The sequence below is a fragment of the Dromaius novaehollandiae genome, chromosome 1 (assembly GCF_036370855.1).
Source record: "Dromaius novaehollandiae isolate bDroNov1 chromosome 1, bDroNov1.hap1, whole genome shotgun sequence".
Classification (NCBI taxonomy): Eukaryota; Metazoa; Chordata; class Aves; order Casuariiformes; family Dromaiidae; genus Dromaius; species Dromaius novaehollandiae.
In genome coordinates this window covers 156,127,090-156,199,178 of record NC_088098.1, presented here as the reverse complement: position 1 = coordinate 156,199,178, position 72,089 = coordinate 156,127,090, and the positions used below count along the sequence as shown (strand labels likewise).

The 72,089-nt window shown below is 41.0% G+C and overlaps 1 protein-coding gene and 1 long non-coding RNA gene across 4 annotated transcripts; one reads left to right on the top strand and one right to left on the bottom strand.

Annotated features, from left to right (window-relative positions):
• Positions 1-17,725: 17,725 nt before the first annotated feature.
• IRS2 (insulin receptor substrate 2) lies at positions 17,726-50,605 on the bottom strand. 3 transcript variants are annotated; one of them, XR_010386785.1, is made up of 3 exons: positions 46,739-50,605; positions 44,881-45,464; positions 17,726-20,120 (listed from the first exon to the last, which is right to left on the bottom strand). XR_010386785.1 is itself a non-coding variant. In XM_026102460.2 (2 exons), exons 1-2 carry the CDS (start codon positions 50,244-50,246, stop codon positions 20,116-20,118), a joined length of 3,513 nt encoding a protein of 1,170 aa, XP_025958245.2. In that variant the 5' UTR covers positions 50,247-50,605; the 3' UTR covers positions 17,726-20,115. The 3 variants fall into 3 exon arrangements, 2 of the variants coding, with proteins under 2 accessions (XP_025958245.2, XP_025958243.2); XM_026102460.2 differs by lacking the exon at positions 44,881-45,464; XM_026102458.2 differs by lacking the exon at positions 17,726-20,120 and having other exon boundaries at positions 42,391-45,464.
• Positions 50,606-62,510: 11,905 nt separating this feature from the next.
• Positions 62,511-68,582, top strand: LOC135330029 (uncharacterized). The gene is made up of 3 exons (XR_010391751.1): positions 62,511-62,576; positions 63,917-63,970; positions 68,087-68,582. It is a non-coding gene; the product is annotated as an uncharacterized LOC135330029 (long non-coding RNA).
• Positions 68,583-72,089: the final 3,507 nt, after the last annotated feature.

Sequence of the window (72,089 nt, the reverse complement as noted above, 5' to 3'; positions counted from 1 at the left end):
ACAGCAAAGAACGGGACTTGACTTTTCATTTTTAAGGGGGAAATAAGGATGCTGATCTTCTCTCAGGAAAACTCGATGCAATTGATCAGGGTGGTATGAAATGGGATTTTAATTACATATTATGAACCCCTGGACCCAGGTCCCCAATTCAGAAGACACTCTCCAAGGCATCATACTGAAGATGTCTAACGCAAGTACAATGGCTGCTCTGGCATTTAAGATCAAGAGAGTGATGAACAATTCAGTGTCCAGCTATCCAAGGCTGCCAGATCCTTCCCCCATATTACTGAGAGAGAGAGAAAATGAGCTGCAGTGACTAAGTTAGACATCGGTAGAATACGTCTCTATATGGCTTACATAAAGCCACTCTAGCAGTAAAAAATACCCCCTCCTTTCCCCTTCTTTTTTTCCCTTTCTCACCTCTGGAAGGAGATGGCAGAAGAATCACAACAGCCCTTCACAAAGCCTGGGGATCCCGCTAGGCAGGGATATTCCTTCTCTGGCCAAATTGCCTGTTTTTATGCTGCCAGATGAACAAAGCAGCCACTAGGACCAAGAGGTTTGGGAACAGGGTAACAAATGTAAAATTAAATAGATTTTTGTTTTGCTTTATTTTTGTACAGGACCAAAATACAGCAACAGCTGCTCTAGATGTAAACACAGCCCTCTTCAGCATGGAAACCACTTATACAAGTTGTTTGAATTGGCTGATCCTCAGCAAGGGAAAGAAGATGTTTATATAAATCCTACACTTCATCTCAGATAACAAGATAGTGACATCTTAATCCAAATGACAGGGGGCCTGATCCTTCATGCTCTTTGTGTGCAGAATTCCTGATGAATTCCCCACATCAGAAGCAGGCTGCTGATATATTTCCAAATGCATTTGTCTGATGCAAATATATACAGTTCTTCACTTGGCAGCTCCATTCCTTGGACATCTGAACTGATTTCATGATACCATGCCTGCACTGTGGTCCTGGATACATCTCCAGAGATGTACAGTAATCTCTGAGATGTATCGAACTGTTCTAAGGTAGAAGGAATAAATTTTCAGGTCGCCTTTCAGTATTTCAAAGCTTATGCAGTCATTTACAGCTACGGGAAGCAGGCACTGCAAAATGTCCTACCCAGAAAGAGAACAGTGTGAAGAAATCTGAAAGTTTAGGAATATCTAATTCAATCACTTTGAACTTGGAGAATCGGACTTTATCTCAGGAGTGACCATATCTGATATCCAAACCTTTCAGGCTGTTTTATATACCATGAAGGAGGAAATACACACACACAGACACACACACACACATACACGAACAAAAGAAAACTCAGCACATTTTTGTCTCTTCGTTTTTCATGTCATCTTTTTAGTTTAGACCTAGGTTTAATTTTTTTTTCCTCAGAAAAAGAGTTTCATTGCAATTTACTGCATTTTTCATGTTTCATGATAATGAAAATATACATATATATAGATTCCAATTGAAAGGTTGGCTTACAAGGTTTTATTGTTTTACTTCTTGTGGAATGTTGAATGATATGAATTTTGCCATCAATTGCAGAGGCGTCTCAAGTTAAACTTTTAATATAATTTCATCAGTTCCCTTTTGAATGCATATCTTTATAATCTTTATAAAAAATTATGTGCACTTTAAGATACGTTCGTACTTCTTCACCACCTTCAAAAAGGATACGCCATGGCTTAGCTTTAAGTATTTGCTCAAGTGCCTTGCTGTAGAGGAGCCCCCGAGACCTTGATGGCAAAAGGTGTTGTTGTGGGGTGATTTCAAACTTAGAGGCAGGAAGTAAACTGCCTATGTTGCATCTTGCAAAGGACAGAAAATAGCACTGGCTTTTTCTGAAAATATAAAAGCAGGCTTTTCCTTGTACTCTAAACGCACAAATTAGCGATCATCAGCAAAAGCAAATAACAAGAAAAATGATCGAGAAGTAAATAACAGAAGAATAAATGGATGCCTTTCTTCCTACAGGCTTTACTGAAATGCTTTCAAACAATTGCCTTCACACTAAGAAGAATTCCTGAATGATTTTGCAAGACAAAGTGGAATTGCAAATGAAAGCAACACTGACAATTAAAGGAGATATTTCCAAACACGAATCTAGTAAAACAAAAGGGGGTGGGGGGAGAATGTGTGGCTTTATAAGTGAAAAGGACAGACAGAAATAGAGGTCTTTAGAGGACTAGAAATAGCTGGAGAGATATAAAAGCACTTTTATTCCCTGAAGCTTCAGTATCACACCTAGAGTTTCAGTGTTTCACAGCCCTAGAATTGACTGGTGCGGTTTGTAAGTGAATTTGTGCTTTTGTCTTACTGCCGCTACATTACATATCAATAAAAGCGTTTTCCTCAGAGGTAGGATATCCATAAGCCAGTCTTCACTGAACAAAGCCAGGGGACAAAAACAGTCTCCCATTTTTGTACATTCCACCTGGAGCTGTCTACAGAAACTGGAGGCCGGCTGCAGTGCTTTCCAAACACACCTGAGACTTCCGCACTTCAGCTAAGCTGCGTGCAGCCTGCCCTCCCACCCAGCTCTGCGCCATCTGGCTGGTTCGTCCGCTTGTTAAGGGCTGTCTGACACCTACGCTATGGGCTCCTTTGAATAGGGACTCGTTTCTTTGTTGCTTGCTTAAGCCGTTACCCAGCCTGTAAAACACTTGGTACGTCCCTACATGTAGGACATCTGGATTGTGTCATTTTTTTATTTTTTAATTTGGGTTTTTAAGCAGTCAGTTGTGAAATATTTGGAAGGCTTCCATTTTTGTGCCAAACTGCACATATTTTCACTGAGGACTGGTCTGCCTGGACTGTGCCCCATACGCAGTTCTCCCCTCCACAGAAGCATTGTGCAAGCAGCCCTAGAGAACCCATCTACAAGTGAGGAGCAAAAGCTATGCGTATCAGCGTACAAATGCCACAAGCAAAGCCAGTGTGTGCCCCAGTCCTAATCATTCAAGTAGCTGGCAAAATATCTATTAGTGCAGACCCTTACATTAACTGCATTTTTATTTTTGAAGAGGAAGAGACTGGGAAGAAGCATTCTGGAAAATCCAGTGTAGCCTTCATGGCTGTGTAGTAAGGCCTCCACCAAAGGAAGCTCGCCCAGAGTAGGGGCCTCCCTGCCCGGGACAGAGCACGCAGCGCCACTGCTAAATCGCTTGCTGCAGAAGCCTTTTTTAGTAGATAGAAATGTAACTAGTTCATTTCTATCCCATGATGGCCACTCAGCTTTGGGGATAGAGAAATGGGATGGAGTGCTAGGCTGAGTGCTTTGAGAAAAGCTGTAGTTTTGACCACTCTCTGGTTGTCTCCTAGCCACACACGCGCACGCACACCATGCCCCTGCTTTGCTCTGGCAAATACCCAAGACCCCAACAGTGATAACTGCACAGAACCATTGATTCAGGAGGACAGTGGGGGTCTCCAAAAATGTGCCAAAACATATATGTCAGTCTGTAAAATCTCTATCTGGAGTGCAAGAAAATGAAGTGCAACCTGACTCAGACGGAAAAGACTAGCTGCAATCAAATGTTATTACCAAAACCTTCACAAAAAATAATGTAAAAGAAATGTATTTATTACCTGTATTCCAGGAACTTGACTGAATAAGCAATGAATGCTGCTTACTGTAGGCCAGAGAGAATTCTCTGCCAGCATAAGATTTTATTCATGGTTTAATTACGTTAATTCAAGTGGTCCAGACCTGGAGCTCAGAGGCTTTAGTTCCACAAACACTTTAGTCTGGCACTGATGCCAAAAGAAGCAGTCCCCGTCTCCCATTGCCTTGCATTTTTTTCTGACTCCACATTGCCCTCTCCCTTGTTCTGGCGTCAGAATGGACATGTCTCTACAGTGGTCCAGAATGGGGAACTGACTCACCTCAACAATTGCCAAGCCCTTTTCCTGGCATAGATTTCCTCTGGAGTGGTTCCCCTACACAGTGCACAGTACAGCTGCATGAAACCTTGTGGTGGCACAGAGGACGGCATGGCATAGGGTCAAGTGGGAAATATGTGTAGGGGCAAGGAGAAAGGAGCACTTCCTATTTTCATGGCAGTACTTCTGCTTGCTTAATGTGGCTGTAAATGATGCTGTGGCCTCAGAGTCATTCTTTCTTGCTGCAGTATCCAAATTCAGTGGCATCTTTTGGAAGTACATCCTCCAGAGTACCTTGCTGTAAATGGATAGGAGGATATTACTTATACAGGAAATTTATTAAAGTGACTGCATAAACCTTACACAAAGAAAATTACCGAGTATGAAGAGAGTATACAGCATACATATTATACAGGTTTAGACATGGGTTTAACTATGTCAATTTGACTATCCAAATCTGGAACTTAAAAGTTCCCAAGCGTTGGCATAGAATTTTGTGAGTCAGAATGGGAAATGGACCTATGTCAAAACTAATAATTTAGTTTTCCCATAATCTATTTTCCCATATTCTATGACTACCAGTAGATACAGCAGAACCACTATTGAAAAAGACCTGGTGAAAAATACATTCCAAAATAATCAATCAGATTTTAACAAACTGGCTAAATAAAGAATATTTGTTTTTCTCAGCTAAGTTTTGGATTGTCTTTAATAAGGGGGAAAAAAGCACAATATTTTTCTGGGACCAAAAAGCAGCAGTTAAGCTGCTGGAAAGAATCCCTGTAGAGTACAAGGAAGAGGAGTGAGGAATTAGGCTATGCTATTTTATAAGGCCGCTTTCATTGATTGCAAGTTTGTTCACTGGACTGCAGCGCATTAACACCAAAAGAGTATTAGACAATTTTTTGCCATTCTTAGAACTTTCATATTGTCTGGCACTACTCAGCATAAATAATAAATGCCTCCACTGCAGCATTCGCTGTTCTTTTGTACTTCTTACCCTGCCCAGAATAGACTGATCTGCAGACAACCAGCTACCTGGGCACACACATGGGTTTGTATATTGCCATTCGAATCTTCTATGATACCAATACCACCAAAGGTCATTTTACAGATGGCTTTGGATGAGAACATAGGTTTTATTCTTCTCCTCTGTTTTCTAGACAATGTGACTTTACTGGGGGACTTCACCCCAGAGTAGAGACTGCAGGACAGTAAGACTGTGAGACCTGCTTCTCCAGCACTTGCTCACCTGCTGCTCCCTGTCACCTTCTCTTTACTCCCCATACCTCTTTCTGGCTCTCTCACAGCTCATGGCTTACTCAGTTCCCCTCTTCCAACCTGGCTTTCCCCTTTCCTCCTTCTTCTGGAAAAATAGCCTACACCAATCTCTCTGTCCCTACAGCCCTTGTCCCCACCTAGACTCATCCTAGCCCCTGACAAGACCCTGCCAGAGAACAGAACTGCAACCAGGCTGTGAGATAAAGAGGGAAGAGAGCAGGGCGGCACCCACTTCCAGTCAATGCCCATCATGCTTCCAAGGTGGAGCACTGTGCAGGTTGTACCTTACAGATCTGAAGATGTAGACTGAAGAGGATAAAAGTGGAGAGAGACCCCCTGAGGCCAGGCCATGTGGTTAGCACACTGCAGAGCAGAAGACTGGTGTTGCAAAGGCTACACAAGCATCAGCCCTTAATAATTTTGGTATTACTTGATACCATGTATGTTTAGAGCATGCCGTCTAACACTGGCCAACACTGATGCAAATCCTTCTGGAAATAGAGGAGAGGGACAGATTGTTGTTACTGTTTGGGATTTTTACTCTCTTCTAACTTCTTTTTATTTCCCTTGTAGTGAGCAAGGAGAGCAGATACTGTACAACATAAGGCTGGCTATTAACTGACGAGCAGGCATACTACATCTGCTTCTTGTCCCCTCAGGCAGTGGTCCCTAACTCTTGGCTCAAAGACAACATGTTGAGCACCAGTTTCCTGAGCATTACTTGAAGCCATCAGAGAAAGCAGAGTACAGCATCAGACACAGCTTTTGGAGCACTGCTTCAGTATTATTTATCCCAGAGTAATGGAAGTTGGGGTTCTCTGCTTGGGATTAGACATCAGCCAAAAGACATCAAAAGGACAAAATAACAGAAGATGGAAGAGGAGCTGGGTGATCACAAAGATATTCTTATCTAGTACCTGAAAGCTTGTCTCTTCACTGCCACAAGCCCTCAAAAAGAAGACTGGACAGTTCTCTGTTCTTTGCCTTCAATACCTATCACAAATTGCCTTCCCAGGTTCACAAAAAAGGTAGACAAAATAATAATAATAATAATAATAATAATAATAATAATAATAATAATAATAATAATAGACCTGTCTGCCTCTTAACAGAATTAGCATGAGTTAGAGACTATCATCTCTTTCCCTCTGCCTGACTATGTCACAAGGAAAACTGCCAACTTCAATTTTCTGCATTTTTGCGCCTTTGTTCTATTTTTCCTTCAGTTTTTTCCCACCTTTCTTTCTTCTCTAGCCCAGGAAAATTCCTTTCCGTTGGGTTTCCCAGACTAGATACAACTGCAGGTTGCTGTCAACTACTGCAGCACATGACCCAGAGAGGGCAATGGCAGGGAATGGTTCACTTCACCTCCTCAACAATCCAAGTTCGTTTCCTGCAGATGTATTACACACTTGGCCTCTCACTTCATATTCACCTTTCCTTTCAAAAAATCTTTTTCTTAAAGCATGTTTTCATCCTTCCCTTTTCCCCATTCCTTTTCAATTCTCCTCTTTTCCCTTTTTCTGCTTTCTACCAGCCAAAACCATGATCTTTCCTCTACTTATCCTGTTTAATTTTCTTTTACTGTTCTGACCTCTCTTCCCAGCCCATTCTCTAAACAAATGACTTCTTTAAATCTATTTTCATTTTCTTCACCGTAATTTCTGGCCTGTATATCTAGTCTTGTCAAAGCTGGCCCTATTATCTGTCTTCCTTTCACTCATAGCACACTTACTCCAGCTCTTTTTGGTGTTCATGCTTTGTCTTGGGTAAGTTCACCTCAGCCTAGAATCTCCCAAATACCACCCTGCTCCCCTCTCTTCTTTCACCTGTATTTTTTTCTTGCTTTGTTCTTGCTTGCTTGTGAGGGCTGTAAGACTATCTACACTCTAGTCCTCTCTAATGATTTCCATGGTTTTTTTACTTCCAGATCAAGCTGGCAAGTCAACATGGCATTGTGCTGTGTGCTTCATCTCTGCACTAGTTACAGGTTCCTGGTGCCATGCTGCATTTTATGGTCTAGCCAGGAAAGCCATGTCTTTGTTTTTAACAAAAACAAAAAACAAACCAAAAAAAAATGCAGATCACACAGACCCATTCTCCTGATTTTGGATGTATCTTTTCCGCAGAATTATTTAAATTATTCTGAGTTCAGGCTGTCCCCATACATATACTAAAGTTTTCAGTTTGAACAGAAAAGTAAATTATCCATGAAATATTAGTTAGGTTGCAGTGTACTGCTGATCCATAGCCTCTGATCTGACAAATTCCCACCAGTCAGCTCCAAGGGTATTTCTTTCCTTATATTCAAGTATATAGAAACAGGCTACCTGTTCCTCTGGGCAGCAGAGTTAATGACTATTCACCAGCATTAGAGTCCTGCAAGCAAAGAACAAAGACAGATACACGAGTTAGCCTCACAGATAAAATAATCTCAGTGAGTCAGACTTAAAGTGAAACACGTTTATGGATGGGATTGCAAGCATTCATGTGTCTGACACTCTCCTGATTTGGATTATAATAGTTACACACAGATAAGTTAATCCTCTTCAGTTTACAACCCAATCGTGGCTAAGAGAGAGATCATCTATCTTAAGGGATCTTATCTTTGAATCTATAGTTTGCATTCAGGAGCATCCCCCAGGCAGGGTGAACAATCTTGTATTGATCTCCTGTGTGGAAGAGCGGGAGAAATCCCATTATTGGCCTTTTGGAGTTATGTCAGTTTGGTCGACAGCTCACTTTTCAAGTGTAATGTGTCTGTCTTGGGTTCTCTCAGGTTCACCCTAGTGCAGACAATGTGCTTTCCTCCCCTCAAAGCAACTTTTTAATACTCTACAAGCTCCACACGTCTCTTGGCTGTGCTGCAAGCTGAGTACCTGCAGCAGCACAGCTTGCGTTACAAGTTGCCACGGTTACCCCCAAAACTCTTCCCTCCTTTCCTTTGCTCCATGTATCCTTTTCTTGGTACGCAAATCTCAGCAGTTGTAATCTACTGTAGGGAGGCATCTGGCAGCAATGGCTGCCACAAAGGAGGAGGTTCTTGCTGAAGATACTCTGCCAGCAGTGTTATGCAGACTCCCCTTCTCAATTCGCATTTTCTTGGCACTTACACCCCTGTCTGACTGACTTTTAAATAGGCAAAGAATCAACCCAACAGATGGGCCTGGTGGCAGGCAACCAAGACTCAATGAATGTACATTGTCTGGGTGTGGGGAGTCAAATTGCCAGTCAGAAATATCCAAATAGCTGCCCATCACAAAGCTATGTGACGACAGTGCAGAGATATGCCGTGAACGGCCAAGTTTGAATGTCTTTCGTAATAGCAGCATTTGTAGACAGAAAAAGTACACTAAAATGGTGTTACAGCTGACAACACTTCTGAGGAATTTAGGATAAAATTGTAATGGAGAGGAGAGTCAAGCAGAAGAATGAGTTTCCTCTAGCTAAGGGACTGCACTGTCTCCCATTACAATACTTTTCGGGATCACATGAGAAGATTCTCTTTTTATATGGGGCAAGGGAAGCAGAGACAAATTTTATCTTTTGTCTCTCATAAGCCCTATAAAATTCATACAAAAATCTAAAAGACTAAATACTTTTGCTAAACAGATCAATAACCTTTGGACAATACATAGCGGCCTCTGCAAGCATTATGTGGGTAGACTAGACTAAAGAGTCTAGTTACCAAGGAAACAGTTTTTAAACTTGAAACATAGATAGTCAAATAGACAACGAGATGTTATAGTTATTTGGAACGTGTCTGTTTTGTGAACAGAGAATTTGGAACCTTGTTTTAAAATTTTCCTCAATTTGGTCACAGGGCAGGTGGAAAACACTGTTACATTATCAACCCTGACCCACTGACCAAAAGAGGAACCTGATTATATAATAAAAATCATAATGTTGCAGTGCATAAGGGTTTACCTGAAAAGAAAGCAAATTTGGGTGTTAATCAGACAAGCATTTCCTTTCTTTGACAGAGCCAATCAATCAAGCTTTTTCTGTCCTGAAATGAGGAGATGCTTTTAATATAAATCTTTGAAGTCCCAGTGCTATCTCTTTATAGGAAGAGGAAACTGATCGCAGCCATTTACCAACAGAGTGGCTCTGAACTTAAAGGATCTGTCTTGCAACATTTATTCACTTGCTCCTTCTCTCAATCTAATCTTGAATGTATTCGATTAAATGATTAAAATTATTTCTTCTTAAAATGACAGCTTGTAGGAAAAACTTAATTAAGCTCTGGGATATGAAGAAGGGAATAGCTTGTGGTACACTTCTTGCTTTGTATGAACTCCTATTCTTTAATAACCATGTGAGAGCAATTGTAAGGCCTTGCAATATGTTGGGCCTCTGACTTCACAGATTCCTGTCCACCTGACTGACTCTCCAAGCCCAGACGGTTACAGGTTGCTCTTTACTGTGTGGTGCATTGCCCCAGCCATTACTTCCCCACCCTAAAAACAACAAGCAAAGCTAATCTTTACATATTCTCACTTCACAACCCCTCTCAGAATACAAAAACCAGTCACTGAGAACTTGAAAAATCTCTTGGTGCATATAACCAAAAGGGTTGTCCTGCTATCTTCCTTGTCATTTCATCATTTAAAGACACAAAAAAAGTTATACCCTCTGTCTGAAAGATAGTGCAGTAAAAGTTGTGAAATTATTACTTTCTCACCACTTTGTCTGATCAGCCTGTCAGGCCTTATCTACACAGACAAAAATATGAATCTTATGTCTTCGCTAAAACAGCACGACCAGTTATGGCAGCAGTGTAAGTATTAATGCAGATTGAGATCTCCAGCATTATTTCTTTAAAATTTCTTGAGTTATCTTATTTTAGCAGATTAGAAGTACCTCACCTCAGCTTTGCTAATGTTCACAGTGGACCTAGTCCTCTTGTAGGATCACCAGTGGTAGCAGTGGTGAATATATCACATAAATATACCCATTTAAACAAGGTTTGAGAGAAAGCATGAAGGAACAATTACAGTGGACTTAATATCATTCTCAGTTATAACTAAGCAATTCTATTGACTTCAGTGGCATTGCATAAAAATAACACTAAGCAAAACTTGGCTCAGAAACTTAAAAAAAAAAATCCTTAAACCACAAACAGTATGTGGTTCATTTTGCAAACAATTACTTAACTCACCAATATATCAGTGACAAAAACAAACCTCCCCCACTTCCAGACAAAAATGTACTAGGAAAGCAAAATTGCCTACACAGGGTAATTGACACACAAATAAACCAGAATAGGAAAAACATATTAATGAATCTTCTTTTAAGAGGTAAACAAAATATTGGCTTCTCGCCAAGGAGGAGCACATTGAAATCAAGCAGGGGATCCCAGAAAGCACAGCAAAGCAGCTGATAAAGCCTCTTTAGTGCTGTAAATGAGGCAGACACAATCTGAATGATTGCTGTGCCACACACATCAGCAGCGAGTGACCTGCCTGGGAGCTGCGCGCAGCGGGGGAAGCTCTCCGGGCAGCCTTGCCTTTGCTCTCCGCCGGAGAGGAGCTGTAAGTGGCTGGTTTCCTCCAGCAGCCTCCTTTGAGGAATGCACTCAAATACCTCCAGGATTCCTCTCCTGCCCTTTCAATGGGCCGAGCACAATGGCAGAAAGCATCAGCCCAGGCTGAGTTTGATGCTTTGTGACATGCCCCACTACCGCCGCTCATTTCAGAGCAAGCAGCTTGAGCCGAAACAAGCAGCGGATGCATCCTATTAGCTCGCCGGGTCTCGGTGGCCGGGAAGCGCTGCGGTTGTTTATACCGGGCTTCTGCAGCCGCCAAAGCAAAGGCTATGGGGCTGCTTGAATAATGATGCACTCCGCTCTGTGCTTAGCTGGAGGTTTTTACTTCTTCTCTTGGGAGTGTCCTGAAAAACCTAGAATACAAAAGGAAATTTGAAAAGTCTCCCTTTTCTTTTCCTCAGATCAGTCACATTCTGGAGCCACCTTGCAAATTAATGCATTAAGACAGCAGTTCAAAAAAGAGCTTTGCAGAGCGCTCTCCCTCACTAAGTCTCAGTCACACCGATTAATGGGACGATTTAAATGAATGCACTAATAGAGGTGCAGTTTAAGTTCTGAGGCAGGGAGATGAGGCAGCTTCAGTAGCTGTCAAAAATTAGAGATCTCTTTTAAATTTCTGTGTTCATTCATGTAACAATCTCTTTTCTCCTTGCGTATTTTCTGTGTTGGAGGCCAAGTACAATAGTGACCCACTAATGGCAAACCAAATCAATAAATAAATACCCCCCTCAGTACGTGGCAATCTGTACACCGACAGCTGTCAAGCTACACACAAAACCAGAGATTTCTTGTGTAGTATCAAGCATAATGAGGCACTTAGTACAGTATCCATTGATAAAAACAGAGTGCTTCCTCTGTAGCAGAGAAGAACTGGAGAGTTTAGCCTCACAGCATGGGATAACTTTATCCACAAAGTGATGATACATCCCTCAACACTGAGAGGGTACATAGCTACTTTATATGCCAAACTGAGGAAAATCATAGTCTACAAATGACAGAATTGCTGGAACTTATAATTTCTAGTAGGACAGGCTGGGGGCATGTCTAAAGGCAAGTCCAAACATAAACAGGTTCTTCTAACCATGATCCCTGGATGTCTCCTCTAATCTATGATTCTGTAAATGAACAAGGAAGATCACAGTGTAGTTCTCCTGGTACATCACACAACAAATGTGCTTGTTAAACAAGAAAAGAGCAGGTTTACAAACTGAAAATTATGGTACCTTGAACTTCTTTGCAGTACAGCTATTCTGTTTTTGAAGGAACCGGACTAGAGCTGCTCAATTATAAATCTCATTTTCTTTATTCCTTTAGAACAGAAAAATCATGCGGTCTGTTGACTTCTGAGAAATACAGACAAAGTCAATAAAGTAATAAAATGTTTATATTGTCCAAGTGTTTCCTGGGAAATATTAGAATCATTATTCATTAATAATAATAATAATAATAATAAAGAATCCAGTACTGGGATATTGATCATACTGTGTCAAAGGCAGAAAGGAAAAATATTATTTCACTTTTGTCAGTCTGTTACCAAGAAAAGACTACTCAAAGTCGAATTACTTCAATATTTGTTTTTTAGATAAGTAAGATGAAATTTTAACCTTTACTCTTCTGCAATCCTTGGAGGAACATTCATTTACCTGCAGCTGAAATTAATATTGGATTGCTTTATTGATTCATTGGCTAAAAGCACAGATTGGCCATGGAAATTCCTCTCTGCTTGCACTGACACATTGAACAGGAACAAAAAAAATGTCATTTAAAAGCACTTTAGCCTTGAGAAAATGGGCAGTCGTTGTGAGATCTGGCATTCTAGCAAAAAAAAAAGTTCTGAGTGTATCCCACTTAAAAATCAAGATATTTATATACAATAGTTCAATAGACATAATAAATAAATGACTATAATTACATTTCTTGAGGTACTGCTCAAAGACATCTTTGGCAAACTTCTACTACAACATAAAAGGCCTTCACAGGACATAAGGATTAAAATATATATATATCAAAATACCCAAACAACCTCCCAAATACCTCTGAGTCAGACCTTCAGTTGTAGTAAATCATCATGAATGCAATTCATGATGCAAATCATCATGAATGCACATTCCTAATCTGCAGCCACCAAGACTGTGGCCCCAGGATTTATCTTTGTGCAACAGCTTGTGGTATTTATACTACAAATTGGCAGCATTAGAAGGGCAATTGGTGAGTACTTGTAGGTGATCAGGGTGATCTTACTATGGGTGAGCTCAGTGTGAACTACTTCCCTGGCTCCACACCAGGATAGCTAACCTGTGTTTATACGCTTATCCCATGGCAAATGCCATGGCAAATAATTTGAGGTAAGTACTGCTCCATAGGAAAGGAGCAAATAACTCACAGTTATCACCAGGAAAGATTAAGTAAAATGATAGATATGGTGGTGTAGTTGCTGTATCCCTTATTCCTCCCTTATCTCCACAGCTTGTTTATAGCATATACACATTTATATACACAGGTATTTTTATCATACAGCTGAAGAAATGGCATAGTACACCATCCCGCACTTTCTGGTCCTTTTTCAGGATGACAACACTTGTCTGAAGGGTTTGATCAGAACAGGCTGCTCTGTCATGTCAACCAGCCTCAGCACGGAGGCCCAAGGAAGCTGCGGGAGCCCCGGTAGGGAGCCCCCCCCCCAGCGTGCCTGAGCCCTGGTCGTCAAACTGGAATTACTGCTATCCTGTAACATGCGGGAAGGATTCGTCTTCCTGAAAGTGTGCATGCTGCCTCCTGATAGGAAATGACACTGTCCGTGACTCTGAGAAAAGTCAATCATGGCATGGTTTTGTTTTTTGGAGGGGTAAAATCATGATGTTCAATGATTAGCTTTGTCTTTAACTGGATAAGAGCACTCTTGAGCAAACGACCTGAGTTTTAACTGAGAGTAACCAATCTCACCAGTTCAGTTCTCTTCAGCATCTGCTTCTAAATCAGGTCAGTTGCCAGTTTAAGGCTGATGTTACAGAAATTATACACACACACACACACACACACACACATATATATATATGTATTTTTTTCCAGGAGTAGCTGTTCTGTCAAATAGGATTGCAGTATGTTGTAGCACCACAACTTTAGATTATACCTGGGAGACCTTACAGGGAACATCTGTGAGGCTTTTGGACAGTCATTTACTATGCAGCCTCATCTAAAAAGCCATCATGCCTGGATGAGGGGAGTTTGTTTCTTTGCTTATTTAAGGAATTAGGGGCATTAGAACAAGAATTAATGCAAACTCTGCTGTTTTAATGTCAGACTTTTCACACAAAAATATTCTGGTTTGAGATGTTTCTTTATACACACGTTTGACCATTTGATCTGATATTTTGAATTAAGGGTACACATAAGGACGTTTGCTTTAGGAAAATCTAAGTCATGTTGCAAGATCTCAGTCTGGACCCTCTTGCTTAGGCCAAATTCCCATTGTCAGAATTGTGTAAAGTAGAACAGTCAGCCTTGATGTTTACCTGTAATAAAGCTTATCCAGAATGAATTTCTGATGAAGCTTATCCATGATGAATTTCTGATCCCCAAATGAATAGGGAAGTAATAACTGCACTGTTGGATACACCCACATTTTCAGACAGGATCCTCACTTAATCAGGAGGAGTTATTTTTAGGAGCAGTAGCAGAAATTCCAGAGGTTGAGACAGGGTATTATTTCAATTCCCACCAAATGTGGGAGTTTCATTTCACCAGTCCATCTCCAACAAGCTTGATTCCAAATAGGGGAATCCTATTTGTTTATCTAGACTCCCTGATTTTCATATTAATGGTTGTTTCAAGGTGTGCCTAATTCCATCCTCTGCCTCCTCCCTTTTTATCCTCTTCTTCAGGTAAGAGCTAGTATTTTGTCAGTAGGACTCCTCGTCTTCTAAACATAGCTTCTAAACTCAGTTTATTTTTAATGATTCATTTTTATGATGTGAAGGAATACTAAGGATCAAATAGACGTTTCAAAAACTTCTCTTCTGCCATAGTTTGTAGACTTTCAAAAATTTCAAAAACATTTAACATGTTACACTGTGTTGCCTAATTATAACAGGAAAAAATTTATGAAGCCATGGCTCATATGAAACAACATTATGGGTCACATCCATCCCACAGGCCGTAGTTTCCCCATCCCTCATTTAAACAGTATAAAACATATGTTTAGTCTAATACATAGGTCGAACACATCGTAATAATAAAAAACAGAGATCTATACTTTCGAAAGTGGATGGTGACATCTTATGTCCCTATTATTTTGGTGAACTGCTGAGATACTTCAAAGAAGTCCTGTTTTCAGAAGTCAGATTCCCACTAAAATGTTACAAATTACACCCTTGAATAAGAAATGCCTATTATCAACTGTAAGTTTAATATTTAGGGCTCCTAAAAAGCCTCATTCATTAAACTCATTCATTACTCATTCATTAAATATAGCCTCTGCTTGCAGATCCTTTCAGAGACTCTCATTGCCTCGGAAAAGCCAGGTCCAAAGGTGAGTCCTGCACTGTATCTTGACATCTTGGCAAAATTTGACTGAAGTTTCTCAAGGTAGAAAAGATATCTGGGAAAGACTGAAGCAGTGGAGGTGCACAAAATATTTGGTAGGTGACTTGCCTCCCACAGAGCATGAAGACTTGCATGTCAGGCCAAATCTGTTCCCTTCATGCTATTCAGCAATGGCTCTTCCAGGGGCAGAGACTGAGCCAAGTGAGCCACTCTTCCGTACTCAGAATACTCCCAAACGTGCACAGAATGAATATACCTAGATTTGAACCCTTTCTCTTCCATCATCTTTCAGGATATAGAGTAAATTAAACAGCAGGAACAAGTGCTAAGAAAATACCTCGCTTTTCCTATACTGATTATTTAAAGACTATTGCAAGATGTGGCCTTTTACAGTGGTCTCCACAGCCATTCTGAACTGGAGAATTTGGGAATGCTTCTAAGCTCCAGGGCACAGGTATATGCTCAAAGTAGCCTCGTTTCTTGCTGGAGTGACACCAGGATACCTATAAACCCTTCCCTGTGCTCGGTACTGCAGAAAGTAAACCTAGGTTCCCAGTGAGCCTGGAAGCCATGGACTACTTTGAGGTCCTTGAGCAGTATACGAGGACTTAGGAGCACCACCCTCAGGTCAGTGCAGATGTTGCTCAATTTGGAAGCAGCCTTGGCCACTCAAAACTGTGCTGTGGATGAGCTGAGTATCCAAAGGTTTCCTCTATGCTATGATCATCAGAAATCAAACACACCAGAGAATCTGACACTGGATTTCTGTGTCTTACCAAACAGAGTCCTGTTCTATGGTAATATAACATATCACACACCTGTTAACAACAGACAAGGACAAGATACTTTTAGATTGTTCTAAGTATTTCTCCAGAGTCATCTCAAAGCAGTTGAGGTGCTCTATCTCTTTAAGGATGTAGGCACTGTGAGATCCACAGGGTCCCCCTTTGTCTCCCTTAGCTAAACCTACAGCTGAGATGGCGATGACAGATGAAAAGAAGGAACTGGATGTTCTCTCTTGGGCAGCATATTCATTATTTGTGATTTAAGTTTTCATTCTGTGGCTTATATTGGCATTCCAGCGGCCACAGGATGATCCTACTGCAGCAACAGACAAGTCTGCTCTTTCCATTCGAGCCACATTCAGAGAAAGAACCTGAGTCTGCCAGAATGATTCAAGTTTTTGTGCTTTCAAGACAAAGTTGTATTAATATGATCCTTCAACCCTCCCCCAAACATAAGGTAACCATGAAGGTACTAGCCCACTTAGTGGTAGATGTTTCCAAGAGAATACAAAAAACATGCCCCAAGATTGAATTTCATTCCAAATAACTTTGAATGTGCTACATTAAGAGATCGGGTCTCCTCCTGTGCCAGCAGGCCTCACGTGTGCTGCACAAAGGTGCATTGTTCAGATACTCCTCTGTTTAAGTGAAGGAGATCTCAGCAGGACTGTGCAATAAAAGGGACATCAGACTTTTTTTAAAAAAGAAAAACCCTACTGCCCACCCTGCACATGAAGTAGTCTGATTCACTGACTTTCAAAGCATGCTCCATGGCCGACACATTTATTATGACATTGAAGAAAAACAAGGCATAGCAGGAACTGATGTTCCTCAGTAAGGGTTTTGTTTGCTGTGGAAAGTTCATAGATGAGGTGCTTTGTGTTACAGCAGCTGATGTGATCTTTATAGTCATGTTCAAGGCCCTTAGAAACATGTCTATACAATTTGTGAGCTGTTAAGGACAACACCTGTCTCTCGGGAACAATATATATACAGTAATGCAACAGATCTCTGACTCTGGTTACTTCCAGAGGGGTCTGCTTCACTGCATGAGATAACCACAATTTCCTCTCATGAATAAATGACCCTTACATGGGTCATTTACGCAAGTACAAGCAACATTGTAAGGGATCATTTACATGGGTACAGGGAACATTCCTACTGACCAAAAGCAGATTGGACTATAGTGTTCCCTTGGCGTCCCTCACTGTGCCCCAAAAGCTCTGCACAAAAGCCAGCAGATAAAGCCTAGTCCTAGGTAGGGCATTAGGTTCCCATTCACTTTGTACCAGTGTAAATGACTATACAGTATAAAGGAAAAGTCAGTTCCGTTCCTCTAAACAAACTCCTGGAAGGACTCCCACAGTTTTTCACTCTCTGTTGGGATGAAAGTTTTTTGAGCTGGAATTAAAAATCAGGACCAAATTCTGTTCTTAGTTATTTCCTTAAATGTATAAATTGTGCCTTTATAATACTGATTTTTTTAATTCTTAAAAAAAAAATTAAAGCAATTGCCTGGTTTTCAGGAGTGTTATAAGGAAAGAAGGTAAGGATCTGCAGAACAGTAAGATTTATTCAGAGAAAGTGTATTTCACTTTAAAGGGAAAAGAATAAACTGATTTTATACCAACAACCAAAAAACCAACCACCCCTAGAGAAAAGAGGCGCACAAATACTTTACTCCTTTCATAAATAATGTATTTTATTGCATATGGCTATTAAGGAGAGCATCCATGATCAATACAGACTAAATACAATACACTACTCTAGTTCCATTTATTCTGGTCTCCAGCAGCATCACATTTATCCTTATATACAGCGTGTACATTGGAAGACACCGCAAGATAAGTTAAGTCTCTTGTCATATCACAATAGCAAGAAATATATTTAACATCTTGATATCCAGAAACAATACATACCCATAAAGAAAACACTGCTTAATAACTGGTTATATAGCAAAAAATATTTTAAATTTAAGGTAAGTCAGGCAAAATGTACAAAGACCCAATATACATTGTGAAGTTTTAGCAAACATAACATTTATACATTTTGGTTCCATTCTGTAAACTAAATTAAGAATGTAAGTATTGCATATGCCTTTGTGAAATATACAGGATAGAGAAGAATTGACTACATTGTCAAGTTTTTGTTTTGAAGTTGCTGTATGCATAATAGCCATTTGTTTTAGTGGCATGACTCCATAATTGGTACAGAGGGCTACTTCAAAATAGAAGTCAAAACGTTGTATTCAGCAGGTACCACATTCAGTGCTACTGTGTGTGTGGCAAGGGGGGTAGGGAGGGGCTGACAAAAAATGTCATCAACTGTATTTGTTTTTCTAGTTCCAGAACTGAACAAGCAGCATTTTAGAATGTTTTAGAACCTTTTTTAGTGCTATTAAAAAGAATCCCAAAGCCCAAACAGATAAATTAGATATTTAAATTGATTTTTAGATCTAATATTGTACAGCCTATGCATTGCTGTGATTTAAAACCCCAGAAAATTACACTGAAAAATAAAGTGTGCCATGGGGTAGGGAAGGAATTAGTTTACATTCATCTTTGTCTTGTAATACAATCCTCAGTTCTAAAAATTCAGCATGTAAGCAGGAAGACTGCATTGCCATTCATTATATTTGTGAGACATTGACTCTCGTCTTCCTTATAGAAAAAAAATCCCAAAAGATAATGCATTGTTAAGAGTGATGTACAGGTTCCACTTAGCACAACGATTTTCAAAAAAAAACCTCACATAACCCAGAAAACCTAGTAATACTTACATGACTATCAGAGCAGGCACTGGGGAGGTACCCTTAAAATGTATATGAACTCTTCAACAAATTTACCAATGGAGAAATGAGGTGACATGACATTCTGCTAGTCCGATGCAACAGCTGTATATGACATTTGTGACAATAGCCACCATATCAGTTGTATTTTCAGAATACAGGGAACGTGACACATGGGTCATCTTGAAAAGAACTCTGGCTAAGTGACTGCAATGTTTCTTCTTTCCCCTGTAATAATGCCTGTAGCTGCAATGACGCTTTTGTGGTAGAAGGCAAGTATCAGGACTTTCTAGATGGCAAGATAATACTGTGTTAACGTTAGCGCTTCAATCTGTCCAATACCCATTATCATCCCTGCATTCCTAGCATGCCTATGTGGATTTTTGGTTACGAGAAATGCAGCTAAGAACAGGGTTAGCTGACAAAAGTGAGCTTGTAAATAGCAGAAAAGGCTTTTGCAATCTGAAGTACCTACATAAACACCTACATAGAGAGGATAAAACAAGTGTGTCAAAGGTAAAGAGAGATACCCCCAATACAGTTTGATGTTTTTAACTTATGTTGCTTAAGTTACACATTTTAACTATTCTGAATCCTTCGTCCAAGTCCGATGCACGGAGTTTTATCTTATTTTAGACTTTTTAGTGCCCACGTCAGGCTTTGTCTGATAAGTAAACACTGCAGCTAGGGATTCAGAACCACCCTGCAGCTGTACGCGTTAGAAGTTCAGTAAGGCTGATGACTGTTCTTGAGAGAGACTCAGCACGGAGATACAGGAGGTCCTGTTGCACACCGACACCGCAAATCCGGCTTTACTTTGAACTGAGGTAGTACTGTGATAGGCTTGAAATTATGCCAGTAAATACCAGATTTTGCTGCTTTAGCAGGTGTTACAGAATCTCCTAATATGCCAAAGAATAAATACAGTTTGTCTTTGCAGAAAAAGGAAATGAAGGCATTGGCCAGTAGTTAAAGAGGCCGGCAGAAAAGTTCCAACTAGCTAAAGAACATCTTGAACTTCTGTCAAAACAGCAGCAAAATGGTACTGTAGATGCCAACAACAGGTAATGAGTTAGGTTGCTTTCCCTTCCTTGCAGATTTGTTGTACAGTTTAGTCCACAACAGTTTGAAAGTTAAGTAACTGTCCAGACCAACGATAACAACAACAAAAAGTAAACCTTAAGCAGCTTCTGTAAAAAAAAAAAAAAAAAATTGCCGAGCAGCTTCTTTGAATGTTGTACTCTGTTGTTTGAGGTCATGGTGATAAAACTAACTCCTTCATTCTGAAAAGAAAAATGAAAGAAAGTCAATACAAGCTGCAACAAAAATTCTTACTGATGATTTAAACAATACAAAAATACCATAAGGAGTTTATTCAGATGGGTTTTCATGGAAAAGCTGTGGAATAACTGCTTTTATATTTGCATACATCACAAGCTTTACAAAGAGAGTAAAGGGAGTTCTTCCCAATCAAATAGTACTTCATTTCTAGAGAACTTTCTGGCTGCTGTCCTTCAAACTAGCAAGACAGGGAAGACAGAATTAGTAAGGAAACCTAAACCCCGCACCCCAAGTTCAAGTTGTGACCCTCACTGGTTTGTATCAATAGCACAGAAAAAGACATCGCAGAAAGCAGGTACCAATTCAACTGTTTTTTTGCCTTGGTGTTATCAAAGACTGCCCATCTCCAGATATTACAAACAAGAGTTTCTTCAAATTGTTTTGTATTGAGGAAAAGATTCTTCTAAAAAAATGTAAACAGGGTGTATAAGGGTGTAACCCTCTAATTTAGCTATCTCATTTACTAAATAACTATTATTCCATAAAGTAAAAAAGCAGGTATGTGAGCAAACAGAAGGAATCTTCTTCAGATTACGGTCTATAAAGCTGCTTTAAAGAGACAAGGTGAATTATACAGTTCATTATAAAGCAACCTGTCCTATTTTAAAGTACCCAGCCAACCCACTTTGTATTTTTTCCACTGCAAAGAATTAATGGAAAATGTGTGCCACTGCCATAATGCAACATGGCCATATTGATAAACTCACAATATTAAGATGGCTTGTTAATGTGGCCATTAAAAATCAGATTTCCTTAGCACTTTGCTCATATAGACTTTTCCAGTTTGCTATAATATTTAAAAAGAAGAAATGCATAAACAATAGTGATCAAAACACTCAAGAGTCTATAAATTTTAACTGAAAAAACACTGACACCTCAATTTGAAAGATGTCAACAAAGTGTCATATCCTGATATAATCTCGGGCTGCAAGATTACATTCATGTCAAGTGCTATTAACAGTGTCTCATTCATTTAATAGTTCATAGTAATTTTTTGATGTTTCTTATTGACCCCAAGCTTACGAATTAGGTGAAAACTCTAGTTTGAAAATGGATTACAAAAGTTTTCCTGAAAATTAAAGTTATTTGGAACACTTTGGGAAATAGCATTTTTATTCTGAAAGGTCTGTAAAGGACATAACATATTAATTTTGACTAGTGCTTTGTCATGGTATGGATATAATATTAAGAATGCACAAGTCAGCATTCATGTATAGTTTTAATTACTTGGGGACCATAAAAGCCAAACATGAAATTATATATGAAACCAAGATGTCAAAGGAAGTGTAGTATTTATGTCACCAAATTTTCATCCATATAAGCTCCTCATAAACCAATACAAAGGATTTTCTTCAAAACCATACAAAATCAAAGGCTGACATATCTTGGCAAGAATGAGAGAATTACTAAATTGCCATCAAATCTTTCACAGCTAAGGTTTACTTAATGAATATGACCTGTCAAAGCCAGTCGGAGCCACTATATGATCAGCTTACTGAGATGTTACTTAGGATTTGGTTTCATGATACAGCGTAAGATGAATTAATAGTTTGCCAAGACCAAAAGGAAAATATGTCACTGCCCCCACTCACCTTCCTATCTCTTTCCTGTTCCTTGCCATTTACTCGGTGCCACTTTTCAGATCAGACAGTAAGTCAATTCTACCCATTCAAACTTCAAAAAAAATTGCTTTTGTTGTTTTATTTTTCAAACTAAGAACTTGATTGGCTTATGATGCAACTGAAGGAGCCCCCAAACTGGAAGTAGGAGAGAAGGGGAAGATGCATACAAGTGGAAGAAGGAGCTGAGGGAGTAGTAGGAAAGCCAAGAAAGAAGGAGGAGGACTTGGAAAGGAGGGAGGGTCAGTGAAATTTCTCTTTTTTGCTGGTGGTGAGCTGTAAATCCAGCTGGCAAGGATGGTGATGATCCCATAACATGAAACTATGCCCCCAAAGTGTTTCTTCAAATCTGGAGTTTGGAATCAAAAGAAAATTATTGCCTTGGCAGAAAGCATCATCCACCAAGGTTGTCTGGGAGAACACGTGGCAATATGGACAGCTCTCGGAAGAGAGCAGAGATCCCTCTTTTGGGGAAGAACTGCCTAACAAGCCATGTTGTTCTAACTTTTGTCCAGGGAAGCAGGATGTGTGCACTTTATGTAGGCAAACAAGTGAGAGATTGAGAATACATCGTGATGCTGCGTTACTGCTTTTCTGTTCCAAATGGAAGCCAACCCACTGACTGAATTTAGGTTACCACTCCATCAAAGTGACCACATGATGGTGAAAGCCAAATAAAGTTTAATAAATAAATAAATAAATAAATAAATCATGTGCTCAAATGGAGAAATCAGAGGGAAAGATTTTGCGCACGCAAAGAACACAAACATATACTTTCAAGAAATATGTCAGGCAAGGATGGTCAATAGCAAGAATTATTAGCACTTCAGTAATTTTGCTGTTGCCCTGACTGCACAACAGGTACTTTCCGGACAGAAGTAAACTGGTGAAGGTGAAGCAGTCCATGCTTCAAAGCACTTCCAAACCTAGATCTCGCAGTTTTGTCGGCGGACAATAGGGACTGTGAGCATAAGCCTAAGAGCCTAGGACAGCCCTATGATGAGCATATCACTCAAAGAGTCTACAGTGGTGACCCATAGTCTTAAACTAGTCCAAAAGTAATCTTCAATTGTGAAACAATTTTCTCTGACTTCAATGAGGCTTGAATCAGGTCTTGAATAAACTTTAAATCAGGAAATGAAAAATAACTACTGCTACCACATAAACCAGATAATACCAGTGTCAGCTTCACAGGAAGCCTACTTTTAAGAAATAAATTGCAAGTTTTATGCTAAAGATAAAATAAGAAGAAAATTTATGTCAATATCACTAATTTTTACTTCAGCCCCTAATATCTTTCATTTAATGGCTATTAATCTAATATCACTAACATCTATCTCATGTCAACACGGCACTTAAATATCTAATCTATGACAATAACCCAAACAAGGATACACTGTTTCTATGCAGGGGCTAAACAAAATTCATATGGGACATGAATATGCTTTTTGATAGCATCATCCCACAGAGACAAACACAAATCAAAATACAAAATATAATACTGTTTCAATGCAGAAGTTTCCTCTAAATGTTTTTTGGGTATTATTAAGAAAACATCCATCATTAGTCCTGAGTTTCCAAAACAACTTGAAGTCATCTGATCCCACTAGTGCTGCTTGTGGAATAGGTCAGATAACGCACATAAAAATTGCTAGAAAGCTAGTAAATATTCACTCGTTAAATATACTGTGAAGAGAATACAACAGTTAGTCAATTAAAGAAGATCCAGTCTGCTTATTAATTTTCAAAGTCAGTAAGCAATGAATAAGGATTTTCTTAATTCCTAAAAATAATTCTCATCTGCTTACACGCATACAAACAGAAACAGCTATTCATGTGGCTCATGGCAAAACATGTTGCTGGTTATTCATAACCAGTAAATTTATTCAACTGGCAGCGCGATCGTTAGAGCGGATAAAGCGTTGGACTTGGAATACCCCGCTCTGCTCCTGGCTTGTGTTGTGACTTTAGGCGAATCGCTTCACGGCTTTGTCCCTTTGTCTCCCCTCCCCACGTCGCCTGCCAAATCGATTAAGGCTCTGATCCTGCTAACTAACTTTTCCTGGAAGAGCAATCCTATTGATATAACTGAATCTGAAGGTTAAGAACGTCTACGTTTGTAGGCTCCGGGCCAGGCCATTAGACGCTACAGCCCAAGCAACTGAATCCCGTCCACAGGGAAATGTCTTTGGCCCCCGGCACCTGGAAGCAAAGCACAGCTCCAGGCGAGGCAGCTGGCCGGCCAGAAAAAGCAAGCGTCCCCAGCTGGCCAGCCAGCCGGGCAGCTGCACGGCTCCGACTACCCACTGGTTCGCTGGAGTTCGGCACGTTGTACCTGCCTGGCTATGCGACAGGAGATAGGTTTACAAGCATATGTATGGATTATGCTGCTGCACCTTAGCAACACCTCCCCTGTGCCAAGAACAGTCAGCATCAGACAACGAGTGGAGGAGGGAGGCAGGCGGCATCACGATGCATGCGGGGAGGGAGGAAAGGCAACGCGCGTCCTGGTGGTGATAACCTGGCGCCTACGTGGTACCCACAGCAGTGGGAGATGGTCTGAACTGCAGTTGCCAAGTGCTTCTTTACTCACATGCGTACATGCACATTGTAAAATCACTGTCTCTAATGGGAGACGGAGATGCAGGGAAAACACACACGGCCCAGCTTCCCAGCAAGACCCCAGCCCTCCTGCTCCCCAGCATATACAATGGGAGCCAAATTCTGACTTAGCTCTTATCATCACTAAGCAATTTACTGAATAATACACTTAGTATTAAGCACACAGGTAGTCCTACTAAGGATAACTGAACAACTCATGTGTTTAGCTACGGGTCTTCACAAGTAACTCCAGGGAATGTGAATGCCATTCAGTAAGACTGCTTATACCAAATAGAGCAGCATTTGGCCATCATCGCAGGTAGAACATTTTCCCTAGCAACACTTCACAGCAAAACATAAACTAGTATGCTGTAACAGTTTAAAAAGTCCACGAATAATATCAATCCAAAACAAAATGCCTCCAGGTTTGATGGGATAAACAAGTTAAGCCATGAAATTAAGATGACATGTTTTGGGGTTTTTGTTTTTTTTTCAAAACAAGTCATGGTTAGTCAGAATTTGAGACATGCGGCCACTAACTAACTATACTCTTTTGGTTTGTTATTTCACTGGGAAACAGTACAGAATGTTATTTGGAAGTTCTTGTTGTTGTTTTATGAATTTAGAAGTGGGCACCAGGTCAATATAGGTTCTTCACGACCAATAACAAAAATTACTGAATTTCTTCAAAGAAGCAAAGCAGGGATGTGGTGGACACAGCTGCCTACATTAAGATGAGCTTTACAGTACTTTTAACTCTTGAATCAAATAGTTAAAATCATAAGATGCATTGAATTGCATTAATATAAAGAAGGAGAAAGATACTATCTTTTGAAGTGGGAAACAAACCACCAGATCATTTGAAAAAGATGCTGTGTGTCAGCACTTACATTTTTTTTTTCTCCAGCACACACATGGGAGAATAAAATGTTCATCTGGTGGCGTGGACAAATTCCCACAATTCATAATGAGTATCAAGTTTCGTCCAAAGATACTAAAATCAAGGACAGTTGTATTTAATGCCATATATTTACACGCATACCAAAATTATTATCACTGTCATCTTTCACTAGAGTACAAGCAACTGAGTCTACAATAGACGTACACACGACAATGAGGACTATGCTTAGTTGATTTCAGAATTTGATATAATTTGCATTTCAATATCATTTTGTCAAGGTTCTCATAGATTTTGTAGTATGAATAACTAAACATTAAAATGTAATTATGTGGAAAATAAAGGATTAAACTTACAAATGCCATTAGAATGAATTTATAGCTAAAGTGCTGGTCCAGAAATGCATTTCCCATATCAATAGTAACAAAAATAGGCACTTTGAATTTGAAATTAAGAAACTAGACATGCTCATTTTTCCAGGATTAATTTAATACATTTGCTATTACACCTCTTAATTTCAGAGCTACAGCCATTGTATACCATTAAATAAGTTTGTATAGATGTGACTTAATCCCATGATTAGGAATAAAATAAATTAAGCAAAAAACCCCCAACATAGCACTATTTGAAATTTGTTCAATTACCCTCTCCCTTGCAACCAGGGTACACTACTGTTTAAAAACGTTAAATGAAATTAAACAAAGTCAAGCGGCTTTCTCTGAGCAAACAAAACATCAGAAAAAAAGTTAGTCCTTTTGGCCTTCCACTGGGAGTTTACAAGAGGGGAAGAACACAAAGTAGAAGATGTGGAAAGTATATAGGAAATATGCCACTGGGAAGATTAGTCTGTGACAGCCAGCCAAAGAGCCACTCTACAGTTCACTTGTTCAGGATTTAGCCATAGTGGAAAAAGAAGTCATGCCCTTGGTTTGTGGCCACTACCATGCAACTGCAACTGCCTCCCACCCTACAAGCCCTCACTCTATTTCCCTCTCAAGGAAGACGCAAAACCAGAACACTGGAAACATGGTCTCAGTTAGACTGTTGGCTCGATTTTTACAGATCCTTCTGGCAGTGAGGGGGTAGAAGTCTTCCCAAGAACAGATTAATGGCAATAAGCAAACTTTAGTAACACTGCTTTGCATACAAAGCGAGGCTGGAAGTTTCCTATGAGAGACCAAATTTTTGCAAAACAACATACTCGCCTTGTAAGTGACGAAGGGCGAGAGAGGAAGGGATTTGTGACTAATACATTGTACAACCTACCAACCCCACCCTCTCAGACACAACCCAAATGACCGAATTAGCATGTCTGCCCCTGCAGCATAGGTACGTTGGGTGATATTCTCAACTAACTTCAGGCATCTACAATGTCCTCTGCACCTCCGACCCAGTCACCCTGTGAGGAGCTGGGATAACTAGATTCTTACAGGCAATGGAAAGAAACAGGCACTCCTAAGCAACAGTTCATCTGCTCTATTTTATATACTACGTTAGGATTAAATGAGTAAGAGTTATGAAAGATCACGGAGTCTGTGAGGAGTATGACCTAGCATTCATCTTAAAAGCAGAGAGCATATCCTTTTAAACACACGCTTACATACCATTTGTCCCTCTTCTGCTACATACTGCTAGTCATTAACAGGGGTAACAAGGTCTGACAAGAAAGGAGAGCTCGCACAGGTGTAGCTTGCTAGTCTCACACACTGCCTACTGAAATGCCGTCAATGTTGGTGGACCTATTTCAGATAGATGGCAGGGGAAAAAAAGAAAAAGCAGAATCAGACTTCAGGTTGGATCCACAAGTGAGAAAGTGACAGCCATTTTAGACAGCGGTGTCCAATGCTGATGTCCAATAGCTGCTCCTAAACCATTGGGTTATGTTCATCCACATGCCTAAACACACAATGCCAGAGTGCTCTCAAAAAGCTGAAAGCATGCTTTTTCTCTCACCTGGGAAAAAAAAAGGCAATGTTTTCCAGTGAATAAATTGAAGAATTACTCATAATAAACTTTTAAATATTCATCAAACAGGGATAAAGACGCATATAAGTTGTGGAAGCCATGTTCACTCTGCCTTTCCACTACAATGGGTTATCTAATTATTCCATTAAAATTGCTTCAGTAAGGAAGAATGAGAGCACTCTGCCACAGAATATATGGCTAAAACATGCTAGGGGTGGGAAGCGGGGGAAAGAGGATTTAGATATTTTCAGGCAGAAAGGTAATGGATGCAGGTCAGTACTGGGTGACTGGTCTAGCCACTGAAATATTGCGGTCAGGGGAACAAAAACACTTCTTCCAGGCGCTCTTTGATCCCTGCCTCCATCACTGACAAAAGGGCTTAGGCACCCAATACCGAAAGAGGTTTCAGGTTTACAAAGTCTGTATGGAGACTGGAGCATCCCTCTGTCCTAAAGGAAGATATTTATCTTCAGAGTGGCATGTTTTAAAACACAAGGCTCTCCTCAGCTTTCACAACCAACTACCTGTGAGTTTTGCAAACCAACTTTTGGACTGCTTGCCATTTGGACTGAAATACCCCTCGCATTATATGCCTCATTTATGCTTCTAACCTGGCATCTAAACTCACTGGGTGGTCACACACTAAATGTTAGGCTGACTATTACAGCTCTTAGGTTTTCACTGTAGGATACGTGTCCAGGGAGATGCTTCTTGAAGAAGCCTTCTTGAACCATGATGTCGTTGCTGAAGCAGCAAATGCTGAAGATTCCTTATTCTGGCACAGGAGAAAAATACGGGGAGTGAAGGAAGGAAGAGAGAAAGCAGGGAAGGCTAAGAGGAACAATCTGGCATGGATGGTAGGTAGGTATGATGTAAATGAACACCAAACAACCCAGCCTCAGAGACATAAAAAAGAAACAATTTCTTGGGCAATCTTTATCCTACTGCTTTCTCTTGTTGTCATATCCTCACTTACAACTCTGAGCATCTGGTGGTGGAATAGAAAAACATTTTAATAAATGATTTTCTGTTTCGTATCAATGCTTTTCTAGAAATCTTTCCTGTTATCACTTTTGTGAATCAGTTAGTCATAGGGGAGTGAGAGAGAGAAAGCTGGGCAAGAAGTCACAGGTGTCATGTTCCCAAAGAAGAGACCAAAAGACCCCTCCTAAAAACCATGAAGTGAAATGAACAATGTAACACAAGAGCACCCATACGGAAGCAGACTAAGGACTCCTCTAGCCCAGTTTCTTGTGTCCAACAGTGGTTAAAAGCAGAAGCCTAAGCAAGAGTGTAAGAACAAGACAATACAGAGATACTTCCCTAATACTCATCCAGCCCCCAATAGCATACAGATCAAGGACCACTGTGTCTAGCCTCTCCTGGAAACTTTTAGCATCCGGTAGCCTGGAGCTTCAAACCTTAACTTCATGCTGTGAGAAGAATAATTTCCTTTTGTTGGTTCTGAACCTTCCACACGTTAGCTTAATGTCCCCAACAAGGTCTTAATCCCCTGTATAGTTAAGAGTCACTGTGCCAAATATCATTGCACAATGTCCTTCATTTATTCTACATATCGAGACACTCAGCAACAGAACTGCAACTCTCCCATACGGGTGTTTCCTATCTACAATCTGAGAGCACAGTATAAACACTGAAGAACATAGCTCCCAAACATTTCCACGCAATCCTGCAAAATTGGGAAGAAAAGCTCTGTACAACTGGCCAACATTTTCTGCAGAATTCTTGAGAGAAGCAAAACTATGCTGTATGTAACCTGAAAAGGTTTCTAGTGCTTTGATGGAAAGTCAGTTACACAGTATATATGGATGGTGGTAAAGGGAGGAAAAGGAAATTCCCTATCAGAAGAAAAAAAAGTATCTACAGATGTCCAGTGTTTCTCAACAAAGGTCACTATTTCATTTATTTTGCCCACTGACTTAAAACATTGTCTTACAAGACTGAAAAAACAGGTGAAAAAGAGATATTTTCTTTTTTCGTAGTTTCCTAATGGGTTCTCAATATTTGACATATAGATAGCGTCTACAATTTATTATGATTTTAACCAGGCCCTTCCCAATATATTAACACAAATAAGATATTTTTTCTCTTTTTTTTTTTTTTTTGAGGCTTATTCTGTCCAACTGTTTAAAGCCTTTCTTTCATGAGACCAAGTTAGAATCCTTTTCTCACATTGAAAGAATAAGCTGATGTGCTTTGGAGCTTATAAAAAAAGTAAGAACAGTTTGTTTTCTCAATTTCAAATCTTTTGAAGTATCATTTACTGAGAATCTTTAAATAGCTAAATATGTCACTTCAGCGATTAATCTCATTGTGCGTAATATTACCCCTGTTCTTTTAAAAATATGTCCCTACTAGTCCACTTGTTAATACAGTAGCACAAATCAGGTTACGCCCTTAATCTTTTGCCTTTATTAACTCCTTCTATCATATATAAACTTTGTATCAAAAAACTAAAATATTTACATTAATAAAGCTAGAGTCTCCTTATTTTAAAGGATTTTAAATTTTATACATTCTGTATTTTTTATATTTTCGTTGTGCTTAGAAATCTCTATTAATGGAGCCTGCAGTTCCAGGCACTGTGCATGCACATAAGGAGAATATATTTCTCTCCTAATCACAGTGAATTAATTTAACTGAAGAAAATTGTGATTATGAGTTGTTATCAAATGTATTGTGCCTGTTAGTAATTAAATACTTGTACTAGCAACACATAAAAAAAGAACTGAAAATAAAACACTCCAAAAAAGTGCTTGGGGAGGAGAATACTATGAAAAGACTAAACTTGTCAGAAAAAGCTATATAATATAATCTTGCAAAAACATATTCTTACTTGTTGCCAGACCACTTCCAACTCTTTCATGACAGGGTGGAAATAAAGACAAAAACAAAACAAACTTTATCAGTTCATCATGCATAAGGAGCACAGCTCCACATCTACAGTTCAAGCCATAACCAGCAGATTTTCCTCCAAGTAGAAAAAGTTACAGAGGGTCATTGGCTTGCGATATGCTCATGAAACCTAACAACCAGCAACCACCAGGTTCAGCGTGCTGTCAGGGATGCACTTCTTAACACAGAGATGAGAACCTGTTTAGATCTGTGAATATTTTTTTAAGATTTTAAAATACTTCTGCAGGAAAATTATAGTTCAAAAGGTCAGAAATAAACTTAGTTTATAGCTGGTCAAATACATTTTTAGCTCTCTCTCTGCTCATTAGAGTATTACAGCTGCTATTTTACAAACATTTATGCATATAATCTATATAACCCAAAATGAAAATTTAAAAATCCCGCCTTAGAAATAGTTTTATATAGAGAGAAACCAGTCATAACTGAAGACACTCAAAAAGACTATGGCGGTACCAAAACAAGGCAGGGGGCTCCACTGATAGCTCTGCAGCCCCAATCTGTTAGACCAGGAGCAGCAGCCAGGGAACTCCCGGAGCGCTCAGGGGCTCCCCCTTGCCCTCTGGGGTTGTTTTTTCCCCCCAACCCACCACAAGGAGTATCAGGAGACAGGATGGGGTTTGGGAAATGATGCAAATCTGGGCCCTTTTTCAGCATGAAGCCAGAGGGTGACGGGAGTACACGTCATGAACGCAGGGGCTAGAAAATGCTCCTGGTCCCCCAGTTCAGACATGGGATTTGGGAGAGAGATCCTGCCCTGAACCAAAAGAATTCAGCAAATACTTTATAGTACTTCCACAGAGAACAATCAAAACAATCAAAAAGCCTTATCTTCTTTTCAGGTACACAGTGGGCTATGGTCATCTCTCAAGATAACGTTTATGAAAGTACTTGAGATGGACAGTTAAAGACATGGAGACAGGCTCTTGTTAGCTTCATTAGAACGTATGCTTGCTGGCAGCTAAACATGGCACTGCGGTTATCATCTTAAAGGAAGATTCACAAATTTAGTGAGGTGTCTAATCCCTGTTGAAGTCAACACATTTGTCAAACTGAGCCTTAGTACCTATCGCTCCTGAGCAAGCCACAAAATCGCCTTGACAATAACCATTCTCTGGCTAACATTATCCCCCAGCAGATTTTTCATACTATTCTTTCAATAAACAGGCAAAACCCCCTAGCAATCCATGCAAAAGGATGACTCAAAGAATATATTTTTAAATTTCTTGTTTGCAAATTAGATTGTATCCTTCCCTGCATTAATTGCATTTATGAGAAATAATAAAAAAGTTATTTTTATGTTGCATTTTTTAAAAACAGACTTTGTTTAAAGGGCACCTGTAACTTCCTTTAAAATGTGCTCTGAATTTGATCTCTAGATGAAGTAGCACTTCTTTCTGAAGCTGATATGGACTGTATTGCCTACAGAAGCTGGTGTTTTGTTAAGATATGAAAGGAGAGGAGGTATTTTTGGCACATTGGCATCATGAAAATCCATCCACATATCACACCTGGAAGCTAACTGATACTCCATTTGAAAGCAAGGGGAAAAGCTCAGTAAACTGTTTTGAAAAGTAATTCTGGTGTTTAAAATTTATCTCCTGAGAACACCAGTTTAAGAACTGGAAGTTGGTCATAAACTAATTTGTGAAGGTGGAAAGCATGCAGAAGAATAACCTCTGTCTTACTGACATTTTACTTCTTCCTCAAGCAAGAAACACAAGTTGTACTGAATGAATGAGGTTGTTCCTAGCTCCACTGAATGCCTCTTGAATCCTCCTTATCTAACCAGCTACCTGGAGACATAAAGTGAAACAAGCCTATATTCATCAGCTCTGCTAGGGCAAATAGATGCCAAAGCTTCACTTTTAAGAAGAGTAGCTAAGAAATGTGAATATAAAATGCCAAGTTACCTACCCTAAGACATGCGACGAATCTCAGCTTGAAAAACAACAAAATATGCGTTGTTGTCTTAACTGTGAGACCTTAGGTACAAAATATGTGAGCTTCCCTAAGTAAAAAAAAAGCTTGTTTGCTTATCATTTGAATATGAAAGATACTATGCTCTCAAAGCAGTATGCTTTCATAGCATTTTCTCAAAGCTTCAAAGACACTTTTTAGAACAACAAAAAATTAATATCATTTGTGTACAATATTGCTAACTCCAGAGCACATTATGGACTTTATTCTGTAATTACCAGAGCTCTCACTACATATTTACAGAAACGAAGCTGTACTCTGCTGTTTCAAGAGTTTTGTTTTCTCCTCATCTCACAGTGCTCTTCACACATGCATTTTTGTTTTGTTTTGTTTTATGGCTGGTCTGATTTGCTGGAGTATAAATATGTCTATAAGCAACCAATAAGGCTTACTTTTCTTAGTAAGTTCACCTCATATTTTGAAAAACACCTTCTACCTATAGCAGTACATCTGACCACATGACTATACAACTGAAGCTATCATCTTTTACCATTGTATTATATTGCCAGGACTGTTTCTATAAAACAAACAGATTAAAAAACATCTTTGTCACTTTGACAAAGTTTGGCTCTAGTCCCACCAATGCTTGGCAGAGAATTCCCCTAGACTTCAGTGAGAGTTTCCAGTATACAAAGACTTGCATGTATTTTTTTCTGTTGCCAGCATCCTAGCATTTTAAAGATGTTTAGGACATCACAAGTAGGTGTTGTGAACATTTCAGGAAGTCACAATAAAGAACTAGAGCTTCCTGTGGGATAGCAGTAGATGAGGCTTTATAAAAGTTAGAATGCTGTTTTAGAAACACTTTTTGCAAAGAACAGAAAAGGAAAGAAAAGGCACAGACAATGCACATGAAATACAAAATACATTCATATTTTTACAAAATATAAATGTTTCCCCAGAGGTGCCTATGGCTTTAAGATATAAGTTTGTTTCAAAGTTGTGAGGACATGATATCCTTGCATATTTCATGTATTGTGACTGACCAGGAAACATATTGAAAAGCATTCAGTCAACAGTGCAGCAGCTGCATAGCTAGAGAAAACACAAATCCCTTTTAATTTCACATTTACTGAACAAGTACAATACATCATAAACTAACCAGAGAGAGTACAGTCTAGGTCAGGCAGAAATACTTAGCTATATCCAGCTGATACACATACACAGCAAACATCAGTCTCATTTCAAGTCCTTCTGCTTAAAATAGACTAAATATGGTAAGACTCATCTCACCAAATCTTAGCCGTCCAGAAGCTGGCTGTTCCATTTATGCTAAGAGTATAGGCTCCCTCTATAGTCAGGGAAGAGAAAGCAGTATAAAGACTAGGTATAAAGACCCACAACGACTTGGTCGGACCTACCTCTTCACTATTGGAAAGATCGGTGCCTTTAAAGTGACTACATATGGAAGCTAGACTTCATTTTAAGAGGACTGTTTTGGTAGGCACCTAATGAGGAGCAAACAAGGTGTCTATGGGGTGGGCCAAACCTATTAGCTCTAAATATAGTGTAACAACTCTGGCTAGACAAGAAAACCCACATATATATGGAAATCTAAAATAGGAATATCTACCCTTAATATGCACTGGCGATACGCTTACTGGAATCAGCAACACTGAAGGAATTAAGCAGCTTCACTCCATTTTCTAATATGCAGTTACTCTACTTGCAGAATGCATATATTAATACCCCCCTAAGATTTTGAAGTCATGTGGTCATTGATAAACTGGCCTCGAAATAAGGTATTTCGGTCCATTAATTATACTCATGTGTCCACCAGACACAGCCCAGCCCAGCTGAATTCCACAAGACCTGTAAGGAAAAACAGGGTCTCCTCTCAAATTGTCTCCTCTCCAATACTCTCCTTTGGTTTGCAAATAACCCTAAGCAGTCTATGCTAAACAATCATACTGAAACTTCTCAGCAGCAGTCACAAGATGCCTGTTTACAAGCAGGAAAAAAAACAAACCAACCAACCTGAGGCACTAATAAAAGGCACAACAACTCTAAAAATGTTTTCCAGTTTGATGCCTCAGCCTCACCCACAACCATCAAAAGTCTCTAAGCAAAAAAAGTCCAGATTCAACCTACATTTGAGATAAAAGAGACCACAGAAATAATTTCCTTTACAGCAGGTATAAAACTTGGACAAAATCACTTAAGTGAGAAAACATGTCCATAAAACACATATAATATAAACCCAACACGAACAGGCTATAAATGACAGGTTCCTCAATATCAGATGTTTCCAAATTACAGTCCATAGACCACTTCAGAGCTGGCAGTTTATACCGTATTACAGGTCCTTGTTTCCAGTAGCTAATTTAAATTAAAAAAAAAGAAAAAAAATAATTCAAGTAATTATTATGATTCCAGAAGAATATGACGTGGTCGCAAATGGTCCAAAAAGAGATCTAAGACAACTCATAACTAAGAAGAGAAATGGTCCCAAACCTCCTTAGTGATACCTGACCCTGCTATGAAAAATCTTGGAAACTCTGTCACAGTAAGATTAAGGAGAAGTTTTAAGAAAGGTGCCGCCATACCCATCAATACAAATATACGTGTTAGGGAAAAAAAGCTCTAGTAGCATCTGATCCAATGAAGAAAACAGAATTTCAGACTTACAAGACATGAGGCAATACGGGTCATTCTGACAGTTACAGTCATAGCCTCAGTATGCTACGTTCTGAACTAATAAAGGTACCCCATATTTCTAATTGTTTTCCTAAACTAAATCATAGAGTTTGGCAAGGGTTTCCTGCTCCTGGATTAGCTGACAATTACTGAATGTAATTCATTCTAGCGCTGTGCTTATTCTTTAACTGATGAGAAAACAGTTTGCCATTTATTAAATACACTTTATTTCCTGCTTCCAGGTAAGAATTTGCTGTGTTTGTACATGATGCAAATAACCAATTAATATCTTTTGTAACACATACCAAAATGTCTTTCACATCCATCAAATGTGAAATGTCTCTTAGACTACAGAAGCAAAACAAAATCTTACTGAGGTTCACACACACAAACATGCACACACAGGTACAGAACACGTGCAGTAGATGTACACATACGTACACTCCAGTAAGATAAAGCTACTCCACAGTTCAAAAAAGCAATGATTTTACATAATAACAAAAAAGGATACAATGAAGAACAAACAGTTCCAATAAAAGACCTACTTCTCTTCCGCTCTGCAATCTTCCTGCAGAACCTGATAGCACTTGGCCTCCAGAGTGGAATGAAGAAGAGTCAGTTACTTAGGTGGCTTTTTACAAAGCGCATGGGAAAATGCCTGAATGAGGCAAACAAAAAATTTGTGCCTGACAAAGGGGACGAGATCTGAAACAAACTAATAGGAAACACTAAGCAAAGAAATATTTCTTAGTGCTCACAACATCTTCAGAGTTAACATCCCTGACTAAGGATAAGAGGTATACACTTCAATCCACTCAAGACAGAGAGCCCAGAGTTGTCTCTTACACTTAAATGCTTCCCATCAATCCTCAAAGGAGCACACTATTTTCTGTTTTAAATTCACTAAGTAAGGAACAGTTAAAACACTTGCCCCCAGAAAGGAAAGGTATGACTTCTATGCCTTTCTAAACCTAGATCCACTCAAACCCATGCCTTCCATCTCTGAAGTCCCAGAGTTAAGTCCCAGTTACATGTTTTAAACTCCCATCATGACCACCACTAATGTTATTAGTAAAAATCAATAAAATTATATTCTTTGGCAAAGGAATGATTAGTACAATAGAAGCCTGAGCCTACAAGAGAAAAAGTATCCTGTAAATAATTCTTTGTAAAAAAAAACAGTATGGTTGAAATGTTGTCCCCTTATAAAGCCACAAGAAAAGAAAAAAATCTAATGAGGGGTGAGAGTAGAAGAAAACATTGTAGTATTTTCTCTCCACATGATGACAGAGCGCCTATACAGCCAGCATGGCAAGTTAAAGCTTGCCATGTTCGTGATGGATGAAGCAGTCTCAAGTCTTGGGGAATAATTTCAGGCTCACAGAGCACTCTATAAGTGACCTTTTGTGACGATGCCCTGAAACAGCAGTGTGGTATCTAAACATCTTACATAGCTCACTGACAGCACAGACCAACTCCCTCCACATTAAAGCACTCCAGTTTAACCATGCTCATTCAAGCTGCAAGATCTAGGCTATTGTTTCTTTTTCCTAGGGTAGTCAAGTATACATTTATTAAAATAATGGAGTCTAGCAACCTATTTCTTAAGAGCCAAATTCTGGTTCAACTCAAATCAATAACAATAAAGTTACCACTTTCACTGCTGTCAAGTTCTGACTTCATGTTGCCTTTTTTTATTATTATTATTCACAGACGCACAATCTAGTATCGCCGTATCGTAAACAGCTTTTAGTTTACTGTCACTTGAACATTCATACTAATGGAAAAAAATTAAAGAAGACCTGGCCTAGAAATCACTTTCAGTGCTGAAACAAAATATATATTCATATATATTTATATTCATATCTGGAAACCACTCTATTGGCTAACATTCAACAACTGATTACTACCAATTTCTTTAGTTAGTACCCACATGTTCTACTACTTATTCAGAATACACTAGTTACTGCTAAAATTAGAAGCTGACTTTATATAGGAATTTCATATTTAAGGATTAAAACAGAACACTGTAATAACGAGTTACCTTTTTATAGAAGAATTTCATCAAGAGAGCACTCCCATCCTACCACTCATTTGCGCATGCCAAAATCTCTGATATTTGTCAGAGTAACTGGTAAAATACTGAGGTTATACATTCATAAGCACTCCCATCTTAAGTTTATAGCAAGCTCCCTCAAGTATTCTGTGCCTCAGGATCATATAGATGTTTATTCTTAATGCTCCTCCCCATACCCATTTCCCTGTAACTCTTCTTAAAGTCATAGAGCGCTAATTCTATGGCTGCCACTGTGACTTTACTGCTCAATAAATTATGCACCCTTTTATTAATTACATTTGGATATGGAATCAAAGTTGTAGAAAATGTTCCAAGTTTTCATAATATTAGATTAAAACTAATTAACTGTAAATAATTTTATTACAAAGAGACTATCTCAGAGTTCACAAACTTTAATATTAATCACCATCATGTTTTTTAATTAACAATTTTTGCTCATGAGTGTTAAGACAAAAGCATAAATTTTCTTCTTATGTTAAAAAGGCAGTATCGTTAAAATTAATGTTTTGCTAATTTTGACAGAAATAATCGCTCAAGGCTGAAACCTGTCTTGAAAGATCCAAGTCTACCTTCCAACAAACATTTTCAAATGTTTATGTTGTAAAAATATATGGTATTACGACACAACTGAATGGAACTGCCTCACGGAAGAATTTCTCCTCCACCTTCTAGATCCAAATTTCATAATTCCCTTGCCGGAAGTCTTTGTCTGGTATCAGTGAAAATTTTGTTTAAACACTTGATCTCGGATTTGCTCTTTCTACATTTTAAAGGAAACTAAGTACTCCATCTTTTCTGGGCAGATTCTTGTTCAAGAACACCATCAGGAAGCCTGTTTCTTCTCTACTGGAAATTGTTCATCTCCGTAAATCTATCCTGGCATTTCAGCAAGTAAGATACTTCCATGACTGTCTTGATCAATATCATTACTATACTATAAATAAAAAGAAAACCAAACCTTTACTGGAGTTTTTGAAAAAAATCAGCAACATAAAAACTGGTAAAGAAATAGAGAAGAAATTTGCTATAATTTCTCAATGAGTCAAGCGCTGCAGAGAACACTAGTTTAAGCAGTCAGCTTGGCCACATTAAGTGTTTTCGTATTAACGAAACAGAAATCCGATGACATTGGCATTCATGTGTCAATTCTATTCTTATTTCTTAAAAATAACACTGAAATGTACTATTGATAGTTACTGTAAATACTTTCTATAGTCTCACTTATCTCCATCAATGAAAGCAGACTTAGCCACTGTCATTATTGCTTTCTTGTTCTTAAGCAACCATGCCTCCTATATTAAAGTAAAAGTTAAGCCTAACTCTCCCCCAGAAGACTTTCATCTGAATGTCTTGTTCAATCAACTCCTGAGTAGCTCCTGCTGAGCAAAAGCCTAGACCCAAAAGAAAAAAAAAAATCTTCTAAATTATCATTCTATACATTAGTTTGACAATGGAACCCAATTTAATGAGGGGTTAAACGGGACATTAGGACTGTCTGAAACACTACTTTTAAATAATACATTGTCTGGGAGATCACAATCCAAGAGGCAAACCTAAAACTGTTTAGATCTTATTCCTTTCAATTTAACATTTTTCATTGACATAATTTTCCAACTGTTACTCATATGATTTATGATTTGCCTTTGACTTAAGAAAAGCAAAGTCCCCTATCTTAAGTCTCACTTCTAGCATGATTCTTCATCTACTTTAAATTGTGTAACAGATCTGGAAATTGAAAGCACCAAAAAGAACAATGACTTTCATACCTTATACTCATCATCACTGCACTTTTCAAATAATTTTTTTTTAAAAAAGCATCACTTGGAGAAATTGTACAGCATGGAAAATTTGCCACTACGTTCTGCCGTTTCTAAGAAACTTCTGCTGTTTCTGGTATCAGCAAGTTTGCTATTTTGGCATTACACTAAAGTCCCAGTGCCTCCATTTCTGACCCCTTCAAACAAAAACAAGCTGCTCAACAATGTCTAATCCGTGCGTCATGTAATCCTGCTTAATACTCTACAAACTCTGGGTAATATTTGGGTAGTTTTTAAATTTAGCAAAGAACATCCTGGCCTACTTCAAAGACATCCTCGCCTTGGGTAGCGTCCCCTAGAAACATCTCCCATTTTCATTTCAAACAAACAAAAAAAGCAAACAAACATAAATGCATAAGAAAAGTTAACAAAAAGACAAATTAAGAGATCCTGGCCTACTGATATAATAACAACATGTAATGTTACAAATCAAGTGACTGAAACAGGAATGCATTGTGCAACCACCAAAGACAGCATCCATAAATAATTAGAGAGACGTTCTTACTTTTCAACACAGCGTTGGACCCATCTAAGCGCACAAGGCTCGACCCTACATGGGGACTGCAGACCTCTCCCTTCTAGCAATGCAATAGACTCTTCTGCAGATTATTATGGCACCACAAGCTAAATTATGCGTGTGTTCTTACCATCTACACAGAGCTACCAAACACAAAGTAGAATATCACTCTGTTGGAGCAACAGAAAATCCCTTCTCTGAGACATAGCTCACTTTCTGCAACATAATTATCTTAGCAGCAGCTCACGCTACAAACACGTCCAAAGATGTCTAAATTAAATTCCATTATAATTCCTTAGTATACCATCTCGCCTGTCCTTCCTAAGATCTTTCAGGCCCTCGCTGAAGGACAAATATGTTCCTATTTTGTTTAGGCTGTCAGGCAGACAGTCTCCAATCATTAGCCTTTTGTCAACAGTGATGCTGGGGTAGATTACTAGTGCGCAGTGCTTGTAATGGCAGGTGCATGGCCCTGGGGCTGCCATCTGCCAGGAAGGAAGTGTTCTCCTCTAGGATGCTGAAGAGATTGACAAATAATGTAAACAAAACACTGAATCATTCCTAATCTATGGAATCAAGCTATTACATTACTATTTTGCAATGTAGATACTGTGATCAGAGTCGGGGGCTTAGGTCTGGGGTTGGGTTTTTTTCATTAACTATTTCTATGTGTGGTTTGCTAAGATAAAAATGCACTCTAACATTATTTATATTTGAGGTAAGACAGGCAAATCTGCATTTGAAAAAAAACTTATCAGGTGTTTTTAAAAAACTAACATGAAACAAAGTTATTTTGGAAAATATTTCCCCACTTTCAACTTTTAATCTGCTTCTTTACGAAGTGTGTTGGATGTCACTGTGTGCAAGAACATGATTTTTTGACTGTTTGTTTTAGAGACCCCTATGCACAATTTGGGGCCATTGTGACTGAATAAAAAAATTAAAAACATTTGTTCTGGAAAAATTATAGAAATTTTGAAAATAAGAAAAACTGGATAGGTATCAGGCATCAGTTTTGTCATTGGTCTTTTAAATAGATTTTCAACTGGATTTCTCACAATCAGATTGAGTATCTTCTCTCAGTGTTGCTAGTTTTCCCTTCAACTAATATTAGCAGTCGATCTTTCACCTACACTAGCAAGCAATAACACATCTCCATGCAGATCTAAATGCCCTTACCAGACTAGTCACTGTAATCACACATACTGTTCAGGAAAGTATTCATTAGCGTCTAACTGGCTGTACAGCAGAGATTACACACTAGTGCTATCTTTGAGCGCGCCTCAAAAGTTACTATGTGTTATCACTTTAACACTCAATGAAGTGTATTTTTTGTTTTTAAGTAGGCCTCCATAAAGATGCGTGTAACCTTTACATTGTTTTCAGTAAGTTTTGAGTCAGGTTTTATAATGTCTAACCCTAAAATTCTTGCTTTAAATACAAATACATCCCTGTAATTAAAAGTAAGATTCATCTTACCTAATTTAGTATGAAAACTACAAACACAATCTAAACTTGTGATCCAGGTTTCTTTTATAGCTGACAGAGATACAGTCAAATGCAGAGGCAAATTCCTGCCATCTTATAATAGGTACTTAAAATAGGTGGGAGGAATCACCCTGGCTCTTTCTCTTTACTTCTGTTGACTCCAGAGAGTGCCTGGATGACTACCTCATGCTAGGTGCCTACATTTTGGGCAGCTGAAGCCAGTTGAGACAAATACCACCGTAAAAAAACAATAAAAGTTTTCTTTTGGAAAGGCTCCAGGACAAAAACCAGCCGTTTCAACAATTAGCAGCAAGACAACTACCTAACTGAACCTGGCCCTTAAAACTGCCATTCTTGACCCCTTACACACATACACCATTGAAAAAAAAATTAAAAATAACTACAGACTAAACAAGCACGCCAACAAAACATACATGAACTTTGGGGTCGGTACACCAACCTCTAAAAATCAATGGATACTACTGATTTGCATGGATACACACAGATCACTCTTAAGCAAATACTGCAAGAAACAACAACAATAAAAATAAAGGTAGCTCTGAAACCCTCATAATTACACACCCTATTTACCAAATAGGCTGCTATACTCACTTTATATGGCTATTACACATGCTTTGCAAATGTAATACTAAAACTTCCAAGAATTCTGCTAAAGTAGTCACAACTGCTACATAGCACAAAATGGATGCATACCTAGACAAAAACAGGAAACACTTAAAACACCAGTGTAGAAGCTTACAGTAACTCAACTGTTTGAAAATAAATTAGATATAGCCATTTCTTTTTATGCTGGTTACTTAAAAATAAAAAAAACTATTAATGGTGTCACTGCTTTAGAGAAGATTTGGTTTAAATAGAAAATAACTTGGATTGAATCTCTATTGTCATTTAACTGCCAAGTAGGGGGGAGAGACTCATTATATACCCTAACAATAACATAATTTTTTTGTGAACACTTGCTGTGTTTCAGCTTTTAAACCACTTCAGGATTCCAGTGTAATTAATGCTATTTAAGAATAATACTTAATCAAGTATAAAGAAACCCATGTTATTCTCTCCTTATTAGAAAAAAAAAACATATAAAACATGTATTAATGTTTTTTTCTGTTCGAACATTCCTTTATCCATTTTACTTACAAGTGAACGTTAGTCTCTGTAGCTATCTTGAGAGAAATCAAGTAATCAGAAGCAATCATCAACCTAAGCATTTCCTCTGCCTTGAGCAATGACTGTACTGGTTCATTTTAGAACAAACCCACCATTCAACTTAGTCTATAACAATTTATCTTAAATGACTCAAAGTAACCATGACATTCTTTAAATGAGCAGTATAGCTAAACATAAAGTATAAAGCAAAATAAAAGTCTAATACATGTTACATGTTTTAATATTCTATCTGGTTTTAAAAAGCTGAGATCCACATAATCAACCTAATTTAAAATATCAAAGGCTTCATTTGATTTTAGATAAACTTAGTTTGCATTTTGTGTTTCATGGACAGTACTGCCAAATTTGGACCTAACCATTTTGGTTTGGTCATTTGTAAAATGTAATCTGAAAGGAAAGAAGTACATTTCCAGAATTATTAAAAGAGAACCTGCAATTTTTAATTCTAAGAGTCAGAGGTAAGAGCAAGCTATGTATGATATTCAGAGTAGTTCAGTTCTTTCAGCTTTTAATTTTGATGCATACCAACCACTCCACTCCATAGAACTTATCAGTGAGAGAAAATACCACATTTACAAATAATTTATTCTAAAAAAAGACTTTAAAAGATGCATAGATTTCTAACACAACATATAATTGCTTTAATACTTTTAACAAGTCATTTACAAATGAATATAAGTTTTGTGAAAGAGGCAATTATACATTCTCATTCTGTTCTGCAAATCCAAACTTTATGGCAGTTGGCATATTAGAAGGAAAAAAAATGTTAATAATATAATTCACTGTGCAAAGTAATCCAAAAAAAAAAAAAGGAAACAAGGGTTTTTGTTTTAAATAATCTAAAATGCCATTAGAAAGACACAGGAAGAGATTTCTTAAGATAGGCTTTTTATTTTTAGGTGCAATCACAGAACCCTCACAAAAGCAAGAGCTAATTGACAGGGTGGGGGTCATTATCATTATCAAAAATCACCTTATTATGATCTTAAGTAGATGCATTACAGATGAAGTCTTCTTTAAATAAACCAAGACAAGAGAAACTTAAATAGGATGAAAACAACTCTCAGTTTTTTGCATCATTATACATAGTATTTGTTCAGTTTTAGAAAACTAGACCAGAACTACTAGACTACTAGAAACCTTTAAAAGTTACAGAGCATTTCAGCTGTAGAAACAAAAAACAAATTAAAGATATTGCACCCAAGTCTGATGTTTTCACAATTAAGCAAAATTCCCTATTTCAAAGTTGATGCAAAACAACCACTATATTTAATAGGAATTGTACTTAAGAATTTCAAGATTACGTACAAAGGGTAAAAGCCCACTGAAATTAAGGCAAAACTCCCATTTGAATTCAGTAGAGCTAAGATCCACCATAAAAAGTCAGATCATTTTTAGGTGTAATCTGTCACAGATCCATTGAAATAAATAATTTACATTATATGAGAAAATGAGCATAAATGTGTCCATAAATAATAAAAATCATACACAGTTCATACTTCTTTAAGCAAAAAAGCAGTCAATTTTAGAACAAAGACTAACTAATTATCAGCATGTAACAAGAGTTTCAACTGACCAGTAACAGTATTATTTTATTTACATATCAGATGAAGGCAAGTGCTTCTCAGACTGTTAAATATTTGCACACTTTCAGAGTACAGCAGAACTAAACAAACTGATAATTTTAAGCAACCTTTTAATTTTTCTGTTTTGACAGCTATTTTGGTTGTACTAGCTTGCTCTTGTCACAACAGGATAGTATGGGCAGAGAATTCCAAAAGTACAGCATTCCCTACAGCAGAGAGAAGTTACTGACAGCAGAGACAAGCTACACATGAAAGCCAAACATCTTATTACTTCAAATGATATAAATAATTTCCTTTGAAACAGCTAACCCACATGAAAACAGTTACATCTATTGCTACAGACCTTTAGGAAGAATTCAAAAATTTTTTTTTTTTTACACATATTTTACACTCATGGCAATATCAATTTACCGATAAACCCACTGCAAGGAGCTTGCTTGTATACCCTGTATCTCTGAAAAAAGGTCTTCCTGTCCCTATTATTAAACAAATGCACATTCTCCCTTGTTTTAAAATAGCTCCAGACTTCTCTTTAGTTTTGAAGAAGTAAAGCTTCCCACTCAGTAACTCTGATAATACAGTTAGAAACAAAATTCAAAAGAAGTGCAAACACCTAAGTAAACAATGCTGAGCATACATGGCAAAAGCTCTCTCTTGTGCACACTATTAATTAATTTTGCTAAATGAGATTTTCTCAAATTTACCTGAATTACTACGGTGTTAAAGTAGTAAACAGAGTTTACTCTTGCTTATGCTCAAAATACATTTTTCTTTAAATTGCACGTGTTTCTTTGTAAAACGTGAAAGTCCTAGTAATCTCCCAAATTACAGTTTTTGAACTTTAAATGCATTGGCACAAAACTGAATGATCTTTTTAACAGTGGCAGTAGTAGTTCTGTAAACAAACTCCAGCGTGAAATCCTAATGAAAACCAAAACAGAAACTTGGATATTTGAAAAAGTTAATGACTTGGTTCTACTTATACTGATAAAATTATTTATATTTCTACTTTTCCATGCTATTAATTTTCTAGTTAGTCTGCCACAAATACAATTAACACGAAACCCTGTTTTTAAGATATAACCCAGAACACTGCTGACTGATGTTTGCGCAAGTTTTTTCTTACCGCCTTGCCCTGATATTAGCTACAATAATCCCCGAGCAGAATAGCTGTAACTATGCGCAATAGGCTTACACATTTTTCAGGGAAACAGAACAGTGGAGAGGATAGCTTTGCCTCCTACATAGAAATTAAATCTCACAGAGTTTACCCGGAACACCTCTGATTGTGGTCTACATTTATAAGCTTCCTTATTTTATAGAATTAAACCTTCTCCTCTGTACACCATGTACCAAATCAACATTGCTACGTTTATTGCATTACCCTTTGTTTACCTTATTAGAAGGATAGGAGTCAATTGCCCCTGCTTATCTCGCCGATTGACTATTTTATTCCCCCTGCTTTTAGCCTGGATGATGAAAACACTCATATCCACTCCAGGTTTTTTCTGCAGCTGGTTCCCCTCCCCCTGTTTTCCCCCTTTGCCTTAGGGTCAGCAGTTTGGAGAATGTTGTGGAAATAGCTCTTTCCCAACATGGGCTTGCTTTGCAGTTGGGGCTATAGGTGGCTCAAGAAAAATTCAATTATTGTGAAAAATCAGTTTGCAAAGAAATGTGCAGAATAGTTTGTTAGTGTCCTGGAACAGAATTCCAAGGCTTGACTTTTATAAGGCAATGTAACCAATAACTGCAGCATTCACATTGTTTTTAATCAAGCCATACGAATCCTGAAACTGACTTCAGCAAAACTAAAAACGACTAACAAACAATGCTCTGCCCTCAGCCCTCCAAGTCATTCAGAGTAAGAGTTCATCCTTTAAAGCTTTGACATTTCATTCAACAATCCTCTCGTCTTAATTAGGTTCAAAGCTTGCTCTGCAAACGGTGGATCTCTCATCTTTTCCATCTTCCTGTACTTCCTATCAAAAGAGAAAATATTTTCTTCTTCAAAATCAACTAACTAATAAGAAAACAGAAGGAAAAAAACCTGCAAGTAGCTCTTACAAACTCCCACTTTTTGCTTATAACTGATGATCTCTATCAGCACTATGAATACAGAAGCAATACCTATATACCTCCAAGCAACTACGTCTAAATTATATGTCATTTCAGCTAGCTAGACCTATAAACATATATTACAGCTCTATATACACACAGGTTTAAAGTACCAGGTCTTGCATAAATGCAAAAGCAAAGAGAATCCCTACGGTGTCTCATCATTAACTTTTAATCCTTGACAGATTGTCTGTTCTGTGCCCTCCTCAACTAGCACTCCTCAATTGTATGCAATTTCTCACTTGTTAAGAGGAGGTAGCTTGCTATTTGGGGGGGGGAGGTTCTTTCTTTCTTTTTTTTTAAACACCAAAACTAGCACCTCAACAAAGGAACAGCTACATAATTAAAATATAAATTCTCTCTCACACTAAGTTTCAGATTTCTTAGGTTTGCTTTTGTCTTTGAACGCTGAGCATTTGCAATCCATTTAAAAGCAAGCCAACCAACTGGTCATTCATATTGTGATTGAACTGCCAGCTGGAACGCAGTTACACACCACTATAGGGCAGGCCTTTAGTTAAAATGTGCAAAACAACGGGAAACAGGTCATGCATATATTGACTTCTGGAAAGACTTTTAAAAAAAATCACATTCCATGCTCCCCATGATTTACTATTAAACTTTTGCAAGAGATATGAAATTTCAAAATCAAGATATTAAATTAATCCTTCTCATTTTGTTATAATTGACTTTGCCAGCTAGAGAGCCAAGTTTTTTTGTCATATGATGGCCCTCTCTCTTTTCGGCTCAATCATTTTACATTTCAAATATTATTTAGATGCTGCATTAACATAAACTATTTTGGTCACATTTTCCAAACACTTTTAAAAATTTCACATAAGAAAACTCTGAAGTAACCCAAACATAGTAACTGTGCAAACATTAGCTTCTACTGGGTTACCCAGAAGTACACACTCAAAATAGCACAGTAGAATTTAAATGTGATGAAATACCCCAAATTAAACTTTCTCTAATACAAAGAGAGAGAGTTCCTCCAAGACTGTTTATTAGAGGACACGTTTGGGGAATTTTAAGGAAGACAGGAGGGAGAGTGCTCTACATGAGAGAACATAATACCACAGTGAGAAACACAAAGAGTAAGTAACAGTACGCATGGCTGTCAGACGGAGCTACTCACCTTTCACAGCACTTGCTTCTTTCAGGTTGTGGGACAGAAAGTCTATGCTGGCATAGGCGCTTGTCTCCACTCCGTTGATGCCACCGTTCAGGACGTGTCTGGCTTTAGACCTGGCTTTGTCACAGTTTGCCAGGGTCCCATCCACCACGTCGATGGCGATGTAGTTGAGGCCGTTCTGGAAGCCGGCTGAGGTCTCCCGGCACATGGGGCTGCTGCCCTGCTCCTCCTCCAGGCCTTCGCTTTTCCTGAGGGACACATTCTCCACTGAGGCTGAGTTGTGCCTTTTGGGGTTGTGTGCAAAAGAGGGGGACACGGGGGTCACAGTGGTGGTGGAGGAGAAAGTCTCAGAGCTGTGCCTCCGACGCCCCTGGGGATCTGCACGAATGACCTTGGCCCCACGGTTGGGGTCGGGGGGAGGGCTGGAAAGAATGAATGCCTCCACCCCCGAGAGGGTGAGCCTCTTCACCCCTGCCGTGGGGCTGGTAACCCGGGCACTTTCTGGCTTCTGAACGATGGGCTGGGGTGGGGTGGTGGCCATGCCAAAGGTCATCTCCGTGTAATCCCCACCATCGGATGGGCTGGACAAACAAGCCACCCCCACAGACGCCTTCAGGTAGCGCCCGTCGGGCTGGCTAGTGCTGGAGGAAGAGCCCGGTGAGAGCGCTTCCAGGGAGCCCACTGAGACCGTGCCCGACTGGGAGGGTGACTGCGAACCAAAGTCAATGTTCATGTAGTCGGAGAGCGGAGAGCGCCTCTGCCCCGTGCCCGAGCCCAGGGAGGAGACTGGGCTGTCAGCGGGCAGCGAGGGTGGAGAGTAGATGGAGGCATCCCCAAAGTCGATATTAATGTATTCACCAGGGCTCTTGGGTTCGGGCGGCAGGGGGTGCTCGTTCATGCTGGGCAGCAGCGTCCGCAAGGTCTCCAAAGAGAGGCGGCTGGGCCGGACCACGCGCTGGCACCGCTGGCTCAGGAAGCTCTCGGTCCGGCTGTGCCGCAGGGGCGAAGGCACCGTGTGGCTGGAGGGAGCGAAGGTGCCGGCGGGGGACTGACCCGCTCCGCACACCGCTTCCTCAGGGATCATCCTCCCTGGGGAGTTCATGAACACGTACTGGTCGCTGTCCTTAGCCAGGCCCTGACTCTTGTAGGAGCGGGGTAAGGAGCTGTACGAATAGCAGCCAGGCTTGGTGGGCTCACTGGCCCCGTGCCCTGAAGGGGCGAAAAAGAAGTCTGGGGGGGTGAGGGAGGGAGCCTGGGGCCCATGCTGGGGGTCCCGGGGGGACATATTGATGTAGTCGCCACTGCTCAGCCTCCCGTCTGAGCTCTCCACAGACAGCTTGGAGCCGCACCACATCCTCATGTAGCCGCTATCATCGGGGGAGCTCTCCCCGGGTGAGCTGGTCTTGTAACTGCTCCCGTTCCCGGGGGACCCACCTACCACCCCGGCCCGGGGCTGCAGGATCTGCTTGGGAGCGGACACGCTGGTGGGGCTCATGGGCATGTAGTCATCGCTGCCCCGGCTTCCCTGCCCTAAGGCTGCGGCCACGCCGGGGGTCATGGGCATGTAGCCATCATCATCTCCTCCTCCTCCTCCTCCTCCTCCCCCTGCCGCCGGTGGCCCCAGGTTGATGCTGCTGCTGCCAGAGCTGCGGTGGGAACCGATCTCAATGTCCCCATAGTCCTCGGGGTAGGGGGTGTAGGTGACTTTCGGGGAAGCTCCCGCCTGGCAGGAGGGGAAGAGGCGGCCGGCGCTGCCGGCGAAGGTGGCACGCATCAGCGTGTACTCGTCAAGGGAGGCAGAGGAGACCTGCGGCGGGGCGGGCCGCTGCCGGCACGGGGTGGTCAGCGAGTAAGTCCTCTTGCGATGGCCCTTGTCAGCAGCATCGGGGCAGGGCCGGTAAAAGAGCCGGCCGCTCAGGGGCCGCTCCATGGCCATGTAGCCATAAAGGTCAGTGCCGCCCCCAGGGTCCCGCACTGGGGGGGTCTCAGCGACCGACTCGGGCGTGTTGCTGCGGTTGCTGGCGGTGGAGGAGGAAGAGAAGGGCCGCAGGTCGCCGCCGGGGCTGGAGCCGTACTCGTCAAAGGACATGAAGCCCGCATCGCTGGGGGAGCCGGAGACGGAGGCACTGCTGCTGGACGGGCGCTGCGGGTGGTGCAGGGGGGCCGGCTCAGAGCCGAGGCCGCTGCTGGAGGAGAGGCTGATGGGGCTGGTGGCGGAGGGGGGCGAGTGGGAGGCGGGCATGGACATGGAGCGGCTGCTCGGCAGGCCGCTCCCGGCCAGCGCCGGCAGCAGTTTCCCCGCCTGCCTGCCGCCGCTGCTAAGCGTGTGCGAGCGGCTGAGCGGGGTGCGCACGGGGCCAGGGCTCATGGGGCTGCCGGCTGCTGAGCCCACCCGGCAGCCGTCGCCCTCGCTGGCTGTCCGCACCCGGCACGGTGTGCCCTTGGCGCCAGTCGCCAGGCTGTCAGTGCGGGAGCGGCGGAGCAGGCCGGTCTGGCTGGGGGGCAGGTTGACCAGGTGGTGGTGGTGGTGGTGGCGGCGGCCAGGCACGGTGATGGGGTGGGTGGCAGAAGCGCCGCTGCCGCCAGGCCCGGCGGCCCCCCCGGAGGAGGAGGAGGACGAGGACTGGCTCTTGCTGCGGGGCCGGAACTCGGACAGCTCCTTCAGAGCCTTCATGGCCTCCAGGATGGTCTCGTGGATGTTCTGGGCCACCACGGAGTCGTCCGCCTGCATCCAGAGCTCGCCGGGCCCCGTGGCCGCCGAGCGCCCCACCTCCATGAAGAAGAAGCTGTCGGAGTGGCCGCAGCGGCGGATGTTCATCAGCTGCAGCGTGACCGAGGGCAGCTCACAGTTGAGGCGCACGAAGCCGATGGTGCGGGCTGAGAGGCACAGCCGGTGCACGCCGGTGAGGTTTTTGCTCTGCCCCAAGCCCTTGGGCTTCAGCGTCACCTGCCAGACCTCCCGGTAGGCGGCGGCGGCCGGGGTGATCAGCCCGTAGTTGAGGTCCTCGCCGCCGGCGGCCAGGGAGGCGGCGGCGGCGCTGCAGGAGGCGGAGAAGGGCGAGGAGAGGTGGCGGTGCGGGGAGCCCTGGCAGGCCGCCTTGCCCTCGTTGAGCAGGTCGGTGAGAGCCCGGTACCAGCCCTCCTGCTCCTGCTCGTTCTCGGCCGCCACGGCGAAGTACTCGTCCTTGGTGTACAGGGCGATCAGGTACTTGTGCTTGGCATCCGCCCGCTTGTTGATGTTGAGGCAGGAGTCGAGGGCGATGACCCGCTTCGGCGCCCCGGACTTGTTCCTCCATTTCTTCTCGCTCTCGTAGTACTCCAGCCGGGCGCCCGCCGCCTCCTCCCCGCCGCCCGGGCCGCGCAGCACGAAGAAGCGCTTGTGGCCGTGCTTCTGCTTGCGCAGGTAGCCGCACTTCCGCACGCTCTGGTTGTTGTTGTTGTTGTTGTTGAGGTTGGGGCCGGCAGGGGGGCTCACGGGGGGCAACAGCCCCAGCACGGCAGGGCTCGCCATCCCCGGCCCCGCGGCGGGCAGCGGCGCCGCGCTCCTCTCCGCGTCTCGGCCGAGCAGCGGCGGCGCGACGGGGTTATCCTCCGCGGAGGGAGCCCGGAGCGGCGGCGGGGTCCTCCCGCCTCTAGGCAGCGGGCGCTGCCGGCGGCCGCTCGGCGGCTCGGGAACCGGCGGCGCCGCCGCTGCCGCGGGCGCTCCCCTGCGCGTCTCGTCGCTGCTGCTGCTGCCGCAGCGGCTGCTGCCTGCGTCGGTAGGAGTTTAGCAGTAAGTAACACATCGCGCACGGAGTGACTGAACTAAAGAGCAAAACAACACGTGACCCGCCGAGTTACCGAGACGCTCACACACCGAGACGGGGCGGGCGGGGCGGGGCGGGGGGGGGGCCCGGCGGGCCGGGGGGGGCCGGGCCCGTCGGCACCGCCCCGCATTGGGCGCCGCGCCGCCCGAGGGACAGCGTCGCGCACCAATTGGGCCGCGGCGGCGGGCCCCGTGGGCGGGGCGGCGCACTGCCATTGGGCCGTTGGCGCGCTTGGCCCCGCCTTCCCCTCGCTGCCTCCTTCCCCCGGCGGCGGCTTTTCCCGCCCACAACCGCCGGCTCGCTTCAGGCACGGCCCGGCCCGGTCCGCCTGGGCCCGGCCCCCTCCTACCCTCCCCGGCACACACCCCGGAGCGTGCCTAAAACACGAATGTAGCAGGAAGAACAAATACATCCGACAAAACTTGCGTGCTGCAGCTCACTCTAACCTGAGCCATCGCAGCGGCAGCCTAGCTCATTCGGCTGCGCTTGCGGGGGGGCGGGTGGGGGACGACGTCCAAGGCTATTTACAGAAGGAGAGGGGTTGTAAAACTGGAGATGGAGGCAGAAAGAGGGGCTGTGAAATCGGAGAGGGAGGCGGAAAGAAGGGGCGGAAGCACGGCCGCAATCCGTGACAGGACTTCATTGTGTAACCTCGGCGGAGCAAGCGATGGGGTCAGAAAGGTGCCTTTCCGCCCCGATGTGCGGCGGGGGGACGGGGGACGGGGGCGGCTTTCGCAGGCGACCATCGATCGGGAGTCACGAAGTCTCCCCCGCACACCCCCCGTGCCGGGGAAACCACGCTGCCTCCCCGCGGGACAAAGACGCGAGGTCGCCGAGATGGCCGTGCCCACCATCCATCTTACCCCCGCCGCCCGCCCGTTACCACGAAAACCGCCTCCCTGCGCGGGCAGCCCCGCTCCCTGCCTCCCTCCGCCGGCGGTACGCGCCCTCCTACACCTCGGTGTGTCAGCGTACACCCACGCAGCACAGCCGGCGTGACCGCCCTCCCTCGCTGCGCGTGTCCCCCCGCAGCCCGCGTGGGGACCCCGCCCCGCCTCGCCCCCGCGCCCGCCATTTCGCGGCCCTGGGAGCCGCCGCCGCCCCCCGGCATGGCGGGGGGAGGCCGTCGCCGCTCCTGTCCCTCATCAATCAGCGGCTTGTTTCCCCGCTCCCCATGGTTGTTATTTATGTGTGGCGAGGAAATGCCACCTCGGGAGGGGAGAGGAGGGGAGGGGAGGAGAGGAGGGGGGAAAGCATTACTCATTTTTAATTAAATAAATTAATTTATCTCCGCGTTTTGCGTTAGCTGTGAATAAGGGCAGCGCTCGCGTTTCCTTTGGAAACAAACCCCGCCACACTGGGGGATTACAGCACATCGAGGCAATTAAGTAATGAGTTGTGAAGGGGGGGAGGGGGGGACACGCAGCGCTCCGTCCCCTGTTTTTCTCGGGAAAGCTGCTGCGCAGCTTGGCAGTTTGCACCAGCCCCTTCCCTGTGGCGGAGGTGCCCTTTCCACCCCCCGCTCCGGCGTTACAAATACTTGTTTACGCGCTGCCTGGCTGCGGGGTTTTAACGTGCCCCGTGTGCGCTGGGGTCGGATCCGCCTTTCGGCACCCCCCTCTCCCGTCGGTGGGCAAAGCGGCTTTTGCGGCGGGGAGAGAGGTCTCGGGCTTGTTTACCGGAGCGACTTAACCCGGCCGCCGGCCGTGCCGCAGCGCAGGCACCCGGCGCGGGGATCAATAGGCTCCTTTCTCCTCCCGCAGCCGGAGGGAGGCGACTTGCCGCCGGGAGCGCGGCGGGGGAGACGTGCGCCGTCCCTCCGTGACCGGGCACCGGGCGTGCTGCGGGGGCCCCGGCCGGGGGCGCCCCGTCTGGGCGGGCTGTGGGGCGGGGATGCCTGGGCAGCTCCCCGCGCCCGGTGGAGGGAATCGCTGTCGCTGGTGAAGCGTGCGACATTAAACATACCGTGGTGGAGAGAAGGGAAGTAATAATAAAAGTCTGGGGATGAAGGGAAAAGGCTGTGTTGAAAACGCCCGGCCCGGTCTGTTCCTAATCACAGCCACATCTTTTCCCCTGCCCGGGAGCAGCGCGGAAAGCCTGCCTTCTGCACACGCCTGGGAGGAGAAGTGAGGCTGGGGTCGCACAAACATCCGCGCTTTCCATTTTCTCTTCTGAATGCCATCGGGACACGCTCTAGCTTGTCGGTCTGCGACGAAGCTGAAGCAGCCGAAAAAAAATAAGAAAAGGGGGGGGGGGGGTGATGGGGCGGCGAGGGCTCCCCGGCGGCGGTAGCAGGGCCTTGCGCAGCCCGCGCGTAGCCCTGCCGCACGGCCCCGCTGCCTCCTGCCCGAAATTCTCCGCGGTTTGGGTCATAACGGCTCATTTAGAAATCAACAGCTGTAACGGGGAGGGAGGGGGGAGTGGTGCGGACCACTTCACTGTAAATACCGGTACGTCGCAGTAAAAGCGGCTTTTTAAGAAAGAGCTCTCCCTTCCTCTGGTGGGGAAGTGCTAACATTTACAAATAAGGTAGTAGTTACCTGCTTTAAAAAAAAATAAACGAGGCAGGGGCTAGCAAAGGAATTGCTAGAGATCTGAGGCACTGACCTCTTCCCAGCAGCAGGAAAGGGGCACTCATAGTCAATCTGCTACTGATTCACTGTGTAACCTTGGGCAAAGTACCTGTAACCTTTCTGTGCCCGGATGACCCCTCACAGAAAACGGTGCTTACAATATTTACTCTCCTGGTAATGTACTGCAATTTCTGTATGTGAAAAATGCATAGAATTTGTAAGGAACAGTAAATTTAGGTTACATGTTATGACTGCGTAACAGACCTCAGTGAGAAAAACTTCATGTGAAAAATCAAGGGTAGCTGATTTTCTAGCTGTGACTGTAATGGGCCAGACTATCATCTGTATTTGGGCTACTGAAGATGTAAGGGGAATCAGTTACATGAGCAACTTCTCCCCAGTCTGAGCGATCTGGGCCTATAAACACCAAGAGGAGCCATTTGTCTAGAAACTTATTGCAAATTTGGAAAGGTTTTTCTAGAAGTTTAAGAAATATGCTTGTTGACCTTGAGCAAACACACTTAGATTTGACATGTGAAAACAGTGAATATTAATTCATGTAAATGATATTTTCATATGTTACTCATCACTATATAGTAAATAATAAACATTTTGATGTACCGACTATAGCAGCAGAATTAAGTTAGCTAACAATTTATGTGACAAAAGCATTAGGATAAACTAAAATTCAAGGTTGAGGTTTATACTTTATATTATTAGCATTTATAGAAGGAGTAACATTTAGTTTGTTAGCAGTGGATGATTCATAACGAGTATTTTTTTTCTGTAATTATTTCTGGGTTTTGTTTTTTAATACATATCTTTGGTGCAGAACACAAGAAGTGGGGCCCATAAACTTCGGGAAAAGCAAATACTGTTGTTTCATGACTGACACGAGAATGAATGACCCTAGTTTTTGTCGGTGATCTTCCTCATTCACAGTTTTCTCTGAACTCCTCTGAATTGTTTTTCAAAACTATATACCTTCTGGAAAATGTTCCCAGTCATTCCAATATAATTACACTGGCATGTAATTAAACTAAATGGACTAACCCCATTAGTCCATCCCACTCCTCTGCACAGTTCACTGACGTGAACTGGCTGACGTGTCTCTGCCTCAACTCTTCCAATGCATACTGTAACATATTAGCTTTCATTTCTGACATAAGTGGGTTTTCAGTGATACAGCAGGCTGTGAGTTTGGATGGTTGACGCATAGCACGCGTTCTCTCGTTCCACCAAGTAATTTTGGGCAGAACATGGGGGTGGACAACTAGGGATAGTAGCATCTTCAGTAACTGCATTAGATTTGCCAGAAGATGTTTGTCAGAGCCCTAAAACACTATTGCTTAAATCATCTCTATGGAATAATTCCATCACAATGAAAGAAAAAATGATCTCCTCACTTTACCTCTCCCATTCCTTTCCTTCTGTCATATCATCCTGCCCCATCTCTACTTCACCACATTTATCTTCTAGTTTGAGGTCTCTGCTGGGAACGCTTTGCCAATATAACTATACCAGTGAAGTTGACCAGCAAAGGAGTGCTAGTATTAACATCTTTCATTCCTGCTAAACTATGCTTTTGCCAGCATACCTTGTTCCAGCCATCTCTTCCTGCCTCCAAGAAAAATAAGCTGTGCTGGATAATGCTCAGATTTGTCAAAATATAGTATCTGTGTTAGGGGCATTTGCCTGCAGTTATGTCAGTCATACATTTTTACCTCCTTCCACCCTAAACTGGCAGAGACATGCCGAGAAATGTATACACCTTGCATATGAAAAGGGTGAAGTTTAGTTTAGATCCACCACATGCAGTTTTGCCAGCACAGAGTCCATTTGATTTCAGTAGTTTTCTCCATGCTTAGAGTATTTCAGATTCATTAGCGATACGTCAAAAGAATGAGTGTGATTAATTTATTTATAAATGTATTTATAAATACATTTTGGTTACTGAACTACAGAGACGGATGATAAAAAATGGTCAGCAACCAGGATTTTGCAGGCAATGCTTTTAAGCCATCAGTGAATTTTGCTTGGGAAGACTGATTGCCTGAACAGTAGTTAAAAGATTTTACTTTTACTTGGTCAGATAAAAGTATTACCTCTAGGGGCCTCCAACTGTTTTTAGTTACATGTGGAAGCTTGACTCTGTGCAAGCCCAGAATGTGCAGACTACACTTGGGGGTTTTGTTCTGCATTAGGGGGACTGGAGCACCAAGCCCTATGAATATGTTACTATCTTTAAATATTGCCCAAAGTCACAGCCAGGCTACCCAGAACATTTTCAGAGAGGTTGGATGCATGAGTAGGTTGAATTTCAAAATCTGACACACCCTTTGAAAACAAATTTTTTGTTTGTTCTTAGTCTAAATCTCATTTTGAAATATCTTTCGATTTGAGGATAAGGAGTAACACTTGAAAGGGATGTGCGCGATGTTTGGCTTGGCTCTTGTGGTCCACCTGTTGCCAGGATCACAAAGCTGGTGGTAGTCAAACCATGGGGAAAAAGGGTAGAGAAAGATTGTCTGCGTCAGCAACACTGTCTTACACTATCAAGAGTACAGTTATCTGTTCCAACAAATTTGAGTGATTTACATTTTGATGTCCTTGAACATCCACGTAAATAGGTGAAGTTATTTATTCCCTTTTACATTTATGTGCATACTTCTGATACAGTGTCATTCTGGTTACATATTTCATAAACTTACTGTAGAGGGACATGGACTGCGATCAGCTTTGTTCTCTCTAACCTTTCTCAGCTTCTGTGAGTGCTAATGTACCATAACTATGCTACTATCCAGTTATGAAGTCTGTATTATTTGGAGGGGAGGACAGGCCATCTTTCTAGATAGTTTGATAAAATAATTTGTTGTTACTACTCATTTAGTAACTCCTCATAATATGTTTTGTCTCTAGTGAGAGTAACTCTAAGGGATATAATTGCCCTCCCTCCCTTCCTCCCCCTCTTAAAGATCCTTGGCTGGTAATTCTTTTCTCATGGTCCTGTGACAACACTTATGTGTGGCTTTGTACATTGGGCAAAGAGATTCAGAAATCATAGTCTGAAAATACCTTTTTTCCATGAGTAAAGATGACTTGCCTGCGTAAACATTGTGCCCACAGATTTCTGGAGGACTCCAGGATAATTAAATTGAGATTGTGGTTGTGGAACTTTCTGCACATTCAGTAATTCTTCAAGTTAATAATACCTATAATATTTCTATTAATTATTTTAAATATATATGAGAACAGTGTAGATGTTATTTGCTTATCCATGCTTAGATGGGAGGGGGAGAAAACTGAGGAAAATGTGGACCATGCCTTATTTCCAGTTTATTATTTCTGATAAATAAATATTTTGACATTTTCCTGTGTTTGAATCATTTCTATCAGAGATGCAAATTTCAGGTGGCAAGTTCGCCACTCTGTAGTCCAGAAGCAGGCTGATACCTTAGCGTAGTCTCAAGGAAATAGTGAGAAAAGTTATAGCGATCTTCGCAGGGAAGGGATTCTCCCGACTGCGGCAGGTGTACGGGGAAAAGCCTGCTTTGAGCATGCTCCCGGGTGCGGGAGCGGCTCCAGGGGCGGGAGGGAGAAACGCGCCGCTGCCGAAATACCCACCTCTCGACTCAGCGTGTAAATAACTCGCTTTGTGACACCTCCCCTTGCCATTTAAAGGAAGAAAGGAAGAGGTCCGGCCAGCGTGACCTCGGCAAACTCGACGGCCCAGAAAAAAACAACCCAACGACAAACAACCCAACGCACCGCGCGGCCGGTGCCCGCGCAAGCCCCGCGGCTATGGGCCAGTGCGAAAATCACGCACCGGGGGCTGAGCTGCGTCAGCGAGACGCAACCACCAGGATTTTCTTCCTGGAACATCTTTTTTCTTTTTTTTTTTTTTTCCTTTTTTTCCCCTCTCCCCCGCGTCGAAAACGCGTCTTCCGTGAGCGCTGAGGCGCAGCCGCCTTGCACGGCGGCGGGGCCGCTCCGCCCCGCTCCGCAGCCGCGGGCGTCCCCAAGAGCCGCAGCGAGGGCGCCGAGCTGGTGCGTGCTGCCCCCCGCTGGCGCGGCGCTGCCCTCCGCGCGCACCGCGCAGCGCCGTGGCCGGAGGGTTTCCAAATGGTTCAAGTGTCACTGGTTTTAAAGGCAGCCGTCCTGCCACAGGCGTTTCTTTCTAGAGCCGGCCGTCAAAGTAAAACTGAGGTGTGGGGAGTGGGGAAAGCAATAGGATCCCTTTTGCACTCTTCTAGGAGGGAGGTACCAGCACATCAAAAAATGTTTTTTTTAAATGAGCTTTGGGGGACAAATTCTATCTTCTTTCATCCCTTCTGGAATGATCGTAAATTGAAAAAAAACCCCTGATGTTTAAGGAAAAAAGTGTTTGATTAAAATATAACAGTCAACTTATATAAAAATGATTCATGAAGCAGTTCAATGAAATATTTTCAAACGGTGGTTGAAGCCTATACCTCTGTTGCATGCAGGAAGAATGTTTAAATATCTAAGAATTATTTAAAACAATGCTCTTTTTCTTCTTCTTTTTTTTTTAGCAAGTGCTGTTCAAGAGACCTTGGAAGGTACTGTTCTGACCTGCATGGATAGCCAAAGTCGAGGGGCTTTCGCGGTATTTCTTTTGGAGAACAGATTGATGATAGAATTCAGTATTTCTTTGATGTAATATTTACAGAAAATGAACAAAGCCCAATTTCCCCAAACACAACAGGACTCCAACAGAACAGGGCTGTGTTCGGTTTGCTTTTTCAAATTCTATTTCTTTCCAGGTAGCATTCTGTTTGAAAGGCTCTTCTTTTGCTTCCTTTCCTAGGTAGGTTACTCATGCCTCTCTCCATTTGTTTCTTACTGCTTTTGGGAGGCCGTTCCCCAGCAAAACAATCTCAGGCATTCAGCTTTCCCCTCTGCCCTACAATTCATTTGGCTATTTGTCTTTGTTCAGATGGCCTGCTTTAGGTAGTAACTTTTTTTCCTCTGGTTTATTTTTTTCTTTTTGAACTTCAGAAAAGGAGCTTAACTTCCTCTGCTATTTATTCTGACATAGGATAATTTTCCTAGCAGCAGGGGTAATGAAGTCCTGGAGTAGGTTGTCAAGGGATTTTTATTGCATCTCCATTACCAGAGGATTTTAAGCTGGACAAATATTTATCAGGAATGACACAAGTACGGTTGTCCTGACTCAGGGCAGTGTGATAGTCTATATGATCTCGTGTTTACTTTCAGCCCTGTTTTATCAGATTTCTGTCATATATACACCTAGCAAATAGTCCCCAAAGTACTACTCCTGAAGGGAGTACCTGTTTTTTTCTGCGTGGGCTTATTTAACAGTGCAAAATAAAGAGTATAATGCTATGAAATATATGGCAATTAATCGTTCCTTACTCTTACTATTTGGGATATGCTATCAGTGCAATTCTTACTCATGCAAAGTATTTGCTGGCCTACTCTGTGCACACACAAGACCACCAGGGAGATAAAGTGACATTTTGGGGAATATAATGACTATAGAGGCAAATCTTGCCTGCTTTTTTTCCAGTGTACAGCTTTGATGGAAGTTTTATGTGAATAAAATGAGAAAGGCTTGCCCTTGGAATGGACTGGCTGCCTTCAAAGAGTATTATCATCTATCTGCATTATTTAGACAGCGTCTGGGAAACTCAGTGGAGCCTTGGGCTCCCATTGTGCTAGACATTGTATAGATGAGTAATTAATGGTGGACCTCCTTCTGTTCTGTTTAATGTATATATTGTACATACACAACAGACTGAGGAAGATTGCTAGCGTGGGGAGTCACATTGGAAAGACAGTTGTGCAGACACAGAAACAGTATGGCTGTCAAGCAGAAGCTGCAGCTTGCCGACTGCCTCACTAGTGGAAACTGGGGGCAGGCTCAGGTTTTAAAGAGGAATGGAAGAGTGGCAGCCGTACAAATTTCAGTGTGCTCATATGCATGGGAAAGAATGAAAGGCAACACATATGTGCGAAAGGAAGAGGTGGAGCACCTTTTCAGTATATCTTTGGAAGTATATTTTCCAGATATATACTTTAGACACAACTATTAATTTCAGCAAGATCAAGCATCAAAACAAAATGAGTGCAAAGCTGTTGACCCCAGAATTTGGCACAGTTTCATGTGTCTTCAACAGAAGTTGAATAAATCCTTCTTCCAGTTGATGATGGCCCAAACACCACACTCACTGTTACAGACACTGTCACAGATGGCTGGATTGTGGAGACAGAAGACGGTGGAGCGGGTATCTCCAAGAGCCTTATTGTAGCAAGCACTGCAATGGTTGGAGGCAATTATGTCTGAAGAATAATAATAACTTGCTAAAATAATTTCTATCAAGTAATTTCCACAAAAAGAAAAAAAAAGGCTTCATGCACGGTCTGCTGAGTGCTCATGAACACAGAACAAAATGGTCACTTAATAAAATATTCATGTGAACATTACATTTTCATTACTGAAGTGGGAGACCACAGAATCAAATACAAGTGAAGAGTGTGCTTTCAGTTAAACTGCTGATTAAGCAAAGGCACATGAGACAGCATTAATAACAGCAAAGAATGAAGTAATCGTGGCAAATGAACATGTTTTTAATTCCGTATGTTGTATTTAATCATATAACAGGAGAATGTTTCTAGGCACCCCACTTCATTCCTTCATGCTTCTGTTTTTTCTGGTCTTGTCTTTCAGTTATATTCCACAGTTCTTCATTATTTTTCTTCCGAGTGTCTTACTGATTGGCAGAGTAGGAGATTTATTTTCCCCCAAACCTTCGGAGAACAGGAAATGTCCATTGTATCACTCTTAATCTATTCAGATTATCCAATAAGGAGAGGTAGGCTGCATACTGGAAGTTTAGGATATTTCTGAGTTTAGAAATTCACTTCATTCTGTGACATGATGGAAATTCTAATTGTTTTTGGCTGAGGAATGGCTGATTTATGAAATCTTTCAAGATTTTTTAAAGGTGAATAGCTGCAAAACCATTTCAATTCAGATGTTGCAAGAGTTGCTGTAGTCTCTAGAAAGCAGCTGTGGTCGATGCGGATCAGTTCTATAAGGTAGTGACCTTATAGAGACCCAGTCAAAGAAAGCTGTTACCTCAGCTTCAGCTGGAGCTGTTTAAGGACCTGGCAGAAGCTTCAGAAATGTAGCCTCCTAGGTGTATCTTTTCTTATACCTTCCAGAGAGCTGAAAGGGCCTTTCATTTCTGGTACAAAGTGTTCTGAGTTTGTTTGCTAACAAAAACTTCTTTTGTCAGAAGTAACTTTGACCCAATGAAAGATCCTTGCATTGCAGCTGATCTGTCTACCCAATAGTTTATATCCTCTGCAAGAATTTCCTGAGATGATGTTCCTTTTTGTAACAAAATGACCTTTTCTACTTTGTTTAGAAATCCATCAGAACAACAAATGTGTTAAACATGTAACAGTGTCCCAGAGGTATAAATTACACAGACACAATCTATTGATTGTGAAAAGATCAGAGAATTTTGAAGTCAATGGATGGCTGTCAGTTGTTAACTGAACATTTACTGAAAAATGCCTATGGGTAAGTGATCTGGGTTTTCTTGCAGGATAATCAGGTTTAAAAACAACGGTTGTCTGCCACCCTCCTATGTTGGCTATATTTAAAGAAATACCAGCAAGTTAAAAATCACACTCCCGAAAACATTCACACTTGCACATCCTTACATTACTAATTCCTTAGACTGATAATACTGGAACAATTTTACAGCCCAGTTTACTCACTTGTTGATTTTAGTTACTCTTTCACTTTTCTCTGTAGGGAAAATGAAAGCAGGTTGTTCAGTCTCACTTTTGAAGGCAGTCTATAATTAATATTGATTTGTTGCTTCCATGTGTGGATTTAACTACGCTGTACACACACAGCAAATTAACATATTACTTTAAACACATATCTTGCATACTTTTGGATTTCAATAATTAAAAAAATCTTAAAATCTTACAAAGCCTTCCCTAGGAATTGTTTCCGTAAGACTCAGGAACACACAACAGTTGAAGAGGCTCCCTTCCTTTTGAAAATAGGCCCATATAGTTCACAACATTTTGCTTCAAGTAAATTAGTTTCAGTAAAGTCATTTCTGTCCCTGTTATAAATAACTGCAGGAGAATATACTTTTTTTGCTGTATAGACTAGGGGTGTTTTACATAAATGCAACAGCTATACTCTGCATTTCCAGAAGTGAAGTTATACCTGTGGAAAACCATCAAAATGCCCAGTCAAATGTGATCCCCTTTCAGCACTCAACTTTAAGCCAGTTCAGGCATCATCTACACTCTAGTAGGCAGCATAAAACCCTAATGCCAGCATGGACTCAATACTCCCTGCTCTGCTTATTTAACAGAAGCATTCAACTTATGTTAAAAGAAACATTCAAGGTATGTTTAATATTGCTGTGCGCTACTCTAGAATTAATGACCACAGAATAATAGTCTAAAATAGGTAGGACACATTTCCCTTAGAAAATATCTGTCTCTCTCAATTTACTGTAAAGGGAATCTACAGAACTAACTTACACTTGCCCCCTATCTTTTAGATGGCTAACTAAGATGAATATATGCATTTGTTTGCTCACCTGTCTGGATACGTGACCACTTTGGAATTTATCAGAAACAAAACTGAAGATTTCAGGAAATGTTTATGATTGGGCAAAGCCCTATTGAATCTGGTGAAAATTAGAAAACTGGAAGACGCACTTTAAAGTTGCTTATTGCTCTCTGCGCTGAGTGCTGTGTAACAGCTGTGGGACAGATGCTTAGCCAATAAGGGAAGCCAGAGGCAAGCAAAATGGAGACATTTCATTTTTTCCCACTCCCTCCTCTCAGACTGTCTGTAGATGATGGTAGAGGAAAAAAGGAAGACACCAGCTGTTGGGTGATTGTTTTAGAAAGGGCAGAGTTACAGGCAGTTTAGAAGGGGGATTAAAACTAGAAGCCCACAAAATCCTTAGTATGGTGGAAAGGATGCTGAAGGACAGGGATGGCCAGCAACAGATTCATCAGCACTTTATTCAAAGATAACCTGTCCTTGTTACCCATTTCTGTCTACAGTGATCTTCATGCTCCTTACGAATACCAATGATTTTTAGGTTAGGTGGTTTTTGACACCCCAGTTTCAAAGCCAGTCCTGCCCCCTACCACCGATGTCAGTCTTGCCTCACATTTGCCTGTCTCTCAGTTCACAGTCTGTCAACTATCATGCATTTACTATGAGAGTTGTACACTGGCTCTGACACTTCTCTCCATTTAGCCCATATCTCACAAATTTTTGCTGTATGCTCTCCTGATGTGCCAGACAAAGCTAATTGACAAACCCTTTGCTTTATTGACCAGATACAGGATGATGTGTCAAATCACAGAGAAGAGGAAAGGTTGCAGGACCATAATGCAGGGAGTCACCAAAAGGATTTTGCAACCGTAAGTGTACAGGATGTATGCCCCAGCTGTGGGGCAGCATGAGATATGCATCTCCCCACTTCTTTCTTTTCAGTCTCACCTCTGCCTTTCCTGCAGCTCCTCTCTGGCTGTGCCTAGATTAGCAAACCCCAGGAACCTTCTGCATCCCAAGCCAGGACTTCAGTTTTCACTCCAGACAGGAACGAGACCTAAATATTCAGTGGCCCCTTCTCCTGCTCCTTGGTTTCCATCTGAAATGCTAGCCCTGGAGGCTGGACAGGATTAAGACGCTAGGGTCCTGGGCCTGCTATGTGCACTCTGGCAGATACATAGTATAGCTTCTCAAGCTAGCACCAAACTGCTTTTGTATATTCTTTCTCCTTTCCAGACTAAAAGATTAGGAATAAGAACTGCAGATGTTCTTCACCATCTTTCTCCTTCAAAGCATCCCAGGAAGGGAGAAAGGAGTGGAAAATCAAGGAGACTTTCTCTGATGTTCCTGGGCAGGGGAGACAGGCTGCTGTGGTCTCTCGTGACAATCATGTCTGCTGCGGAGGGTGAATTATAACTGTTACGCAGCAAACCTTTGGGGACCAGGAAGAAGAAAAATAAGCAGGACACTGCTAGGATGGGTTTCCCATTAGGCCTCTCAGAAATTTCATCACTGTCTAGAGCATCTTATGTCATTCTGAGGCTGGATGTATGCTTACTAAAAACATAAAAGCATTCAAAAAAAATCATAAGAGTTAACAAAGTTATGAAATCTTATTTACAAGTAATAGAGCCAAAGCCATGTTTCCCTAAACACAAGGACAAGCTCCCTACTATTTTTCTGTGCCTTATTTAATGCAGATGTGCATAACTCCTGCCAGCTATTTCTCCATCCACTGTGTTTGCAATATATTCCAGAAAAATTGCTTCATATAGTCCAAAACAGGGTAATATATATTTGTTGGGTGGTAGCTTTCATTGTTTCTGCATTTCTCTATGAAAAGCTTTATTTGGCCTGACCATAGTACCTATTAGAAGGCCACCTGTGACCACTTCCAGAATAAAGATTTGGATTGCATTAGCCAATTTCATGCCATCTTTACACTAAAAAATTGACTGTGAACCATAGTCCTTCCATTTTCTTAGAGCCATTACACTCCTCAGTCTTGCAAGTGTATCTACATGTGAACTTCACAAAGTATGTGGCCTTCAATTGGCAATATTAATACCCGTATTTTTTCTGCTCCGTTACAAAGTAATCTAGATCAGTTCTTGTTTGTCATCTGTCTTCCTCATAATTTCTCTCCTTCTTTTGTTATTGCCTCATTTGCAAAGGTTATTAGAACTTTATGTTTTTTCTCATGCCATAGGTAAAGACACTGAGTAACACTGGGACGAGAAAGGATCTCAACAGGACCACACTGGTAATACTTGATAAATTAGGGTTAACATTTACCCATTGAATTTCTGAGTTTTAATCTCACTTAATATATGCTTTCTTGATTTTGCCTAGACATTAATATGTGAATCAGATTGACATGTAAAATCAATGCTTTACAAAAGTCTAAAAGATTTTATTTTGCCAACATAGTTACTCTTATTAACCAAATCTAATAATCAAAATTCTGTTCTCATAAGAATACTATGCAGTTTGTTTAACATGACCTATTTTGCATAGTCATGTTGGCTGGCAGTAACTATATTACCATTCTTTATTTCCTTATTGACAGTGTCCCATATCAGCTGTTCCATTCTTTCACATGGAACCAAGGTCAAGTTAACCCATCTACAATTACCCTAGTCATCCTGTTTATGCTTTTGAAATATCAGCACAGCATTAGATTTTTCCAGGCCTCTTGGGCTCCTGCAGTATGCTAAGGCTTTTTGTCAGTGAGTACCAGTGCAAAATTCCTTTTAAAAACTTTAAATCAAATTATTTGGTGCTGCTCATTAAAAAAGTTAGTATGTGCTCTTCACTACCCACTTTAGAGAATGTCAGGATAGATAGTATTTTAGCAATGCAGACTCTATTTTCCTTTCTAAATGCAAAACAGAAATATTCATTAATGCTTCTTTCTTTTCCATAGCTAGTAATGGAACTATGTCATCTCTAGGGTTACTTTCATCCTTAATAGGCCTATATCAATCCAAAATGAAAAAAAAAAAGTTCATATTGTCTTTATCCCTACATTTTCATTGATATATTTAGCTTGCATCCCAGTATATTGTATTTATTAATGTATATTACTGCTGTGGCTTTCAATTGCTTTCTGAAGTACAGTTCTTATCTATAATTACCTTTTAAGCACGTTATTAGTATGTGTGCATACACATATATGTATATGTATATACACTATATACACTAATATACTAATGAACTGCTTTATACATTAATTGTAATTCACATACCACTATTTAACACTGAAAACTGTGTTCATATCTTGAATTTTATCAGATCACTACTATGTACACCTAGGCAAGTGGTAATTTTAGGTTTAATGGTCAGTCACTTTCCTGAGGCAGAAGGGAGGATGATGCAGTATTACACTATGTTATTCTTTGTGATAGAAATTTCAATCTATATGTTTTAGAGAATCCAGGGCATTGTAGGGAGGGTGAAACAAGAGTATTAGCACACATTATTGTATTAGAGGCCTTTTAATAGACGCAATGTTTCTTTCTCTGTAGATACTTGTTCTTGGTCACAAAAGTTACATGGGGTGTGAATCATCTCACCTTACTTGATAACATAGATATGCACATCTAAGCTAGTCACTCCCTAGGGTGGCCATGCCTTTATAGTCCGTGGAGAAAAATAGACATTTAGAGCTCAAGGAAACTGACCTGTTTTAGATGCCTACATTAGGATGACTGAATCTTGCCTTGAAGTGCCTTTTTTTTTTCTTTTTGCACGGACAATGAAGAGAGTCCAGGGTGATTAGTCCTGATGCAGTTCTTTCCACTGCAGGCATCTATACCTGGTCACCCATATAGTCATTTTTCTTTCCTAACTGAAAAAAATGATATGAGGAAAATTTGAAGAAGCAGCTGAGCCTCTGAATCTTCAAGATACAAGAATTATTTTAAATCACTGCTTTTATTTAAAGATTTGCAAGCTAGACTATGAGTCTCTGAGTTTTTATTGTATTTAGTTAAATTTAATGAAAGAACTTAAAGTGCTTAACTAAGTAGCTTTGCATTCAAGTAATAATTATAAGTAGATATTACTGATCTTTCAGGTTATTTTATATCAAATGAATCAACTGTAAATATGTTAAGAAAGCATTCTCTAATTCAGATAACTTAATTAAATTAAAACAATTCAATTTGTTTTTATTCATTTTACCTAAATGTTCTTTTCACCCTAATCCAAAATGTTGATTTTTAAGTTTTTAAGGATTTAAAATGGGTTTTCAATTTAACATTTAAAAAGGACTTAATTTGTTTCCTTCTATAATAAAACCATAATGGCATGGATCATCCATAAGTGAGCTATCTGAAGGGATATGTTGAAGTTGATTACAGTTAGCTGTTGTTTTCACCTACCAATCATTTTGGCAAAAGAATTCAACATGCTAACTTGGTGCAAATAGCTATTTAGGCACATAAATTACTTCAAAAAAGCTTTGGCTAGTGGGTGAAGAATTTTTTTTGCATTTGAGAACTCTGCTATCATGATGAAGAGACAGAAAATCTTTAACAGAAACCTTCATAACACAAGCTTTTTAGTTCACCCTTGAATTCCCCAAAATACTTTTGATAGTCATCAACACAGTTATTAGGCCTATAATTTGAACAAAGAGTACCTCTGTTCTTGTATCATCAGGTGGGAGATGCCTAGAAATAACAATACATTATAATGAAACTATGTTTAAGTGAAATTCCAATGACAGAAAATATTTTTCTTATTGATAATAAAATGTGTTTCCTCTAGGCATTGAAAAAACTTTTATAATAAAATAATTTATTTTTAAGGTATTTGCAGTATTGGCCTGTTTTTCTCTCTTTATGCTACCAAAGCCTGTGAACAAACCAAAACTTTATCCCCACCACATCACTGCAGGAAGGAAATCATGGAACGCTGGACTTTAAACAAATGCCCCAAACACTTAATCATGCACAGCATCAGAGGTTCTTGTTGTGAATGTATCTCTAATGAAGAAGGACTTGAAAAAAACAACAAGCTATAATACACATATCATCCATTACAAATTATGCAGCTCTGCCAAATGCTTGAATACCTCTGATATCTTTTGAAGCATAAGGCATGATGCCAAAGGCTACCTACCTATATGAGTGTTGTAGATCTCCAGAGTAATTGAATTTATTGCTGCAGTTCTACAGCAGAGAATTCTTTCATTTACACAGATCCTGAGCAGTACTGACTATCCTTACACTGGCCTCTCTGTATGCTAATCTGGTTATTGTTATGCTGCCTTTTCTAAGAACTAATAAGCTCAGGAATAAATGTGTGACCATCTCTCACAAAGACCTGTTCCTTTATATGTAATATACAACATTTATACCTCAGTAGGTGCTTTGTCAGAGGTTACAAAATACGTATATATTACCATTTTGCCACATCTTCAAGAAGACTCTTCCACTCCTGTGTGGCCTCTAGGTCTAGTTGCTTAAAGTACACCTACATTCTGTACTGAGTAGCATACATGAGGCTGTGATGTGCATCATGGTATCTGGCCACTTTTGGCTCTTTGACCCAAATAACATACTCATAACTGAGTAGGCTGTGGGCAGCCTTCAGCACAGATTCAGATCAGCTCTTGAATTTATGTCTCCTGATGGGCAGCCAAGATGCCCAGCCTGCTCTGGCTCTATAACACATACAGCCTCCACACTAATGTCTTCCTTGAAAGACTAGTATCTAACATCACTGTTGGTTAAAGAAAGTTGACACTGTTTTTTCTCTACTGAGGAGTCCATAATAGAGGGAAAGCATTTAATTTTGCAGTTGGACACTAAAGTGCTCTGATGTTCAAGACCTCACTTCCACTTACTTCTTGCAAATGTAAAACGCTTCTTAGAGGAAGTCTGCTGAAAAGCCCTTCATCATTATTGCCTTTCTCTCTGATTCTACCACTTACCTCAGATTCATACATATCCAACATGGCAGATCTGTGTGGCCTGTTGAATGGAAGGCAAGTTTATTGTAACAGCAGGTACAGGACAGAAAAAATGGTAAAATAACTTTTCTGGCTCGTTTTCATTATGCCTTTGGCTTTGTGCTGTTATTATTAAATAAATCACTCCCCTCTGGCCACACAGACATTTCAATAACTGCAAACAATTTAGGCATTTTTCACCTTTGATGACTGCAGAATTCTGTTTATTTACCAAGTTGACTTTATGTTGACCTAAAGGTATTAGAAAAGAAAACTTCAGGCAAAGATAGTGCTCTATTTTAGAATGGATATTGTGCAATAAGGAAAAAGCAACATTTTATCGTTCTTGGCACAGGAGGTTATTTCTTGGGCAATAACTACCTGTTCCTTTTTATCTTTCCCACCCATGTCACATTGCAGCAACCATGGCCACAGGTGCTAACACTGGATGAACACCTGTCCAATCTACGCAAGAAGGAAAGGAAATCAACGGATAGCATGTTTACTGATGTTGTGTACACAACTCAACAGGGTGATAAACAGATGGAGAAATGGAAAGAAAGTTAAATTTAAGATGATAAAGAGGAGAGAGGAGACAAGAAAATTGTCATGACCCTTCAGGAACAGCTTCTGCAAGAGATGGCAAGTTTTTTTTTTGAGGGAAAAAACTCATTCCCTTTGTGCCTTGCAACCCTTCTCCAACAATGTCTTTATTGACGTAGCAACTTCTTACAGCACTTCGCAGGTGCAAGTTTGTCCTTTCACATTCCACACTGCAAAGCAATAAGTAAAATGGGCCTAGTGTGAGACCCCATAAACTCATCCACCTACCCAAAGGAGTAAGGTCTTTCTGCAGTTTCACAGAATATTTTTTCCCTTGTTCTTCTGCTCCAACTTACTTATATCTTCTGCAATGATTTTCATGACACTGCTGGTTTGTATAAAAAGCTTTGCAGAGTACAATAAAATCCCTGCATGTGATATATTAAAATCCTTCCTGTATACAAATGTCCTAACTCCTACCCTAAGAGTGGATCCATTTTGCTCATATATCTGCACTCATTTCATAACTGAATTGTAGTGCATGTCTGACTGAAGTGCTTCTGATCAAATGGAAGTGTGCACTGTCACTACTTTTTCTCACAGTGTTTCTCTGCTTACTTTGTTCTCACAGAATCTGCATAACATAGAGGAAATGATTCTCATGTAAAGCAGCAATTGCTGATCAGCATCCAGTTTTTCAGCGCTGTTAATGCGCAATCTACAATCACCTTGCAAAAGAAAAAAATAGTATGCCAAAGAAAAAAAATAGCATAAAATAGCCCATTGTTTCTAAAAATGTACGTTTCTTGGATCTTTCCATCACATCGCACTAATATTAATAAGTCTCCCATCTGCCTTTGCTACATCATAGGTAAATGCTGCCTTCTTTTAGGTATGATCCTCACTGAGAATAGTCGTATTAGTCATATTGGTGACCTAAACACTGTTAGCTACCCCCAAACATATAAACTAATCAATAAATGCCTGTGTTTTTACAGCTCATATGACCAGTTTTTTAGTTGTCATACATAACACCTTGACAGTAATCCTGACAGTTGATTTGTCTCCACAGAAATGGTTACCAAATGAGAGTCGTGAGCCTTCAGATGAAAATGGTTGAGGATATTTCCCTAGGCTGAGGGAAATTCTCATTACATGTTCTGCTCTTATGAGTGCAAGGGAATTTCTCCATTCAAGGCTCTTGAAAGTTAATATCCTCAAATGCTGTTGAAATTGCTAGCTGTCCCTGTTCTGCATCACTGTTGAGCCTCACTGTTTCATGCATTAGTTCAGTCAGAAGTCCACTTAGCTTACCTTCAGCTGTCCATGTGTCCCTGTCCCTAAAGACATGCAAATGGTACCAGCAACATCCTAGTGGTCTTCATTGTTTCTTGCCTGATGCCTAACAGCCTTTGAAAATGGAGCTTGCTTCTAACATTGTGGTGAAATGAGAGAAATCGTGGGAAATATTCCACTACCTTCTGGTGGGATCTTTCACAATGAGCATCATGGAAAAAAACTGATGGGCAAAGCAATAAATCATGGAATCTTCCGAGAATGCAAAATGGCAGTTTTGTAACAACTGTGTAGACATAACAAATCCAGAGCACTGGGTAGACATGATTATTCCAAGCACAGTTGCATCACCTAGGATAACAAAACTCTCTGCACATACTCTTCTCTCTTTCAGAGGACTTATAGATACAGAGGTCAACAGAAAAATTCAATCATATATAGAATTTAGGACTAAGTCTATGCCTCTTGCATAAGCTCTGTCCTCTGCATTCTGTGGAGGATGGACTATATAATTGCTTCTGAGGTAGCACAAAAGCAGATTATAAAGACTAAGTCTTTGCTGCTAAAAAGATAGGATTTTTTTTTTTTTTTTTTTTTTTTGGATAAAAGTCACTAATATATGTCAGATATGCCAAACTGAAAACATAGCAAAGTGCTGGATACTTTAGTTTTACCGCAAGATACATTCAACACAGTCAGCTCTATCCTCTTGCTTGGGACTGACCTTGGCAAATTTACCTCAGTGTAAAATTAAAGCACCTTATCTTCACAGTGTTCTTACCACAGGATAGTTGATGCACGTTGGTTACTTTGAGGTTAAAAAAAATGATAATAGTTTTTAGCAGTAAAGAAAAGTCCAAATCAATAGACTTTTCTCCATTAAGGTATCTCTACAGAACAATTTGTTACCTGTGTTCTTATGTGTGTTAATTATTACATTAAAATTTGATTAGTAGCCATGGTATGGACAAGGCATTATGTTAGCAGTGTGGCTGGCAGTGGCTTTATGTAGGACTAGTCTTGACAGTAACAAAGTCTAAAACACAGTATGAATTTAAACAAACACAGAGGTTGGTATAACTAGTAACCTTGGTGTATATAAAAGTGGCCAGTGAGGTGCTTTGTTTTGCAACTTTTTTATACTAGTAAAAACCTAAGGGGAAACCCACTTTTCCTGGCATGAAAGTGGTACAGCTTATTTTGCACTTTTGGACTGGTATATGTTATATCGGTAAAGCACTTTTCTTGCTCACACAGGCTCTCCCTGTCTGAAGAGGCTTTGTTGAGAAAGCTGTTCTGACAACTCCTTCTGGGCACGGATTTGGCCCTAATTTTGTAAACTTCCATGGGCACACTGTCATGACCTTGTAAGAATGATTTCTCCCATTTATCTTTAATATATTCCAGACAGTTTGAAACTGAAAAATCCTCTCCTGTACCAAGAAGATACACGAAAAGGATGGACACTATGGTAACTATATTGACCCCAAAGCTAATTAAACTTACCTCAGTGCAGCGTTCCCTTGTAGACAAACCCAGAAGTGCCAACTCCATCAATCATTGCCTCACTCACCTCCCTGACCTATCTTTAAGACTAGAAAAGAGATGATCAACTCCTCTCCATTTCAGTTTTGTGCCCCCCAGCCTGAAGATCTTTTTAAGTCCTAGCTTCTGGCACAATGCCTTCCAGTCACTGGTGAGATTCAGCAGTGCCAGCTGCTAGCAGAAAATCCTACTATTCAAGAGATGACCTTACGTGCTCCGCGTGCTGCTTTCTCATCCTGCCTAAATCATGTTTCCCCATGTTTGCTGCCTGCACTGACACTGTGATGTAGAGAGATAGGTTGGAAGTCTTCTGGAGCAAAAAATGCTATGTAAAATGTAAGAGATTTTATGCTTTTATTCAAAATGATGGTGAGACAGCCTTTTTTCCTTAAAGAAATTTAAAAAAAGTCACACATAGCATCCAAATTTTATTTTGAAACCAATACCACAAGATCCATCCTTATTCTCTTATGAAAGATCCACTGTAAAATCATGTAATGCCTTGCGAATAATTTTAGTGATTCACTCCCATGCAAATCTCTTATTTTCCAATGCAAATATTGCACACGGTACTCTTAAACATGAACAAGACATAAACCAATTTCGTTCAGATTATGTTTGTGTCATAAATAAGGTTCTGTATCCACTCAGTTCAAATCGGTCTTCTTAAGCAGGCTTGCACTCGTTTAATCCTGTCTATGACCTCAGGCAGCCTGTTCTAAATGCATGACTCTTGCATGTGAAGAGGGAAGCTTGGAAAATAACATTGAACTGAGCTAAGGCTAAATCTATTTGGATTCATTACATCTATGACTGGACTGTCTTTGTAAATAATAACTTATTTAAATATATTTTAAGAACTGTCAGTTTTGTGTATGGAAAACAGAATCATAAGAATATGAAACACTCATTAAAGTTTAGGAGACCCTCAGTCACCAAAAAAATGGCTTGTTGTCCCCTCATATTTTACATAAGATACATGGTCAGTTCATGCCTCCTAAAATCACTACTTTCCTTCTTTCCCTTCCTTTCCACACCA

Coding starts and splice junctions, on each gene's coding strand:
- IRS2 (XM_026102458.2), bottom strand. CDS start 50,246: ATGGCGAGCCCTGCCGTGCTGGGGCTGTTGCCCCCCGTGAGCCCCCCT. Junction 45,465..46,738: donor AGAAGCAAGTGCTGTGAAAG/GTGAGTAGCTCC, acceptor CTCTTTTGATAG/GAAGTACAGGAAGATGGAAA.